This window comes from Pinus tabuliformis, chromosome 2_2, assembly GCF_031772625.1.
Source record: "Pinus tabuliformis cultivar Carrire ecotype Pingquan chromosome 2_2, CPIR1, whole genome shotgun sequence".
Classification (NCBI taxonomy): Eukaryota; Viridiplantae; Streptophyta; class Pinopsida; order Pinales; family Pinaceae; genus Pinus; species Pinus tabuliformis.
The window spans coordinates 1,286,292,530-1,286,364,618 of NC_142300.1; the positions used below are offsets into that span (position 1 = coordinate 1,286,292,530).

Here is a 72,089-nt window from a genome sequence, read left to right on the forward strand (position 1 = left end):
ACAAGGCTTCCTTACTAGCTTCTATGGCACCACGATACTCTGCTTCTGCTGAAGAAAGAGAAATGGCACCTTGTTTCTTGCAAGCCCATGTAATAGGTCATGAACCAAGAGTGAACACATAACCTGCAGTAGACTTCCGATCATTAGGGTCACCAGCCCAATCTGAATTAGTGAAACCAACCAATAGAGGAGCTGCTTCGACACTGTAATGAATCCCAAATTGAACTGTACCTCGAACATAACGAAGTATTCTTTTAGTTGCTTTCCAATGACTTTCACGTGGGTTTTGCATAAACCGAGCAACAAGGCCAACAACAAAGGAAAGGTCAGGACGAGTATGGGTTAGATAAAAAAAAAATCCTACAAGTTGACGGTATAAGGTAGCATCAACTTTAGGAGAAGTACAAGTGACTGAAAGTTTGACTCCAGACTGAAAGGGAGAAGGGGCTGGCTTACAGTCTTCCATGTGAAAATGGCGTAGAATATCACAGGCTTACTTGGACTGGGAAAGGGAAATACCTTCCTTGGATTGCAAGACTTGAAGACCAAGAAAATAATGTAAGTGTCCTAAGTCTGTCATTTCAAACTTCCTTTTAAGGCTAGACTTCACATGGTTTATAAGGTTGGGATCACTACCAGTCAAGATAAGATCATCAGCATAAAGAACACGAATGATAAGAGACTTGCCCACTTTCTTGGTGTAGACAGTATTGTTAGAATGACACCTAGAAAAGCCGTTTTCTAAAAGAAAGTTATCCATTTTGGCATACCAAGCTCGAGGAGCTTGCTTGAGACCATAAAGGGATTTCTTAAGCCGACATACAAGGCTGGAGTCTGTTTGTATAAAGCCAATAGGTTGTTCCATATAGATTTCTTCATGCAAGTCCCCATGCAAGAAGGCGGATTTAACATCCATCTGATGGACTTGCCATTTGAAAGAGGCAGCAAGGGAAAGAACAAGGCGGATAGAGTTCATTTTGGCAACAGGGGAGAAGGTTTCAGTATAGTCAATGTCTTCAACTTGTGAAAAACCCTTAGCAACAAGACGAGCTTTATGTTTATCAACTTTCCCATATGGTCCATACTTGGTTCTGTAAATCCATTTGCATCTAACAAGTTTTCGTCCCTTTGGTAGAGGAACAAGATCCCATGTATCATTTGCCAATAATGAATGATATTCTTCATTCATAGCTGCTTCCTAATCTGGATGGCCTGAAGCTTCTGCAAAGGTGTCAGGATCATAATTCACTGAAGCTTGAGCCAGTAAAGAAGAGGCTCTATCAAACTGAGAACGTGTACGTCGCTGATTTGTAGGATCACCGGCAAGATCACCTGCTGCATCCCGAGTAGCACGGACCCATTTTGGAAGCTGAGGAGCTGAAGGAGGATCCTGAGAAGGTGGGGGAGGATTTTCATCCTCTCTTTCATCATCTGAAGAAGAAATGTTTTCAAAAGTAGAAGAGATAGGGAGAGGTGGTACATCCGCCGAACTAGGCTCGTAGGCCGATATATTTTTAGCAAACTTTACATCTCTTCTAATGATAACATTTTTGGACTTAAGTGGAATAAGTCTATATCCTTTGACATCTTCAGAATATCCAACAAAAATACATTTTTCACTCTTAGGTTCTAAAGCTTTATGTTTCTCATCTGGAATATGGGCCCATGCTTCACTTCCAAAAACACGAAAGTGACTTACATCTGGTTTAATTGAGCTCCATGCTTCTTCTGGAGTGATATTCTTTAAAACCTTATGCGATTTATTATGTAATTTGCACAGTTAATTGCTTCTGCCCAATAATTAAGACTAAGTCCTTTAGATTGAAGCATACAATTAGCCATTTCCTTTAAGGTGCAATTCTTCCTTTCAGCTACACCATTTTATTGTGGAGTATATGGAACAGTATGTTGCATTTGATTTCATTCTCAGTGCAAAAGTTGATGAATTTGTTGTTAACATATTCTCCGCCATTATCAGATCTTAGCTTACGAATTTGATGTCCAGATTGTTTTTCAACAAAGGCCTTAAAGGCCAAGAACATGTTAAATACTTCACTCTTGAGTTTTAAGAAGTATACCCAAGTGCGTCTGGAGAAATCATCAATGAAAGTTAAGAAATACTTGTAGCCAGAGAATGAAACAACTGGAAGTGGACCACATAAATCACTATGCACGAGTTGTAAAGGGGCTGAGGCGTGCCAAGAGGCACGTTTTTCAAAACTGTCCCGATGATGTTTTCCGAGTACACATCTGGAACAAACACCATCTCTGCAAGATACCATTAGAAGACGTGTCACCATATTTTCTTTACATAGATTCTGAAGAGAGCGATAGTTTAAGTGACCAAATCGCTCATGCCAAAGTTTGCTCACTTCATCATTATGAGCAACAAATACTGAGGGAAGATTTGATGACCCAAAGTTGTGAAACTTATACAACCTTGTAGAATCATTAGCAATGCCAGTAGCTAAAATCTGTGTCTAGGATCTCTTAGGTCCTTAATTACAACATCGTGAGGTGAAAATTCAATGATTTTACTTTCACCTGAATGAGTTACCTGATATACAGATAGAAGGTTGCAGGATAAGGTTGGAACACATAATACATCATTAAACTGACCATTGTCTAGATGAACAGTTCCAGTCCCTACAACACTAAGAGATCGATCATCACCAACATATATATTTTTGGTGTTACAATCATTTAAAGAAGAAAACATGGCTTTGTTTTTGGCCATGTGATAAGAAGCTCCAGAATCAATGAGCCACTCATGAGAATGAGAAGAAGAAGATACATTTAGTGCATAGCCAGACCGAGATGCTTGACAACCACATGCAGAAAGTGCCATTCTTGAAGATGAAGTTGAAGTTGAAGAGTGCTCCAAATGGATGGTATGCTTCTTCATTACTGTTTCCAAGGCTTCCATCTTCTTAAAGCATTTGGATTCTAAGTGGCCATCTCGATTACAAAATTTGCAATGTCTATTAGTCTTCTTTCCTTTGTTTTTATTTGTCTTATCATTTTGTTGAAATGATTTTTCATTTTGAGGCTGAAATTGCTTAGGACCCTTGTTTGGTTTAGGACCATTCCTTTTAGGATACAACTTCTTAGGATTCTTTGGATTTGGTTGCTGCTGGGCAGCTAACGCTTTCTTGGAAGAGTTTCCAAGATTAAGAAGACCAAGGTGTAAGAGTTTTTCTTGTTCTCTTGTTAAAGAATCACAAAAAGAATCAAAGGAGGGGGACTTGTAGTCTTGTCCTTGAGAAATGAAGGCTTCTCTTGTAGAATGGAAGGTGGAAACAAACACAGAGTAGGCTGGTCCCAACTTAGTAAGAATGGAATAGATAAGGTTACTATCTTCTTTCTTAACCTTAACACCTTCCAAGAGAAGTCTAAGGGTCTTGAACTTGGACAAGAAATCTTCAATGCAAGAAAAATTATTGGGGTCCAATGTAAGCAACTCATTTTCAAGTTGATGGGCTCTAAGTTCATTTTTTATTCCAAAAACTTTAGTAATTTGTTTCAATGCTTCATCAGGAGTATCAAGTTCTGCAATATGGAATCTAAGATCTGGAGAAATAGACATCCCTATCAACCCACGTGCTTGATCTTGCCTATTTTCCCATTTAGCTACCTTATCTTCATCTTTCGGTTTGGTTTCTTGGCCTGTGGCTATTCTGTAGAGACCTTTACTTCTAAGTAAATCCACAATGTAGAACCACCATTGGAAGTAGTTGGTGCTGTCAAGAATAACTTGGCATGGAATTTTCATTTTAACAGAAACTGAAGCTATAGATGCTGAAACTAAGTGTTCCAATGGAAATACCTCGAAAAATTCAGCTATTAAAAAAAAAAAAAACGGTTCTGAAAACGGCTTCCGAATGAAGAAGTTATGGCTTTTTGAAGAAAATTTGATGAAGATGCTGACAAAGTGCGGGAATGTGCGGAAATGAAAAATCCGCCCCCATAAAAAGGAGACTTGAACTCAAGGCCTCTACTCTCATAAATTAGCTTTGAACCAAGTGAGCTATACAAAAAGTTTGAGAGAGAGAGAGAGAGGGGGGGTTGAAGCTTTGGGTTGCGTGCTTGCTTTGAGAAAGCTCTTTTTCCCTACAAAACAAAAAACACAAAACCCAACACAGACATACAAAAAAACGAACCTTGCGGCTCGAAGTTAGCTTTAGCCGGAAACTAAATATTTTCCTCAATGTTTCTGATTTTCCGAGATCACACCAAGGCGCAGCGGAAAAGAGCATACACATGAGAAAAATCCTTCCTTTCTGTTTCTGATTTGCCCAGATCGCACAGAGTCGCGGGGCAAAGAGCATACGCAGAAATGAAAGGTATAGATCCGGTAATAAAAAAGGCTAAATAAACCGAAACCGAAATAAACAGAGGGAAAATAACTGTAAATTGCAAATAAACACTGTATGCCTCAAGATCTTAAAAATGATGCAGCTAGGGCTACCGGAAACCTTTTTGCGTGCAACGAAAGGGGTTCCTCACTGGAATAGATGCTCCCAACACAACAGAGCAGTCCTCTCAGCCCGAAAGCAGTCAGAAGCAGTAGATCTAGGAAACGGTAGTCGGATGCAGTTCTACCGGCTTCAGATTTGGATCACTAACGGATGCGGCCCTCAAATAGCTCCGATACCAGGTAGGAATTTACAGGGTAAGTTCCTCAGACAGAACACCAAAGGACACCGCCCACAAACAGATCACAGATCAATACACCAATACTTTTGACGTGGTTAAAACCCTCAAAGAGGGAAACAGTCCACGGCTTGAGCCAACGCGGCCACTTCAGGCAATTTATTAATAAAAGAATGAAAATTTACATAAGCTTCTCTCATGGATGGTTAACCTACAAATGACCCTCCATGCTCTTTAAATAGAGATCATGGACCAATCGGGTGTTAAGCCACGGATCAAGTGTCGGCAATACCGAGGTGAGAATGAACTGTCGGATCACTACATATCGTGACCGTTGGATTGTAAGTTACAAAATGTACATAGTAAAGAAACACACTTTACCTAACTCTATACTAGACCAAGTTATACTTAAATATTTCCTATGTGTCGGAATATCCTAACAAGAGGAACAAGGGGGAGATGAGCCATCCCGCAGGATTATTGCAGCCTCTTCCCATTCTGAAGGGGAAATGGGAGTGTATTTCGATGGAATTCATCACAGGGTTGCCCATGGTACAGGGCAAGGATTGCTTCTTTGTCGTCGTTGATCGACTGAGAAAGTACACACATTTTTTCGCCATATCCGCACACTACACAACAGCGTAGGTGGCCAAGCTATTCTTCAGAGAGGCCTTTAGGCTACATGGTCTTCCTAAGACCATCACCAGTGACGGGAACAGTCGTTTCATGGGCGGGTTTTGGCAGGAACTTTTCCAGTTGGTGGGGACGGAGTTGACACCGAGTACCAGTTATCACCCACAGACGGATGGGCAGACAGTGATAGTTAACAAGTGGCTGGAGGGCTACTTGCATAACTATGTCAGTGGGCAGTAACGAACATGGCTGAAGTGGCTACATCTGGGGGAGTACTGCTACAACACTACACATCACATGTCCATTTATATGTCGCCATTCTATGCTTTGTATGGATATCATCCTTTATCTTTTGCTGACGTGATGTTTGGTGCTAGCAAGGCTCTGAGAGCCAAGATTTGGATCCAAGAGAGTCTGGATATTCTCCGAGCTCTCAAGGATAATATGGCTACAACGCAAAACCAACAGAAGTTGTATGCTGACAGGGGTCGGGTGGAGAGACAGTTTGAGGTAGGGGACTTGGTCCACCTACGATTACAGCCATACTGACAGTCGTCACTAAAGCAGAAGGGGGTTGAGAAGCTTAAGCCCCGCTTTTATGGGCCATACAACGTGATACGCAAGATTGGACAAGTTGCGTATGAGTTGGAGCTGCCCCAAGGCAGCAAGATTCATAACGTCTTTCATGTATCATGCCTGAATAAGGAATTGGGGCAGCATGTGACAGTGACAGATGAGCTACCACCCACAGATGATGAGGGGCATTTGGTGTTGCAGCCAGAGGCTATTATTGATACTAGGGAGAGGCAGCTGCGAAGTAGGACGGTCCGAGAATTCTTGGTGAGGTGGAAGAATTTATCGGAGGAGGATGCCACTTGGGAGAGAGAAAATTTTACAACATCCATCACTTCAGTTGCTTGAGGACAAGCAACATTTTTCCGGGGGAGACTGTAATATTCCTAATTAGCCATGGGAATATTCGATTTTGCTCAATTTTGCCTTCTATAGTTATTTATAAATAAAAAGTGAGGAAAGGGGGACATAACTCACTTTTCGAATAAAGTCACTCCCTAGTAGCACAACGTTGTAACTTAAAAGGGGAGCCAAGGGGGCCAAAGGACCACATAGAGAAAGGGGCCCACGTAGACACTTGGAGGGACTGTGCAGATGGAGAGGAGCACGTGGCAAGAGAGAGGCTACGCTGGAGGAGGTGGGCCTTAGGGTTTGAGAGAGGCCAATGCTATAAAGGAGAGAGGAGCCTCCTCATTTTGGCATTCGATTATGTGCATTTGAGCTAGTCACTTTGACTCAGAGCACGCTGGTTGTTTAGCTTGTCTGCAGCACTGTTTAGTGCATCGAGTGTCTCCGTTCAGAGATCTCACCCTTAGCCCCGGGGGACTTCGAGTGCCTTCTCGGGCAAGGTAGTTTTATCAGTCTTTTTGCAGGGGGATCGATCTTTGGAGCTGAGGAGGAACTGAGCATTTGTTGACTGCGCAGTCTTGAGAGAGGAGGATGCAGTTTCTTTGGGTAGGAGCTTCAGATTGGGTTTATGTAGAGGATTTGAGCTAGGAGATTGAGTAAGGGATCAGCCCTTGCATATTGGGGGATTTTGGCAGAGTTTTGGAGGGTTCTATTCAGTGGAAAAGTAGAGCCTTGAGGGACAGCGTAGATCCTCAAGGGGGTGATTTTCGGGGGTTAGCTATTTTATAAAAGCTTTCTGGGCTTTTCTGGGTTTATTGAGCAGAGGTTGATTCCAGAGTTTCAGCATTTTATGAGGAGGGGAACATCCCCAAACCCTCATTTGATTCCAGCGGTAGTAGCAGCACAACAGTTCTCCGGTAGCTTGGACGCAGTTCAGAGAGAGGCCATTCCCTTACCATTTTGAGTGTATTTCTTCACTTGCCTTGTGCAAGTCAAGGTGCTATCTTTTTTATCACCTCCGGTACTCTTCCATTACTCAGTATAATAAAATGGCTTAGCATTTCTCTCTGCATTTCTTGAGTATATGCTTATATTCCATGTTTACATTATTGTATGTTGCACTACTGTTATTTTTATCTCTTTGAGCTTCCCGGCTACTATATCACTTGTGGGGAGTTTGCTTGGGTTTGAGGGATATCCCGGAAAATGGATATTAAATTGTAATAGACAATGATAATGATGCTTTGTGAAATAATGGTCTATATGTCAGTAATGCCATGGAAATAAACCTGACCTAGTATGACAGTCACATATGACACCATGATGTTTGACTATAATGTATGCACAATAGTCTATGGCAAAGATTCTCGATAGTGACTTTCATGACAATACTTTTGATATGTGACCGTGACCTTGTATAACATGATACAGTGAGACAATGATGTATGCCAGTGATAGTTATTGGAGTTGCAGGTTGTGTGGTACAAATTGTAGAATTCTAAGACTATTGATGAGATTAGTCTGGTTGTGGAATGTTGGACAGGAGCAGAGGCAAAATTTGTGTTGTAGTTCGCTTTATTGCAGTTTCCTATGTTGATTTTGAGCACATGTGGATTGAGTTTGAAAAATTCTGAAACGTGGTCCGCCGACTAATTAGGGTGGCAGGGTGGTGCAAGGTAAGAGAGTGGAGTCTCCTTCAAGTTGTATTCTCGAAACACTTCAGAGTGACAAGATGGTGCTAGGGCAGGTTGTAGCCTTCATAGGGCATTGGAGCATTCGTCTAGTAGCAGCTAGTAAATAGGGTGTTGGAGCCTAATTTAGCGTGTTGGAGTTTCCTTTTGATTGCATATGATAAATAGGGTGTGAGAGTTTCCTACAGGTTGGAGCCTTCTTCAGTTAGAGCTAAAAACTTGATGTAAATATTTTGACGACAAATATTGATAAGCATTCGGTGGTTTTTGTCCCGGAGAGGTTTCCACCTAAAAATTTCTATGTCTACTATTTCTATTGTTATGCATTGTTGAATGGTGTTGAAAATTGTTTATGTTTATTTGTTTCTAATATTAATTAATGCTATATGAAGTTAAAAATATACTAATTGATAAGAAATATTGATTCACCCCCCTCAGTATTTCTAACACACTTTGTCCTAATATCCTCTAAGCATCTTGAATAATATGGTAGATTCTACATTTAACATATCCTTGTGGCCAATTGACAAACATACAATGATGAAGATGGTTTAAGAGAGATGATATGGATAGCTTAGGTGAATTGATTTGTAGTAACATAAATATTGGGATTAATCGCAATTAAACATTATGGAAAAATATATAACAAGCACAATTATTAACTTGATTTAATTCCTAGATGTCCATAACATTAAAAGATTAAGAATTGTGTTGTAGACTTGCGCTGGTAATGAGCAACTTGGAACTAGTTTGGTGACCCATTTGTCCTTAATAATACCTTGAACTTTAAGGTTTTCTTAGTAAATGATAGTGTTGCCTATGGCACATCAATATTCACACGCTATAAGTTTAGATTAATTTATCATTTTGGCCATAAACTTAATTGCTCTCTAATCCTCACATTTCATAATTATCCCTATCTAATCCTTATAGGTCCATCTAACATTCAAGACACCATTGTCATCTAGATTTAATTGCTATCTAATTCTTGCATTTCATAATCCTTGCAATGTGAAAGAATGGAAGGTAATGGAGTTTAGGCTTCTGTGATCCATATTATGTTAGAGAAAGATTTCGGCGAAAATCACATGGAAAATCATTTGTCGACGCGTTTCGAACCAACTAGTGTGGTTCATCGTCAGGACAAGTTGAATTTATTAGAAATATAATAAATCTAGAAAAGACAATTTTCATCAATAGCAGATGGAATATTATAAGAGTGAAACATAACTGATAATTATAGGGAACATATCAAACTTATGGCTATGAAGAGATCTCAAGTGACTATAGAGTTCAAAACTCAGGCTATTGCATTTAGAAAATTGAATAATGAGATTGGGAATGCTATCCTTTCTATGTTTTAAGTTGTGATCATTAGTTTAAAAACAAGAGAAAACATATTAAAGACTTTTAAAAGATTGATATTAGACTCCGCCCTTAATGACCAATTACAATTTTCATTTGAAAACTTGAAAAATTGCAAACACACACAAATTACTTTGCATTTCTACTAACTTTAACCTAATTTAGAAACATCCCATGAAATATGACAGAGGACTTCAACATACAAAATCAAGTATAAAAGTATCATTTGGAATATGAACAAATGCAATGATTCAAAACAAAATATGAACTCCAATCATCTAAATACCAAATCAATGTCCTTTCAACTATAAATACATACGCTATCAAATAATTCAAATTTTGAAAGCTAATTCCGTAACACACTACAACTTTTAGTGGAAAGTTTCAAGAATAAAGCAAACTCACACACTACCTTGCATTCCTACTATAATTGGTCTAATTTAACAACATTCCACAAAATGTAACAAAAGGCTCAGACATACTAAATCAATTATGAAAGTTTCATTCAAAAAGCAAATATAAGCGACATTAAGAATAATACCTAAAGACATTTTTTTCCTTTTTCACTGATCAACGCAAATTTCATCAAGTAATTCAAATGCCATATGGAAAAATTGAGAGAATTAATGGGATTCAAAATGAAAACCTCTAAATGTAGAAAAAATGCTACGTCATACCTTCGAGGTAAAATTTCAAAAAATAGTGCACTTGCATGTTTATTTTGGAGTCGTTAATATACAAACAAGAAAGAAATGCAGAAATATAGGAAATTGAAAATCAAATAAAACCAACACAATATTTACGTGGTAAAACCTTGACAGCGTGTCAAGGAAACCTCCACGGGGCAAGGGACTGGAAATCTTATTAATCAAGAATTATTCTCCATATTACAAGCCTCTTGGGCAATCACCAATTTATATGGGCTACTTCATTACATAACTTCCTTTGGTTATAAAACCGACTGACAGTAAAAATAGATTTACCAAGATAACTAATCATTTACATTGTTGTCACTTTCAACAATCTCCACCTTGACAAAAAATTTCCTAATCTATTGCCCATGCCCATTCATCATCTCTTCTGCAAGCCAAGAGAAGCCAAACACCATCGCAACTTCTCTACTGTAATTGGTTTCGTGAATGTGTCTGCACAATTCTCTTGTGTATGTACCTTTTTGACAGTTACTTTACCGCCATTGATCATATGTCTCACAAAATGATACCTTACATCAATGTGCTTGGTCTTGCCGTGATAAGCTGGATTTGTAGCCAAATGAACAAAACTCTAACTGTCACATAACACATTCACATTCTCATGTGTCCTTCCAATTGACCTTTTAACAAGACTACTTCTTTACTGACATCTAAAGCAGTTATATACTCTGCTTCGGTAGTGGGCAAAGCAACAATTTCTTGACAACTAAATGCCCCACCTACAAGAGTAAAGAAATATCTTGTAGTAGATCTGATTTGGTCCAAATCACCTGCATAATCAACATCCACATATCTACATACTGAACCTTCACTACCATTAAAGATGATACAATGATCACTTGTGCCTCTCAAATACGAAAGCACCCATTTTACTGCTTGCCAATGTTCTTCTCCTGGATTTTCCATGAACTTGCTAACAACTCCAACTGCATGTGAAATGTCATGTTTTGTAGATACCATCGGATACATTAAGTTTCCTACTGCATTTGCATATGGTACACGAGACATATACTTCTTTTCTTCATCAGTTCTAGAACTCAAAACCAAAGAAAGCTTAAAATGAGAAGTTAATGGAACATTAACATGTTTCACATTGTTCATATTGAGCTTTTCAAGTACTCTTTCCACATACTTCTACTGTGATAACCAAAGCTTGCCATTTTTCCTGTCCCTGTGTATCTCCATGCCCAAGATATGTTTTGCTGCTCCAAGATCCTTCATATCAAACATCCTAGAGAGTCAAGCCTTTAACTTGTTGATCTCTTCCAAGATTTTGCTCACAATAAGCATATCGTCAACATACACGACCAAGATAATGAATATTCCATTGAAAATTTTAAAGTACACACAATAATCATACTCACTTCTAGTAAAGTTTTGGATCACCATGAAGGAGTCAAACTTCTTGTACCATTTCCTGGGAGACTGCCTCAAGCCATACAATGATTTCTTAAGCTTACAAACTAATCTTCTGTTGTGACCTTGTACAAAACCTTGCGGTTGTTCCATATAAATTTCTTCATCCAAATCTCCATGAGGAAGAGTTGTTTTAACATATAACTGTTCTAACTCAAGATCAAGTAATACAGTTAGCGTTAACATAGTACGAATAGAAACAAGTTTTACGATTGGTGAAAAAATCTCATGAAAATCAATACCTTCAACCTGAGAATACCCTTTTGCAACCAACCTCGCCTTATACCTTTCGATACTTCCATCAACATTTCGTTCCAATTTGAAGACCCATTTGCATCCAACAACATTTCTCCCTTCATGAAGTTCTACAAGATCCCAGGTTTTGTTCTTGGCTAAGGAATCCATTTCTTCATCTGTAACCCTTTTCCACTTTTCGCTATCTACATCATCTATTGCTTCCTGATAATAAGAAGGTTCCACATCTTCAGTAATCAATGCAATAGATGAAGCATAATCTTCATACCTTTTGGGTGTTTTTCTTTCCCTTTTATACCTTCTTAGAGTGTTTGGTTGCTAAACTAGTTTTGGAACTTCCACAATTTCCTTTACATCTTCTTCACCTTTTTCTTCAGAAGTCTCTCTTTTCTTTCGACTTTTTGAAAAAGGTTTAGCCTCCAACTGAATTTGTTGATTCAACAATACTTGTTCCTGTTCAACTTTTTCAACATCTAATTTTGGAGGAGAAGATTCATCAAATTTTACATCTCTACTAATGACTATCTTCCGCAAAGAAGGATCCCACAACTTACATTCATTCACCGCATAGTCATACCCAACAAAGACATAACATTTTGCTTTTGGGTCTAACTTTGAACGCTCATTCTTTGGAATAAGAGCATAGGCATCACAACCAAACATCCTTAAATGTGAATAATCACAAGGCTGAATCGACTAAACTTCTTCATGAATTTTACAATTAATGGCAACTGAAGGTGATTTGTTAACTAAATAACAAGCAATAGATATTGTTTCTGCTCACAACTCCTTTTGCAGGTTAACATTGGTGATCACGCTTCGGCTCTTTCCATAAGAGTCTGATTCATACATTCAACAATGCCATTTTGTTGAGGAGTATAAACAATAGTTTTATGTCTAACAATCCCTTCATCCTTACAATATTGTTCAAATTATAGGGAAGTAAATTCACTGCCATTGTCAGTTCTTAAACATTTAATTGATTTGCTTGTTTTCTTTTCCACCATAGCTTTAAATTGCTTAAAAACATTAAATACATTAGATTTTCTTTTCAACATATAGACCCAGACTTTCTTGGAGAAATCATCAATAAATGTTAAGAAGTATAATGCACCTCCATAAGATACAGTAGGAGATGGTCCCCAAATATCAGAATGAATATAGTCCAAAATTTCTTTACTATTATGACTTCCAGTTTTAAATTTTTGTTTACATTGTTTTCCATACACACAATGTTTACAAAAATCCAACCTCAAGGATTTCAAATCAGGAAGCAACTTGCGATTCATCAGTACTTGAAGACCCTTCTCGCTCATGTGACCCAGCTGTTGATGCCATAGGCGAGTACCTTCTTCTGCCTTCTCAAATACAGTCGCTGCCTCACTGACCTGAGTACTTCCTTTAAGTCTGTAAAGGTTTCTGATCTTCTTTGCCTTCATAACAACCAGAGTGTCTTTTGAAACTTTTAACACTCCTTTTTGGCCTGTAAAATTATAACATTCCGAGTCCAACACTCCCAAAGAAATCAAAATTTTCCTCAACTCAGGTACATGTCTAACATCAGTTAATGTTCTAACTGTATCATCATACATTTTAATTTTGATATTTCCCATCCCAACAATCTGACAAGATACATTATTACCCATAAACACAAAACTACCATTCACAACTTCATATGAAGTGAACCAACTTCTGTGCGGACTCATGTGATGAGAAGCACCAGAATCTAACAACCAATTTTCATAATTCTAAGAGACATTACAAACAGGTAAAGCTTCATCTACCATACCCAATTCAACAGATAAAACTTCATCAATCATACCTGACTCAACTTGATTTGCTTCCTTCTTTGGGTTTTCAACAAACTCCTTTCTTTTCCAACAATCTTTCTTGAGGTGTCCAATTTTGTTGCAGTACCAACATTTGGATTTACACTTTTTTCCCTTTGATTTTGATCTGGAAGAACTCCTTGCTTTCTCCCCTCTTTCATTTGACCAACCTCTGGCTACCATGGCTTCTGGTGCAGAGGTTTCAATGCTAGACTTCCTCCGTACTTCTTCAGATAACAGAGCTCCCACAACTATATCAAATTCCAAAGATTTAGTTGTGCTCAAACTGATAGAAGTTACAAAGTGGTCCCAGGACTCAAGCAAAGAACACAACAAGGTGATAGCTTTGTCTTCTTCTTGAAATTTAACTTCCATATCTGACAATTGGCAAATAAGTGTATTAAAAACATTTAAATGTTCTGCAATTTTTGTACCCTCCTTCATCCGAAGACTATATAATTGTCTTTTTAGATAAATTCTGTTGGTTAAAGATTTGGTCATATACAATGTTTCCAGTTTTCCCCATAAACCTGATGCCGAGGTTTCTTCAACAATGTTGAAGAGAACTTCATCTGCCAGGCACAACTTGATGGTACTGAGAGCTTGGGCATCCAAGTCCTCCCAATCCAAATTTGTCATGCCAACAAGTTTCTTTTTAACCCCGTCTAAAGCTTTGTGCAACCCTTATTGCACCAACAAATCCCTAACTTTTAGTTTCCACAATGTGAAATTGTTCTTTCCAGTGAATTTATCCACCTCAAACTTAAGATTCGTCATTTTTGCCATTTCTTTCTACAAATCCTCCTACTAGTGTTTAAAAAAAATCTCTGGTTTCTTGGATTTCCCTTCATATTCCAATTTTTTTGCTTAACAAACCCTACTCCATTTCACTTTCATGAATTTTCACAATTTTGTTTCTTTCCAGAATATTAAAAAATTACTTTTCTTTGCTTCAGCTAAAGAAACCCTACTCCTTTTCTTCATCCAAAATTTAATAGTTTTCTGAGAATTTTCACTGATTTTTTGAGATTGCCATTTTTTTTTTGAATGCAACATAATGCATGTTTCTTCAACCTGTGACTGCGCCCTTCAGCGTATTATATTTAAAAAAAAATCAGGAATGCACATATTAAGGAAAAATACCTGGACTTGGTCGGCCCTGTGAGTGCACAACACTGTTCTCCCCACAATCAACTCAGATTGTGCTTGGCATCAACGACTTTGTGGGCTTCAGGCTCTTCAACCGACGGTCAGTGTCAGCCACAGACTGCCAATCGAATCGACAAGCAATGCGGTTAGGCTTCTCTATAAGGGTCAGGGTCTAGGCTTCTTCAACCGCTCACAAGATCACTGCAGGAGGACAATAAATTCACCTACGACAACAACAAGACTGCTGACCCTGCGTCGCTTCAGAACGAAGACAATGGTTTGGGTTGCTCGACCAACAACAATGGCTCACTGAGCTGCACACACGCAACAACAATAATGGTGGCTTCAAATTGTGTTTCCTTCGGTAACTGTTTCTTCGACTGGTGGCTTAGCGACTGCCTTTTCCACTAGCGACTCAGCGACTGCCTCTTCCACTGGTGGCTTGGGAGCTGCCTCTTTGACCTCTTCACGGACGAGCTTTTTCTTCAACCAATAATGAGCTCTGGTGGAATCAACGGTGTGATTTTGCTCAGCAGGCATCGATTTCTTCCACGATTCACTGACAATTTTTAAGGCGTAACTTATCTCCCTCACAAATACTCACTTCGACTCTAATACCACTTATTGATTTCAGATTCATTAATATATAAACAAGAAAGAAATGTAGAAATAAAAGAAATTAAAAATCAAATAAAACTAACATAATATTTATGTGGTAAAACCTTGACAATGTGTCAAGGAAACCTCCACAGGGCAAGGCATTGGAAATGTCATTAATCAAGAATGATTCTCCATATTACAAGCCTCTCAGTCAATCACCAATTTATACGGGCTATTTCGTTACATAACTTCCTTTGGTTATAAAACTGACTGACAGTAAAAATAGATTTACCTAGATAACTAATCATTTACATTGTTGTCACTTTTCAACATTGCAATGCAAATCCTTTAGCTTAATGATATATATATATATATATATATATATATATATATATATATATATATATATATTTACGATTGAATTGAAGAGGAGAATATTTTAACACTCACCTCCCAACAAAAGCACAACAAGAAAGAATAATTGTGGTGTTTTAGAGTGTTCTAGAGAGTGGTTCCGAGGCTACAACCTTCTAGTAGTCGATTAGACACAGGATGGGCTTTGCTTGAACAATTGCACACGGTAACCAAGTTTGAGAGAGCCAAAGAAAACGAAAAATAAAAATCCATGACAGAGAATCAAACTACACAGACAACAGATGTTGGATCAAATTACGAGAGTGTTGCCTTGAATGTGTTGACTTGCAACATAGAGCAGGCTTTACTGCCATCACTACTGATCAGACCAAGCAACTATTGCCATTACTAATGATTATCTAGCAATAATAGAAGCATGTAGATTGAATAATAACATACACAAAACCCAACATAAACTTCGAATCGTCAACTACAAATTTTGAGGTTTTGTCACCCTTCCAACAAAAAATCATAATGTAAAAGAATTATGAATTATAGATTCCAAGATTTTTTTTAATAATCCAATAACAAATCCAAATGCAAATGAATTATGAAATAAATAAATATAAAATTAAAAGCTCTTAAGTTTTGATAACACTCTACAATAAAACTTTGAATTTATTGTCCAATAATTTTTTTTAAAGAATTCAGCCTCCCTCTCCCTCTCCCTCTCCCCACATGAGTTAGAGTGAGGTTGCTAATACCAAGACAACCCACATAAATACTCACTTACGAGTTCACATGGATCGAAGTCAATACAACAATATTCATAAACAAAACCCTTACAAATATAAACATTATAACTCATCACATCACTAATAATTTAAGCATGATTAAATAACATAATAAATATTTCACTTAATCCAAGTGAAATAACCCTAATAATCGCAAGTGAAAGAACCCTAATAACGGCAAGTGATTGATTGTCCATTTTATAATATGCTAAATAACCCAACCCAACCCAATATTGATGAACGCACACTTTCAATACAAACCCAACACCATCCGCCCTATAGCCTGGAAACCATGAAACTAATACTGCCGAGCTCAAAACACCCCCGAATTCAAACAGAGAAAAACATTCATATATGCTCTCGACTCCGCGATTGTTATACCATTCAGATCTGGTGAACATTGTCTGATTACAAAGCAAGCGCCCATTCGAACATTTTCATGGGTCGTTTTGGGTTTTGATTACATAAGCAAAGGGCCACTTGAACACTTTCATGGTTTGTTTTTGGGAGCTGGACACCGATGCTTCTAGAGGCACCTCGGCACAGACTAAGCACTGGATGCCAATGGATGCAGCATATCTGAATTGGTAAAGATGCTTTTGTGGTTTTAATCTCATCAGAGCTCCACATTATAGCTTTACGACAAGGCTATAGACAGAACTATAATTCAATGCCCAGTTTTTCATACTGGAATTCAATACCGAAGTTTTGCAGTTAGTATTTATTTTCCCTTTAATAAAAGAGAGTCGAAAGTCATGGCTTTTCTGCACCAGCGACAGCAGCAGCAGAATTCTCCTCTTCATTCTCTGTCCAAATCATCCTTTTTATTGTATACCCATCAGAGATCAGTTTTGAGTCGCACAGGCCTGATCCTCTTGCTCTCCCTTGTGGTCATATTGGGTACTTTTTCCCCATGGATTGGTGTTCGTACATCTCTGTTTTCGAGCACTGGTGGGTCTCGGTTGAGGTGGAGCGATTATACGCTGGCTCAAGCACTTCAAACTGTGGCTAGAAATGGCACTGTTATAGTGTGTGCTGTGAGCCAGCCTTACCTGCCTTTCCTCAATAATTGGTTAATCAGCATTAGTAAGCAGAAACATCAAGACAAAGTACTTGTTATTGCCGAGGATTATTCTACTCTGTACAAAGTGAATGAAAAATGGCCCGGACATGCTGTTCTCATTCCTCCTGCTCCAGATCTGCAGACAACGCATCGGTTTGGATCCCAGGTTTGTGGTTAAGAAGTGCATTTGACATGCGATGAGGTTTCAATTGGAGTTTACTGTCAGTTTGTTTTTATTTTAGTTTGTTTTCTTTTTGTTTGATTATTTGGTATTTTTGTTGTGGCAGGGCTTCTTTAATTTTACATCTCGCAGACCTCGCCACCTCCTACAGATATTGGATCTTGGTTACCACGTGATGTATAATGATGTTGATATGGTCTGGCTTGGCGATCCTTTTCCTTTCTTGAAGGGCAACTATGATGTTTATTTCACAGATGACATGACTGCGGTATTCTCTCTCCCCTTGCTTTGCTGTCTTGTGGTTGCTGATAAATAAACAGGGCAGTTGTTCTGTCGTTGGTGCCCCCTTGCATGTATGGATATTGGACAGCAAGATTTGCAGAATAAGATAATAAACTGTAAAAATTTGGTGTTACCTCGTTTCCTCATATACTTAATCAGAAAACAAGTTCCAGACAATTACCCTGATTGCCGAGAACAGAATACAGTAGACCTCAAGGTAGTTTACAAGGATACTTAGTATATAAGTGGTCGTTCAGATCCCGAAAGATCAAATTATTCATAAAATCTAGGTGCCCTAGAGCCTGGCCAATATCTATAAATAGGAGATACTAAACTGAAAATTGATCGACACTAGAATTTCTTAAAATACAATTTGAGATTTAGATATATAAAGACAATTACACATGGACGATTACTTATTAGGGAAACAGTGAGGAACTACAAGTGGCTGGATAGGAATGAAAGACTGAAAACTGGATGGATAAGAATGTGAGGAGAGGATTAATGTTGATTCGAAATCCTCGGCATCGTCAAATTTGTATTTTATTCTAATTTATTTTCTTCATTTATTTTCCTGTCAACGAGGGCCCTGACAACATACCCACCATTAAAATATCCTGCCTGAAAACTGCAGTCTTCCAGAAATGGTGCACTCATTGGTCAGATAGCAAGTAAACATTTTTGGTTTACCAGTGCAAAATCTGAAGTGTCTCGGACATGTCTAGAATCTCTTCAATTTTCTGATAATCTCTGTTGAGTCTGTCCGCCAACACATGTAACAAAATGCTATGTGAAAGCAGTGCAATATTTTCTTTTATAACATCATGGGATGGCTTATCCTGAGGTTCAGTTCCCTCTGGTTCGGTCTAGAGAGTTATTTACTGTAGTCCCTATGCTAATTTTTTAGCGCAGTGCATTGCTATTGTGAAGTTGTTAGTATAACATTGTTGTTTTTTCCCTGACCCTATACTGACATTAATTTTGATTTAATTAATAGACTTAGATTTGGGATGTTTTATGCGTTCCTTTGCTACATGCACTGTGTATGCTATATCTTTTTTGTCCTATTGACCTCTTTTTCCTCTTCCGTAGACAAAAAAAATTCAAAACTTATTTCTTGTGGCATTTGGTAGTAGGTACAACGAACAATTATATCTGTTGTTATGTTTAGCCTTGTTTGATACCTCAATGCAGCCTTCTTTCTCGCTACTCTCCAATGTGCAAGCCAAGTTTGATGTTTGTTGTGATTGTGCTTGCTTGACTCAGCAAGTGTTATTGTGGGGATTCATAAAATGCTATAACTGTTAGTCTCATTGGTTTTCCCAACACTGTGCCTTTTGTTTTGAACGGGTCATCCAATGCTACAGTTGCAATTGTTGTCATATTCATAATTCAATCTTGTAGCTGCTTTTGTTGGATGCCTGTAGTTGTATTTTCTGTCTTTAGCTTCTCCAGCACTCTCGTGAGAGTGTCCTCTAAGGTTTCTTGTTGCCATTGTTGCTCTTATGAGAAAGTGTGACTCTGTGAGGGCTGGTATTGATGTTATTGTCCAACCATGTTGTGCAGTTCTTCTTTGTGTATATCCCGAAGAAAATGTGCCTAATGTCTGGGGAAAAGACTGCATTCTGAATATCTGAAATTCACCCCAATCTAAGTGTATCCCCATGCTATAGGCTGGTGGAAATGACTATTGCACTAATAGATCCAGGCTATAAACTAGAACAACAGCATATCTTAATTAGAAACACTATTGTGAGATCAGCGATCATAAATGAGAGACACATCACATAGTTGTTCCTGAGTGTCTATTCTCCCCCTAAAGTCTGGTTTAAAGATTGTCTGCAGGAGGCTTGTTCATCTGATTTCTCTCCGGGTAGATGCTATGTCATATAATACCACTTGAAATGGCTACTGCAAACCTATGAGCCTAACGTGCATTCTCTGTAGGATACGGCACTATCAGATGCCAGCAAAGATTGTAATTTTTACAATGCATGAGAAATGATCTGAAATTTCAGTATGTATATTGTAGAGTGTTTGCCCCTTATTGGCATATAGGACTGGGTTACTGATTCTTTTTTTCTTTTTCTGATATTGGGAGAAAGATGTTTTTCAACACGAGTTGCCTGTGGCTGTAGTTCTTCAAATATATTAGCATCAGAACAAAGAGGGTACCTCTCTGAGTGTGGGTTGAAGCATTTATAAGGGAAAAGAAAAGATCATAGTAAATTTTGTTTCATTATTTGCAATAACATTAGGAAACTAACATTTAGATGAGGAGTTCCTGAATGGTTGTACCAAGTGGAATGTGAACAAGAGGATTGTTTAGTTTATTTTCTCGAGTTCTCACTATCTAATCAGCAAGGAATGCAAGCTTATTGAATTTTCTGGGCTCATCTATTACCATTAGGTTCATGCAAATTTTGTCATGCAGGTTAAACCGCTCAATCATTCTAATAGCTTGCCACCTCCAGGTAAGAAGGGGCGCACTTACATTTGTAGCTGCATGATTTTTCTGCGTCCCACATTTGGAGCAAAACTTGTATTAAGAAAATGGATAGAAGAACTTGAAATTCATCCTTGGTCTCGAACTAAAAAAACAAATGATCAGCCTGCATTCAACTGGGCGCTAAATAAGACTGCTGACCAGGTATGTCTACACACCTTTTCTTAATAAAATGATTTCCATTGAATTAATATTGTCGAGGACTATATAATTATAATGTTCATGTAGTTAAGCTAAGAACTACATTTAGGGATGGTCAATTTGCAATAGTGACTGACATATTTTAGAGTGAATGAGGTCAGTTGATAATATAGAAACTATTCCTTTTTGATGATGTAATTGACTTAAATTTTAATTTCCAAAAATTGTTGATTTTAATTTGTATAGGTGTAAGTGTTAAGAGTATGTACAATAATAAAAAATGAAACAGGGTCAGAAATCAAATACTTTGGCATGAAAGATAGATATCTATTTTCCAACAACTCTTACTGCCCTAGGGGTTGAGTCCCAGGGCAAATGCTTAAGACAGTAGAAGGTGTAATTGAGCAATAGACAGTTACTAAAATACAAAGCACACACCTGGAGAATTGGCTAAAACAGCACGTTAATATTACATTGTAGCATAATATACTATTCCTTGATGATGAAAAGTGGATTCATGAGTTGTTAGTTGTCACATACCTCCAAGATTCAGAGTGTTAAATATCTTGAAACTCTGTGCACTACTTAGATGAATCATTGAAAACAAGGCAACTGAAACCAAATTTACTTTCACCAAGATACAAAGTTTCTTAACAATCAATAAGCAGTGGGAGAAACACCAGAGATAAGAACACATGCACACAAAATTGACATGTTTGTTTTACCCATGAAATTCAATAGGAAAAACCTGCTTTCTTTGTTGTGGTCTTTTATTGATTGTTCTTTGATCAAATGGATCTATTACAATTCACGTTGCTACTGTAGCCAGCAATTTGTCACTGAGAAAGCGCTAGGTTTCTCCTCACTATTCTCATCTCTACAATTGTCCTTGACCCTGCACAATTGATCTCTGCTGAAGGAAGTCTCGACCTGCTCTATAATCTTGATCCCTGCTCCACAATCCTTGCACACTTTGGCTCCTAAATCCTTGTGCATTTCAGGCTCCTAAATCTATGCGCACTTTGGCTCCTAAATTATGCAAACTCCACACAAAGAATGATCTATTTAATTGTGCCTTTGCCCTTCTCTCTCATAAAAGAAATCGATGCATGCAAGGAGGCCTAGTCGAATGCCAATTCACACTAGTGTCACTAGTTTCCTTTGCTAGTTAATTGGAGCAAGTCCCAGTTACACTTGGACTACCTCTCAGTTAACTAGCTCGAGTTCCTCCTTGATTTACTCTAGTTGTGATTGCAAGTTAACTGAGAACTCAACTCGTTGTCTCTCCAATCAACATTGAAGTCTTAACTTGTTTTAACTAGACTTGTCACTGCCACCTCATCCTGTAGTCTAACTGAAGAAGACTCCAACTAACTGAATCTCCAACTCTACACATGCAAACTTATGACCATTTCAGTAAACTAGAAATCAACTCATCGTAACTGAAGTCTATCTCATGAATTCACACTCATGCTAGAGAAAGACTAATTTGAGGTCTTCACTGGCTAAGGCACAAGTCAGAAGGCCTTCCATCACTATATTTTGAACACAGAGTGTTAAAAAAAGAAAATGATGATGTCTCTCAAGAACGTCATCTTATGTTTCTCTATCAAATGAAAGGTTTTGAAGAGTATGAAGTAATAACCAAAGTTTAATCCTTAAAAATAGATATTGCAATCTCAACCTGTAATAAACCTATTTTATTACTGGTCAGATGATTAATCATCGGGTCCAGCAACAGTTTTAGTTTGTGGAGGCAAAACAGCCAGGGTTGTTTAGTATACAATGTCAGGGATATTTTGTTGGTATCAAAGCCGCTGTTCTTGCAACTCTGAGTGATATTCACATCAGTCATGTCGAGATTCAGTAGCTCCCAGAGGTCAAGAAGTCAAAGAATGTCATAAGACAAGAATTAGCAAACCTTTTAGGCTTTAGCTCTCAATAATGAACTTATGGGAACTTAGGGCAAAGAAACTCTTGAAGATACCTCTTAGGGTAAAGTTTCAGAAGAGGTGGCTGTTGGAACTTGAAGATTCTAGCAAGTATATGTCAAGTGAGATTGGCGTTTGTACAGTCCATGGAGTTGATGAAGATCCTTGCCTTATTGATAGCCCATATAGATACAAGGATGATGATAAGAATGGTTGTTCTCAATGCATTGTTCTGGAAAATCAGTGGGTTTAGTCTACTCCAAAGGATTGAGTTATTGATCTTTTCAGAGGTAATGAACACAATAGAGGACTTGATCCCTCCTTATCACTGGGTTTAAGAGAAAATTGAAATTGAAATTTGTAGTAATGTCCACTAAAGGTGAACACATGTCAAAGGGACCAATTATTACAACCAACAATAAATAGCTAAATCAAAATAGTGGGGTACAAATTACCTAATACCCCTCTTAAAATGAGATGAAATGAAATGAGAAATGAGTACAAGAGCAGCAGGAAATGAAATGGCATAGGCATAGGCATACAAGTAGGTTAACCCAAGAAGAAAATTCCTATACAATGAAAAAAGAGCCAGTAAAGGAATGTAGCCTATACAAAAATGCATCTACCACAGGTGGGGGGGAGGGAGTTACCCATGCTTATTATCCAAATCAATAGTGCAGATGTCAATACCAAGTTCCTTTTGAATAATGTCTTTTGGATAGTGGCTTGGAATGATGGGGCTTTAGAGGGTAATATTGGGTGGCATCAACCTGCGTATGATATTCAGGGATGAAGAAGAGGTAATATACCACTTCTAACATCCAAGGCCAAATGACTCATAGTAGGAAGGAATTAACTAGTAAGGCATCTTTGAGTAGGTGTTTTGCTTAAACTGTGCCCTCAGGCAACTTTGATCCTCCTAGAAGCCCTTGATCTAGAGCAACATGGATGTAATGTCCCCAATTTTGGATTACCTTGTGATGTGGTTAGGAGGGATTTCTAGAGCTTGTGTTAGCCCGGTCATAGGAGCGCGATTACTCCATTAACGGGCCTAGAGGGTTTTGGAGGATTTTTATGGGGTCCGACTGGGATTGCTTGCCATATTTCATCATCAAGATTAGGTCCGCACAGTTCGATCTTGGTTCTGTTGCATTTCGACGATTTTCGTAAAACATAGTTATTGTTATAGATTTCCGGAAGGGCATTATGTAAAATATCTAATCCGTCCAACGTTTCGGATGGGAACTCCATCCATCATTAGGCTCTCTCTTTGGTCCTTGATGATGGATGGAGTTCCCATCCGAAATGTTGGATGGATCAGATATTTTACATAGTGCCCTTTCAGAAATCTATAACAATATGAATCACTGTGGAAGTCTCCAATCACTAACATAGTTATTATCAAACATATTTTAATTATTTATGCTTAAGGTGCAATTTTGGGCTGATTACTTGGAGGAACACTTTAGTGTTATAGTTCGTTGGGAACAGGACAAAAAAGTCTACAAGGAAGGATGATAAAAAGGGGCTTTAGATTGTCGGTGTGATCATAGTAGTGAATTAGGTATTTTCTGTAGTTAAAAGTGACTTTAATTAGTTAATAAAAAGTTACTTTATTAAAAAAAGAGGTGAAAAGTGCTTTTGGAGGAAAAAACAAAAATGTGGCAAAATATTCAAGTGAGTTATAAAAAGGGGAAAATAAGGAGTCTCTCCTCATTCTTTCTTTCACTCACTTGAGAAATATAATTTTGGAGAGCTCTTGAGGAATAAATTAAGATTTTTGGAAACCTTCATTCTGGTTGTTAGTTTCGGTATTGAAACTATACACCCTAGTTAGTATTGGAGTGGAATCACTAAGATTTCGTCATTGGGCTTCATTGTCGACGGAGATAAAAGCACCGACAGAAATGAAGAAGGGTTGAAGATGTTATCAATTGATTTTATCATTTATAATGTGGTATTCCTTCTTCTTTTCTTGCAGATCGAGGAACACACATTTTGAAGGCCGAGTATTTTTATTCTTGCTGGAGTTTGGAATTGAGTTGAGTCACTAAAAGGGGCCTAAGCACTGTTATCTCTGTGGGCCATAAGCAGCCATCTAAAGGGGTCGAGTCTGTTGTGAAAGGGACGGAGTTTGCATAATGTGAAGAGGGTTGAGGGCATCATTTCATTGCTGGTTGAGTTTTGTTGGGTCACAACATTTTTGGTCACTAAGACACCACCTACAACAGTCACGAAGGAGGTTGACACTCTTAGAAATAAGAGCTGATATCCTGGTCAAGTTTATTTCTTTCTTGGGGTCGAGCTACATCCACATTATGGAGGCCGAGCACCTGTCTTAAAGAGGGCGGAGTTTACCTTTATGAGTTGATTTATGTGTCTAAGGGGCTGAATGTTACTGTTGTGTATAAAGGATGAATTTTTGAGCTGTATACTTCATATTGAAGGCTGAATTGTATTGTCATCCTTTATGAAGGTATTTATTCACTGTTGGTACATTTATGAGTTGATTCCAAAAAAGATAATGGAGTCATATATCTATTGCTGGCATCCTTCAAGCGGCTGAAGCTTATATTGTAATGCTGGTGCATTTCTGGGCTTTCTTATCAATGACCTACAACCAATGTTTTAAAACTCCGACTCCGACTCCGACTCGGCCGAGGGTCGACTCCGACTCCGACTCCGACTCGGTATCAACTCGGCCGGCTCCATTTCAATGACTCGGTCATTGTAAAAAATACATTAAATATTTATTTTTTATAAAAAAAACATAATTTTAAAGATTTTCATTCATGTTTCCAAACACACAGCATTAGAATATAGATAGAAGACAACATATGATCAAAATAGGCTCATGAATATAACCATTATATCAAAATGGCACCCAATGCATTGTCCAATACATACACGATGATGATATAGAGATCAAAACAAAAACACATAACCAAGGAGGCTATAAATGGCCTCTACAACAAAAGTCTGTGACCAGTACTACTGGCTACTGCTAGAGTTGCCAACATCATCTGGCTCAGTGTTACTTGGAAGTTGGGAGCAGGAGTGAAAGTGGGGAGCGAGAGCGAAAACGGGAGCGGGAGCGACATTTTCAGAAGCTCCTGGTTTGGGAGCGAATCACAGAGGAGTTCGACAACCAACGTCACTAACATCAAGGTACATAGAGGGATTGGTGCTCTTGATTAAATACGAGTTCCATACCCTAATACATGACAAAATTCAATGGAAGCATTGCAATCCTCCAATCCTGAAATCTTGAAAAACTGATAAGTCTGCTGGATTTTGAATGAAATCTAAAATTCTACTTTCTCCATATGAAATCCAATGAGGCCGAAACCAATGTTGTTAAAAGCGCGATCGGGATTTAATCGGCGCCGGGAAAAAAGCGGAAAAAATCGTTAAAATCGGGAAAAAATCGGGAAAAAATCGTTTGGCACAAAAATATTCATTCTTTTCTCATTTTTTTTCAATTTTTTTAATATCTAAACCATTTACAACATAAAATAAATACATTGACACATAAATATGATAAAAAAACTAATATATAAGATGTTTAATATCATTTCTAGCGCTAAAATCACACATAACATTGAATCATGTCCTGAATAGTAAGTCCTGAGTCCCAACTCAGCCTCAAAATATCAACAAAAAATATGATAATGTATCTCATCATGTCATAATGTCATATACAATAAAATGAAAGTCTAAGACTCTAATCCTATTGATTTCCTCTGCCCCTCTTGCGAGAAAATGTCACTGCTTTCCCTTTCCCCCTAGATGAAGATGCTGGTGCCTGTGGTGGTGGAAATGGCAGTGGAGTCTGACGTGCTCTAGAAGCTGAAGAAGTAGCTGTAGAAGTAGCAGCTACTGTAGGTAGACAGAGACCACGTCCTCTAGTGGTAGCCCGGGTAGGCGGTGTCACCTCCTCCTCCTGCTCCTCCAACTCCTCCTGCTCCTGCTCCTGCTCCTGCTCCTCCTGCTCCTCCTCCTCCCCCTCCTCCTCCCCCTCATCCTGCACTAACCAATCCTCAGTGGGATCCATGAGAGGCCTCTCGGTCTCAACCCTCCATTCAGCAGTGGTGTCAATCTCATCCAATGAGATGGCATCCATATCAGGTGTCTTGTCTAGTTGCCTCACCCACAATCGAAGATTGTAGTAGACATAGACCATGTCATTAAGTCTACGGGACTCCAACCTGTACAAAGTTCATGAAATAATAATTAATAATTAATATTATAAAAAAAATATTGTTTAATGAATTCAAAAATTTATTTGGAAATTTGCAATATTTTAAATGTTTAAGTGTTAAGTTGTTAACCTATTGCGCTTCTTGTTGTGTATTTTTTCAAATACACTCCAATTGCGCTCACATCCCGAGGAGCTGCATGTTTGGCTGAGGATGCGTATGGCAAGCTTTTGCAAAAGGGGTACTCTGCCACCATACATCTTCCACCATGCGGCTACAACAAAATTACAAATAAACATAAGAAAAAAATGGAATTTGAAGAGACAATGAAATTTGAAACAAAGTTACAAACTAAAAAATACCTGGCATTTTGGCCGTCCTATCAAAGATAGCCATATCAAAGCCAAATGTGCCACCTGACATCTTATACGTCTCAATTTGTTTAGAGATCTCCATACGTTGTTCTGGAGTTCTCACCATCTTCTGGACACAGGTTAATAATCCATCCATGATCTCAGCATCAAAATCAAACCCACATGCATAAGAAAATGTAGGGTTCAGGAAAAGCCCAGCAGCATGAATGGGACGATGGAGTGTGTTGTTCCATCGCTCATCAATGACGTTCCATAGAAGGAGTTGTCTCTGGAACCCATCATCTCCCTTGTCATCATAGTAGGACCGAATGGCTTCTTTGGCCCTGTCCATGGCTTCATACAAATAGCCCATTGCGGGCTTCTCACCATCTACCAACCGAAGAACCTTTACCAAAGGTTCAGTGACAGCACACACCTCCTGCACTCTCGCCCAGAAGTCTTCTTGGTATGAAACAAGTCTGCAGACGGCCTCTCCTTCTGGTTTGCGGCTCATTGGCGAAGAACGCCACTCCTCTGAAACAAACATTCTCTTCAAATCCCACATAGATTTCAAGAGGGATTGAAGAGATATGAAACTCGTCGCAAACCGTGTAATGGCGGGGCGCACCAACTCTTTGTTGTTGGTGCATTTTCTCATCAAGCTAAGCACAGATGTGTGATTGTAAATAAATTTTGTGATGCTTTTTGATGAGTCAACAGTCTCTTTGACAAAGGGAATTTTCCCTATGTCCTCTAACATCAAATCAATACAATGGGCAGCACAAGGTGTCCAAAATAAAGTAGGATGCCTGTCCATAAGCATTCTACCAGCAGCAACATAATTTGCAGCGTTGTCCGTTATGACTTGGACAACATTTTCTGCACCCACCTCCAAAATAAACACATCCAGCAAATCACATAAATTTTTTGCATCTTTGATTTGATGAGTTGCATCAATAGATTTGATAAACATAGTCCCCCTGGGACAACTAACCAAGAAGTTTATAAGGGTTCTCCCCTTTTGGTCAGTCCAACCATCTGACATAACAGTGCATCCTGTTTGTGCCCAGGATTCCCTAAAATCCTCCAATCTTTGGGTGCAGTCACGCTTTTCATCTTGAAGAAGCCGGCCTCTGAAATCATGAAGAGAAGGGATTTTGTACCCCGAGCCAACACTGGCAATAGCATCAACAGTAGGTTGGAAAAATGGATTATTCCTTACAATGCTGAAAGGAATATCACTCCAGAGGAGAAATTTTGTCATCAACTTGTCAGCTTGTTCTTTTCATCATTGAACCGATAGTTGGTTGTGCACCAGGTGTGGTTCGAGGAACAAAAAATGATGATGCAGCTATCGGATTGACTGACGCTGCAGTAGAACCAGTGCCACTTGGCCCACTTCCTTCAGCTGACCTTTTTAGTTGCCTTTTGAGTTCTTCTTTGGCCTCTTTAGAGTGCTCTAATTCTCCCAATGCTCTCATGGCTTTTCGGATAATTTCAGCATTTGTATTAGGACAGGGCACCACATCACGTCCAGGGATTTGTGCAAGGTGGAACTTCAACCTGTACACCCCCCCGAATATCTCCTTTCCACACAACTTGCAATACAAGTTTTGTCTATCATTCGGAGTTTTAGGGTCACCATATTCCCAGAAAGGATCCAATTTCCTTGGCATGTTTGTTTTTGAATTTTGAATTTGCAAACCTATGGAAAAATAAGGATTAGGAAATAAGAATTTAGGATTACATAATACAAATTACAATTTAGCATTTACAAAATTACAAGTTAATTATTTCCAAAATCCCGATTTCCAAACCCAAGTTACCCAACCAAATGCCAATGGCAAATGCCAAAAAACAATGAAAATTCAAAAAAAAATAAACAATGTTTAAAAAAAATGAGAAAATAAAAATAAAAAATTGGTTCTCATAGTCATAACAAATAACCCATCCCAAATCAATGAAAAATTTCCAAAAATTCTTTAAAAACAATGAAAAACAAAGTTTTTATAGAAGCAAAACAAAAAAAAATTAATCTACATACCTGGTTTATGGACAAATTGGTGATCTTGGCTTGGATTCCTCCTAAAAACGCTTGGATTCGCTCCCAAATCCGACGGCAACCCTTCAGCTCCTCTCCCTCACTTCTTCTCCTCCTCCTCCGCGCGGACTGCTCAATGAAATAAAAAAAAAATCGATTTTCCATATAAAAAGCCCGCTGCCCCCGTGCCCTGCGATTTTTACCCAAAAAATCGCGATTTTTTCGAAAAAATCGCGATTTTTTGAAAAACTCGCGAAAAAAATCGCATATAAAAAAAAGTGCCGATTTTTATGGATAAAAATCGCGATAAAATCGGTTTTGCGAAAAAATCGCGATTTTCCGATAAAATCGCGATTTTAACAACACTGGCCGAAACCACTCTCAAACATCCTGAGTCATTTCATGGTAATGTTAAAAATTTAAGTAAAAGGATGAAAATGAAGATTAAGGAGAATGTCACTTTTACTTTAAGAATTTAACATTACCATGAAATTTGAATAGCATATCAATAGTAGAGAGCATTTGAGTGTGTTAAATAGGGTTTGGGAAGGGGAAATGGACCCCAAATAACATTTAACTAATTCATAAAACACATTGGAGTTCAAACCAATCAGCAAACACTTCAAAATTTCATTAAAAAAATGTCAAATCGTTGTTTTGATGGGGTTACAGGCCACTGGTTATGACTCGGCCGAGTCAATATAGAAACGGCCGAGTTGGCCGAGTCAGCCATGACTCGGCCGAGTCATTCAATGACTCGGCCGAGTCATGGCTGACTCGGCCAGTCGAACCGTTCCAAGGGCCGGGTCACAGCAGAGGGTAATGGCTCGGATCAACCCGGTCGTTTCGGTATCGAAACGGCCGTTTCTTAAAACAATGCCTACAACCATATATATACATCAAAGGTCTGCTGATATTTATCATTCTATTTCTCTTATGTATTGCTAGAGTACCCTCTATTAGTGGTATGTACCCCTTTCAAAGTCTAATATAAATTATATGTTGTTGTGTTGAAGCATTTTCATGGTGTCTATGTGGTTCTGTGTTTACCTTTATTGAAATAAATTATAAAAAGTGCACCTACAGCCGTATGTAAGCCAACTATTTGACGAAATACCACAAAGACCAACTCAGTAAAACTATAAATATTAGTGGGAATATTTGAGATATTCCAAGGGGTATGTTAGAGTGGTATCAGAGCATAGTCTTGGACAACTGTGTGGTTTGAAGGGCAGATTATAACATTAAAAATAAATAAATGAAGAAGTTTCCAATTCAGTTAAAGCAAGAAGAACTATTTGCAGAAATTTATCAAAAATTTGAAGATTACAATAAAAACTTCACAAAGGCGATAGAGCAAATCGGAGCATGGGCATCATCAGAGGCGGCAAAAAAAGAAGAAGAAATTGCAGATATGTGGGTGATGAAGATAAAAAGAGCACAACTGCCGAACAAATCCCAGTGTTAGTGTTGCAAGTGTATGAAAAATGATGATTGGAAGTGATGCCCATGATCAAACCTCCCAGGACAAATTGGGAGAAGTCATACCTGTTTAAGATAAAGCTAGCCTAGATTCACTCAATCAGGTTGGTACAAGGGTTTGGGATGAAGGAGAGTTAGATAATGATGCAAAATGCCCATCATCATTTAGTGAGATTGTTGATTTGGTTGATGAATACAAGAAAATCATAAGGCCACTTTTGTTTTGATGACCGTTGATGATGATTCCCAAGAGGTGTGCAAAGAAGATAACACTCAGGAAGTCAATGGTATGAACCCAGACCCATCAAATGATTTCTTTTATGATGAAGATGTTGCTCATACGCTTACTTGTGCCCATAATTTGGAAAACCAATTGAAATTAAGCGCCGACAAGATCATGGTAGCCACGAGGCATTATGATGATACAAAAGCATTAGTGGCGGACTATTGTTGGAGAAATGCAGTGACACATGAAAGTTGGGGAGAAGTGTTGGGAATGGGTTCCCCCAAGAGCAGTTTTGGGGCTAAAAGCCCATGTTTTGGGACAATTTTGTAATAAAATTGTAAAGTCTCCGCATTTTGTGGTCGTGAAGCACGAAAGTGTCAAGAGTCATAAAGAGTTGTCCACCCTTATTTTGTAAAGTGTCAATTCGGCTGTAAAGATTTACCCATGGTCCGCGGACTATGGGATTGTATAAAAGAGAGCTAAGTAAGTTCGCTCTAAAGGGGAGAATCAATTAAGCTTTAGAAGTTTTGGTAGAGGAGTCTAAACATTTTGGGTCTTAGCGTAGGTAGAGGCTCTGCAGCTGAGTGCGCAGAGGCCTAGGGTGGAAGTCTGCAGATGAGTGCGCGGATCCCTGCAGCTGTGTGCGCAGGGTGGATAGAGTCTGTATTAACTGGAAGATATCAATAAAGAGAAGTATTCTACAACTACTCTGTATTTAGTCTCTGTTAATGTATTTGATTATATTATGTTTTGGGTTTATTTTACAATGTTTAGTTGATGTGCGAATGTATGGAATTATATCGGTTAATTGAACGCAAGTAAAGATATCAGTTTATGCGATGCTAACTGTAATTGAGTGGTAAGATAAGTAAAACACTTGAGATAATTTGGGAACCTATACAATACATTGTCATAGCTGCGCGAAAGTACCTGAACCACGAGTTAGGGCTGCGTGAAGGCTAGTCGTACACCTTTGCGGAGGTACTGAAGGGTGGAATAAAGGGTAGACTGATAGAGCCCTAAGGCTTGGCGACCTGCGCGAAAGCAGGGGCAGGGGGTATAAGCCGACATCACGACCATCTCTGGGTGCAGAAACTTGGTTCCAAGCATCCCCCCATACTGCTTTAGGTGAAACTTCGGTCTGTGCTCTGCGGGCTGATGCCGAAAGGGCTAGTAGCGTAGGGATTTGTTTCGCTAACTATCGCTAAATCTGGGTCAGGGCCCATAAAGCCAACAAATGGTTTTTTTGCCGGGACCAGAATCCGCGTGAGAGATGTGTGATGTCGTATCACTGGAATCCAACTAAGAAAGAGATCGAAGACTGGTTGGATAGGAAGATCCACGAATTCACGGCGCAGGAGAACAGAAATCCGCGGCTGACAAAGGAACAGTGGCTAGATAGGTACTTGTATACAAAAATCCACGAGATCTTTTTCTGTTCCTTTCCAGTTGAGTTATACGAGTGGATCGTGAAGCTAGCGGATAGCTAAGGAAGGTGGAGGCTTGACGGTCCTATTGTCTGGACCTCGGAGTTAGTACAGAGACTGGAAGCCTCTGAGGATAAGATCGCCTGCGCTGTCGATCATTGGCTCGATCGTATCATAGGAGGGTTTGTGACAAAATTCGCGGTCGATACCTCAGTCAGTTATAGCGAGGCAGAGCAACGCTTTTTCAAAGGTCTGCGAGGTAAGTATTTGAAGTTTTTAAATGCTTGGATTAAGATGTTATTGTGCGAAAAACAGGTTATGCAACTACCTTGATGTTCGGAGCTATGCAAAGTGGAAAGACTTACAAGAACGAAGGAAGAAAGGGTCCTGAATATACCCCACTGATTTCACCTCCTTTGAGTGATGAAGAGGGAGTAGCACAGGCTTCTCCGCGAAGTGTAGTTCAGTTGATAAAACAAGGATTCCCACGACTACCACCTCCACCCACACCACCTCCACCTCCACCACTGTCACCTACGACATCGCCCATACCACCACCACCTCCACCTCCACCTCCACCACTGTCACCTACGACATCGCCCATACCACCACCACCTCCACCTGAGTTCAACATGGCGAATTCAGTGAAGCTTACATTGTTTAAGGGCTTGGGAAATGAGGACCCGGACTAGTTCTGGTTCGTCGTAAAAGCTGTATGGGAAGCTTAGGGCATCACAGACGATCACATGAAGAAGGCGACGTTGGTTAGTGTTTTGCAGGATCGTGCGCTAACTTGGTACATCAAGTACTCTAATGATAACCCAAACGCTAGGTTGGCAGAGATCTAAACTGCGTTGAATAAAGAGTTCAGTAGGCCTAAATCTGAGGCACAGTCGATTGTGGGGTTCAAGGAAATCGCGATGAAACCAGGTGAGACACCTTGGGAGTTGGATCAGAGACTGAAGTGTAAAATCCGCAAAGCTAATATGAACTTAACAGATGGACATCACCGCGAGTGGTTCGTGGCCTTGCTCCTGCCTCACCTAAGGGTTGCACTGTCATAACAAAAGATTACGACTCAGGCAGAGGCCTTGGAGATTGCAATAAGACTGCATGAAACACGGATGCAAGATCCGAATTTGGAGGTTCAACAGATCCATATGCAGTTGCAAAATCTTTGCCTCGAAATGAAAAGTTTGAAGCAGTGCAAAACAGTTCGACAGGAGGTGCGCGAAGAGGTATGGTGCCTAAAATGTAAAGGTCAAGGGCATGACAAAGACCACTGCCCGGTCTTTGCGAACTATATTGCAGGAGGAGGACCAATGCCTTTGAGGCCGGAAGCCCAAGCAGGACTGAGCGCAGGGCCTGCGTTGTGGTGCGCTATATGTTAGGTAGCAGGAAAACATATGACTGATAATTGTCATTTGCTGCAGAAGTTTGTACAAACGTTGCAACAACTGTTCTGCAACTTCTACAGGTCGGTAGGGCATGATGAGCGCAATTGCCGAAGTTATGAATTGATGATGGACAGAACACCCGCCTATAGAGTTTAGGTAGAAACACGACCTCCTGACCAGAGCGTTGGGATGGCGCGGACAGGCTTTCAGGGGCGCGGACGAGGCCGAGGCGGAGGAGGACCTGGTAGAGGTCAGGGACAACTGATCTGTTACAATTATGGAGGACCTGGACACTATGCCCGCGAATGCACTAACCCAATGCGTCCGTTGTGCAAATATTGCACTCAGTTTGATCATGAGATTGAGGACTGTCCTACACTGATAGAAAGGATACGTGACAAAGGGGTGCTACCACTGCAGCTGACTCAAAACTTGCAGATGATGAGGGCTGAGCCTCGCGAAGAGGATCCAAATGTGAATATAGTGCTCCGAAGTGGAATTGCAACGGGCGACGATAAGGGGAAACAACCTGAAGACAACACATGGGTTTGCAAAGCTCCAAAGAAGGAGGCTGAATTTGATTTGGAGTGTGCACGCGAAACGTTCATGGAAGCAAAGAAGAGCTTCGCTAAGGCCTCTACCTCAGGGAACCAAGATAAACTTGTTCAGGAAATAGACCCTTCTATGCTTACGATTTTCCTAGAGACCTGCATGAAGCTGCTGTGTGATAGCAAGGCTGTAAAGGGGTTACAGGAACTTATAAATAGATGCGCCGGAAACACTCCGGGTGACCCGTGCGTGCTATGGAAGGTCGGTAAGCATAAGGCAACGATAGGACGATAAATAAGACTCATTGGCAGATAGGAGAATATGAAATGGATCAAGTTATTCTGGATCTGGGGTCAGACGCGAACGTTTTGCCAAAGCAGACTTGGGAGCGGATGGGGAGACCCGCGCTGTAGTGGTCTCCGATTCAGTTAAGGATGGCAAATCAACAGAAGATCATCCCCATGGGACAGCTGTAAGGAGTAACTGTAGATATTGAAGGCGCGAGCGCATTGGTTGATTTTGAAGTAATAGAAATTGTGGATGACAACAACCCCTACCCTGTGCTCCTTGGCATTGATTGGGCTATTGACATGAATGGGGTAATCAACCTAAAGAAGCGAAAGATGATATTTGAAAAGAAATCGCTTCGTGTAATAGTACCCCTAGATCCTGCTGAAGGATCGCGCTATACTGAACTAGTCCGCGATTACGAAAGCGATGATGATTTGGACTGCATATATAAGATAACAACACGAGACCAAGATTGGGTGAATCCAACAGCGGATGGACGAATTACATGGGATCGCGAGAGTTCCTGCAACTCAGACTCAGACGAAGAATTAGAGTGCTGGCAGAATCGGCTACATGAAGTAACCACGCTGAGCTGTAACATGATGACTTGGTCACTGCGCTGTGTGTCGTCAGAGGTAAGAACTCTGCCCACTTATGATGGCTTGAATGATGTGGATGTCTTTTTGGATGCATTTGAGAGGGAGGTACCAGAGAAGCAGTGCTTCCAGGGTTTGGACTGGGCACTGCGCGCTACGCACGCGAGATGGTGGGGTACGTACAAGGGTAGTTTTTATGATTGATGCGAGTGTAGGAGGATGATGAGAACATGCTTTGGGAAGCCGAAGGCATGAGTGATAGACAAGTATGACGACAAGGATGATCCGCGCGCACACTTGGCCAAATGGGCTACGACCCATTGAGCGAAGCCCCAACTTGAATGGGTGCACTTGTTTTGTCACACCTTGGATGTCATCCCGATGAATTGGTACTTGGAGACAGAGCTCTACCATGGCACAGGAGAATGGGATATTCTGCACGAAGGGTTCATAATGACGTTTAGCTTCAAAGACGGGTTTGACTGTATTGACGAAGCGCTACAAGAGGTTAAAGCAACGATCTTTAGGATACCGCAGGATCCTTTGGATCTGATTCAACCCGATTGGACTACTCAGCTGAGCCATGCATTGGAATGCTATAACGTGACTGCTGAAGAAGAAGATGAGGACCCGCGAAAGATTAATATTCCTGAAATCGAGGGTCACCGCGAGGTCGAGGGATCGCCGATCAAGAATCCTGATATAATCGCGCCGCTGAAGACTAAATAGATAAATATTGGTACAGAGGTGGAGCCCAAATTCGCGAAGATTGGAGATTACTGGGATGATGCGACGGTAGATAAGGTCGCTGAATTGCTCTGCGAATACTAGGATTTGTTCCCTACCAAGTTTACGGAGTTAAAGGGGATAATAGGAGACCTGGGCGTTATGAAGATCACGTTAAAACCCGATGCGAAGCTGGTTAAGCAAAGACCTTACCGTCTCAATCCGAAGTATAAGGAGAAGGTCCACTTAGAGTTAGATAAGATGCTTGCGGCAGGCATCATTGAGCCCGTAGAAGAATCTGATTGGGTAAGCCCAATGGTGGTACAGGAAAAGAAGCAGAAGGATGAAATAAGGATATGCGTAGATCTCAGGAAGTTGAATGACGCTTGCATGCATGATCCTTTCCCGACTCCGTTCATTGATGAGGTATTAGATAATGTAGGTGGCTAGGAAGCGTACTCCTTCACTGATGGGTTTTTTGGGTACCATCAGATCAAAATCGCGCTTGAAGATAGAAGCAAGACGACCTTTGCGACTGAATGGGGATGTTTTCAGTACACCGTAATGCCTTTCGAATTAAAGAATGCGCCTACGATTTTTTCGCGCATAGTCATTGCTGCATTCAAAGACTTCATTCATAAGTTTCTGGAGGTGTACTTTGATGACTGGACTGTGTTTGGGTTAGTAAAACGCCATGTGGCCAGTTTGCGCTTAATGCTAGATACCTGTTGAAGGTACCAAATTGCGCTCAATCTGAAGAAATGTTTGTTTTGTGTCCCTTTTGGGACTTTGTTGGGTCATGTGGTATGCAGACAGGGATTGATGGTAGATCTCGCGAAGATCGCAGTGATAATTAACCTGGAGGCGCTGAGGAGTGTGAAACAGCTGCGCGCAACCTTGGGACATACTAGGTACTATAGGAAGTTTATCAAGGGCTATGCCCAGATCACCGCGCCTATGGAGAAGTTGTTGAAAAAGGATGTCACATTCTGTTGGAACGAGGATTGTCAGAAAAGCTTGGATGTATTGAAAAGAAAAATGGTAACCGCGCCAATTTTAGTCTTCCTGGACTGGAAGGAGTTTCATGTACATGTAGACGCGTCATGTATAGCACTGGGAGCAGTACTGACTCAAGCTGGCGAAGGAGAATTGGACGACCCTATAGCGTTCACGAGCAGAAGGTTATCTAAGGCTGAGAAGAACTACTCCACCATCGAGCGCGAAGGATTAGCCATGGTACGTGCTCCAGAAGTTTAGATACTATTTGCTGGGTGGACATTTTAAGATGTATACGGATCATTTTGCGTTGAAATACCTGGTCAATAAGCCTGTGTTGGGGGGGAGAATCTGTAGGTGGTTGTTATTGTTCTAGGAGTATGATTTTGAAGTTATTGTGAAGCCTGGATGACTGAACACGGGACTAGACCATCTGTCGCGCATCGAAACGGGGGAAGAGCCCACTAATTTGGAGGAGGGATTGCCTGACACGCAACTCTTTGTAGTGCGTGTTGCGGATGGTCACTTTGAAGATATCATACACTTCCTAACGACAGGAACTGCCCTGGAAGGCTACACCGTCCAACAGAAAAAGGAGTTAGTGGTGCGTGCGACAGACTTTTCTGTCATTGTTGGACATCTGTACAAAATGGGGTCTGATGAAGTATTGCGACGATATGTACCGTAGTTTGAAAGAAGCAGTATCCTCGCGGATGCGCATGGGGGTGCCGCAGGAGGCCATTATGCAGGAAGGGCGACCACACAAAATATTCTACGCGCAGGGTTGTGGTGGCCAACCCTCCATCAGGATTCAAAAGCCTACTGTAGGGCGTGCGATGTGTGTCAAAGGACTGGCAGGCCATCGTGAAGAGATGAGCTGCCTTTGAACCCACAGATGACGTTACAACCTTTCGAGAAATGGGCAATAGATTTTGTGGGACCCATTCAGCCTCAAGGAAAGAAGACGGGTGTGCGGTACATTATCACCGCGACTGAGTATTTGACTCGATGGGCGGAGGCACAACCTATGAAGGATTGCACAGGCGCGGCAACTACAAAGTTTCTCTTTGAATATGCACTGACGCGATTTGGGTGTCCAAAGATTTTGATGAGTGATCGTGGTACGCACTTGTAAGGTCCCCTCCTAGGGTCCTCTACCAGATCTATATTCTCTAATTTTAAATGCAATAAAAGGGCAATAATTTATTTTCTGACAAGACATTTAAACGATGATAATTTACCATTTAAAATCTAATTCCTACAATTTAAATAGTGAACATTTCATTTCAATCACTTACATGAGTAATCTATGCATAGAGGAATACCTGTACCGATAGCTCGGTGGAGATGCCCTTGAGTTGCTACTCCTGCTGGAACGCTCCTCTTGACTACCAACTGGATTTACCTCCCAGCCAACTAGGAAGTAATTCCTAGCCCAAGAAACCTCCACAGGTTCCCTAGACCTCCGAGCCCAAGTCCAACCAGATGTAGTGTGTCCAAGATGAATAATATTCCCCTCCTCTCTCTCAAACAATTCCTTTAAAACCACAACCAAACCAAAACCAAAAGCAAGACCAAGCCCCCCTTCCTCCCCTCATCCTTCCCCTTTTATGCCCCTTTCTCTTCTCCCCCTCAACCACCTCTCCTTAATGTCATAACTTCTCCCTCATCCTTACATTTGACTTCTCTTCTCCCAAGTAAATATGAGAGGACATTTGGGAATGTGATATGAATATAAAATTGGGTAATTAATTGGAGAGGACCATGTCTTCTCCCAAGTAAATATTTTGGGGATGAGAGATGAATATATAAATTGGTAATTAATTGGAGAGGACCATGTCTTCTCCCAAGTAAATGTGAGAGGACATTTTTGGGATGAGAGATGAATATATAAATTGGTAATTAATTGGAGAGGACCATGTCTTCTCCCAAGTAAATCTGAGAGAACATTTGGGAATGTGATATGAATATAAAATTGGGTAATTAATTGGAGAGGACCATGTCTTCTCCCAAGTAAATGTGGGAGGACATTTTGGAGATGAGAGATGAATATATAAATTGTTAATTAATTGGAGAGGACCATGTCTTCTCCCAAGCAAATCTGAGAGGACATTTTGGGAATGAGGTATGAATATATATATAATTTGGTAATGAATTGGAGAGGACTATGTCTTCTCAAAATTTAAAAATTTGGGGAGGTAAATAACAAAATTTATATCAGTACCAAATTTACAGTTTCACGAATGTAGGTATGTACCAATATTTTTTGGTAATTATAAGTCAATATTTTAAGGAAATTTAAACACTTAGTAAAATTTGCAGGATAAGATTAAATAGGGCATTACATACTTTCTGAACGAAACGATCAGCGTGCTGACGGAGTTATTTCAGGTATATCACCAGAAAAGCACGCCTTATCATCCACAGGCTAATGGGACAGTGGAAGCATTCAATAAGGTACTGGAGAACGCGTTGACCAAGGTTTGCAACGCTTAACGAAGTGATTGGGACCTGCGCATACCTGCAGTACTATGGGCCTATTGAACGACATGCAAAAAGTTGACTGGGCAGACACCCTTTAGGCTTGTATATGGTGTTGAAGCAGTGATGCCCATGGAATACATTGTGCCTAGTCTGCACATAGCGACACTCATAGGTATGACGGATCGCGGAGCCCTGGAAGAGAGGCTTGCGCAGCTCGCTGTGCTTGAGGAAGAAAGATTTTTGGTTGGATTTCACCAACAGGTCCAAAAGTAGCACGAAAAAGCATGGCGTGATCGACACATTAAATTGCGCACCTTTAAGGTAAATGATCTAGTTTTGTTATATGACAACATGTTTGATAAATATCCAGGGAAATTCAGGATGCACTGGCTAGGGTCCTATGTCATTAAGGATATTACCGACGGTGGAGCAGCTTAGTTGGTTAAATTGAACGGAGATCCCTTCCTAGGAAAGATGAATGGCAGCCGATTGAAGCCATACATGGGTGATCCGGCTAGGTGACTATATGAAGGTAGCCTAGTCTTAGCGCTCCAGGCAGCTGAAAGGAGGCGCGGTACTATAAACTACACTTCCCGAGTTGGGGAATTGCACGATTGGAGGATTGTGCGGAACGAGGAGATGTCACAGCGTTCGCGACAGCGCGAAGAGAGTTGCGGTATCGGGGAGAAATCACGCAGGTCAGCCAAAAAGTTACCGTTAAAGTCACTGTTCATGATTTGACGATGAGAATGTGGCTAAATGGAGCGGGCGACCAGCATTTAAGACAAAATTTATGGATAAGATCCTTGAAAATCTGTCGCCAATTCGGCATTAATGACCGAATGTGGGGGGAACAGTCGAATTTGAATTCAAAATGGCTTATAAATTACATGTGGAGGCCCAACGAAAAACACTTGGCATTTTGAGCACTGAGTTGGTGAGCTCTCAGACGTGCATGATCTGCGCATTCTTGGAAGAATTGCTTGACTACCAAGTGTTTGATCGATTTCTAGAGTTCGACTGCAATTTCATCCGTGAATTTATCCTTTATCCTAGGATCTGAAGCTATGGACGCCGAAGCAGTAACAGTCGAGGGGGCTGTGCCGGAGGTTTTTATGGAAGCAGAGGGCGCTGCTCCGGAGGTCACAGAGGTACTAGCTGAAGTCCCCAAATCACCATGGACTCCTGGGCCGAATGCTAGCCCGACCAAGGAGAGTGCGAAGGATAAGTAGGGCAAGCAGTTTGTGATACCGGTGCGCACGTCGCCTAGAAAAAACCCATAGAAGGACAAGCCCACTACACAGGAAAAGGGTAAAACTATTAACTTGGAGCCGAAGGTGGAAGAGATTGAGGACATCGCGATGGATGATGAGGATTTGGGGGTAGATTTGGAGGACGTTGAAGTCGAAGGTTTTGACCCTATTACTAAGTTGCCTGAATACGTCCCTCTGCACAAGGGCAAGACCAAGGTCCCGAAGGACATCGACGAAAACACATACCTCTGCTGCCGGACGAGATTGTCTTTGAAGGACCGCACTTGGGGCGGGTTCCGCTGTTGAAACTGGAAGATTGGGACTTAGCTGACACTAAGAAGTTCCCTCACTTGGCGACAGAACAACTAATGCACCGCGTTGTTCATACAACCACCGAGATGACTGTGTTGGAACTGTGGAAGTGGCTCAGGGGTGTAGACAAGGCAGGTCTGCTCAACTTGCTATGGGTGCTGCACTACAATCACACACCCATTACAGTGTTGGTCATCAAGCAACTGCTATGCTTGGTGCACGATGGGTGTCTGTGGCTGGAGGAGCCGATACCCATCACTAACAGGTTGATCCATAAGATCACACGGTTGCCCTATACAGGGGAAAATTCGGCCATGATGTTTGGCGGAAAAGGTGGCGAGCAGGCCCTCACGAAGGCCATGAAGGAGAAATTCAAGCTTGTGAAGAAGCCGCGAGGCTATGCCATCTCGAGTATCTGCGATCCTGCAGTCAAGGTGGCCACACAGATTTTGGCAGGAAAAGTTATGAGGAAGTGTTGCGCAGATGAAGTGCTGGCACCTATTGTCGCTCTAGCAACCCAATGCACCAAAGGAGTTCAGTTTAATTGGGCGTGCTATCTCTGCGGTGAGTTCCTTGCGAATTGCCGCGAGGCACAGGAGCTCAGCAAGACCTTCCACTATGCGTGGCTCTTGCTGTCCATTGTGCTGGTAGCCTGGGAGTTGCTTGAAGACAATCAATTCCCCTTGGTCGCGTCGGACCTACCAGAAGTAGCGAAGTATGCTTCGCTGTGGGCAACCAAGGATGCTCAGCGCATCAAGGATAGCAATATCTTCTGGATCTTGATGGAAATGAACATACGCATGGCTATCAATCGCAAGCCGCGATTGTCGCCTAATGTGTTTGCCAAACTACAGGAGTATGTGTAGTTCAAGTTAGACTTTCAACGCGTCTCGATCAGCGCATGGAAGGACCCTAACCAGAAGTGGCATGACTTCCCTTGGCAACTGACGACGCGATTGATGCAGTTCTTGATCGTTGGCGGATAGAGTAGCGCACTGCCTCAGACTCGGCAATAGGGTCGAGAAAGTTCGCAGTGCAGCGCAAAAAGGAGGCCAAGCTCAAGATGGCGCAACTGACCGAGAAGAGGAAAAAGGAGGCCGCTGACAAGGCCCAGGTAGAGCGCGATGCCGCACGACAGGCGAAAGAATAGGTCGGTGGAGCAGAGCACGGCTCTGACAAAGGTGCAAGATCGCCCTCACCCGAAACAGAGGAAGAAACGGACGAGCAAACAGAGCAACACGGAGTAGACCGCAGATGGTATCGTATCATATCAAGCGTCCAAGGGGACAGGAAAAAGTTGGGCCGTGAAAGAAATCGAAGGCCAGTAAGACGTCGCTGGACCCAATCACCCTAACAGAGGGAGATTTGAATGACATTGGAGACACGGTGCGGGATGTCACTGCAGAGGTACTGTAGCAGTTCGAGCAACAACAATAGCAAGTATTGGGGGCCATCCAGACGGGTCTACATGAGCTGCAGATCCGCGCATCACAGGCTGGCGCAGTGTCCACTAGCCTCGCCATCGGTACTTCAGAAGCCGTCGAGATGCTGCGTGCGAAGGACTCCCAAGCGATAGTGCTGCCGGATGGAGCACTGACCATAGAAAACGAAGCTGACAGGCCCGCTATCAACGCCCTTAAGGGAGTAGGGTTGAACTTGGCAGCGCTTCCTGGCGAGGCGCTCCACCTACTGCAGGATGGAGTGATCACAGAGCTGAGGGCCCGCGAACAACGCGCTTTGCAAGTGATCAGTGAGAAAAAGATCAACAATGTGCAGATGGCCCTGCAGCGAGATACCGCCCTCACTTCCATGGTGGAACTTACTAACACAAATCAGTGCATGATTAAGGCCGTGAAGGAAGCCTGCCGAATGGTCCTCGAATTGGCCATTCTCGAGGATGCGGAGGTAGATGAACAGGTCTACAAGCTTGCTACAGGGGTGCACGACGCTCGCACAGAGTTGGCTAAGGTTCAGCTGGAGCTGAACCTACAGATTGCAGATTTGCAGTTGAAGGCCCAGCCTTCAACTCCGCTGAAAGTAAAGGAGCAGTGTGCAACCGCTGTCACAGAGGCGATAGCGGCAGTAGACAGTGCAGTAGTAGACTGCACATGGCTATTTGAACAGTCGTTTGAGGTCCTGACCAGTCTGTAGGAGGATCCTAATGTACAACGGCTGGAGACAGAGGTGCGAGAACTGCAGTAGCGCTATGACGAAGTAAAAGGAACAGCACGCACCGTCGCTCTCACACAGAGACTGGCAAAGCTGCAGGAGGCCAAAACATTGAAGGAACAGGTAGATGCAGCGCAACACAAAGAGGCAGTGCTGAAGGCGTGCTTGAAGCCTTGGTTGGACGAAGCTTATTCAGTCACGACCTCCATTGAAGGCAAGCTTGCTAGTTTGCAAGCGACTCAACAGAAGCTTCAAGTTGACAGTTCAGGACCAACGATAGAGCAGTTGGTTGAAGAAGTGAAGCAGGCGGCCACGCAGTGCACCGTCGAGGTTGCTGTCATACAGGTCGAGCTGGGAGGTCTTCGTGCCAAGATCTCCGCGCCCGCAGAGTGACTCGAGGGCGAGTCACCATGTTTGTGTTGGGGGCCTGTTGGGAATGGGTTCCCCCAAGAGCAGTTTTGGGGCTAAAAGCCCATGCTTTGGGACTATTTTGTAATAAAATTGTAAAGTCTTTGCATTTTGTAGTCGCGGAGCATGAAGGTGTCGAGATCCATAAAGGGTTGTCCGCCCTTATTTTGTAAAGTGTCAAGCCGGCTGTAAAGATCTACCCATGGTCTGCGGACCATGGGATTGTATAAAAGAGAGCTAAGTAAGCTCGCTCGAAAGGGGGAGAATCAATTAAGCTTTGGGAGTTTTGGTAGAGGAGTTTAAGCGTTTTGGGTCTTAGCGTAGGTAGAGGCTCTGCAACTAAATGCGCAGAGGCCTAGGGTGGAAGTCTGAAGCTGAGTGCGCGGATCCCTGCAACTGTGTGCGCAGGGTGGATAGAGTCTGTATTAACTGGAAGATATCAATAAAGAGAAATATTCTGCAACTACTGTGTATTTAATCTCTGTCAATGCATTTGATTATATTGCATTTTGGATTTATTTTACGATGTTTAGTTGATGTGCGAATGTATGGAATTATATCGGTTAATTGAACGCAAGTAAAGATCACTTTATGCGACGCTAACTGTAATTGAGTGGTAAGATAAGTAAAACACTTGAGATAACTCGGGAACCTATACAATACATTGTCATAGCTGCGTGAAAGTACCTAAACCACGAGTTAGGGCTGCGCGAAGGCCAATCGTACACCTTCGCGGAGGTACTAAAGGGTGGAATAAGGGGTAGACTGATAGATCCCTAAGGCTTGGCGACTTGCGAGAAAGCAGGGGCAGGGGGTATAAACCGACATCACGACCATCTCTGGGTGCGAAACCTTGGTTCCAGCATCCCCCCATACTGCTTCGGGTGAGACTTCGGTCCGCGCTCCGTGGGCTGATGCAGAAAGGGCCAGTAGTGTAGGGATTTGTTTGGATGACTAACGCTGAACCTGGGTCAGGGCCCACAAAGCCAACCAGGAGAGTCTACACTAACAAATTTTCAAATAGGCATTGGTAGAGATGAAATCTAACTACCTTCATCTTCTTTCATATAGAGATCACCTACTCATGCTTGTTGAGATATACCATGATGCGCTAGAAGAGAAAGATGAGGAAGTTGACAGGCTTACCCATGAGCTTGAGGCTACCCAAGAGTCCCTAAAGAGCTCTTAGACGGCCCTTCAAGAATCAAAGTTTCAGGTTGAGTAGCTTTGTATGGGATTGAGTTGTGGATATCCTTCACCCTCCATGGCAGACAATTAGTTAACTATGGCAACCATCACACAATAAGATGTTAAGGGTACTCATGATTTGATTGAGGAACCTCCTATGATATTTGAGCACAAGGATCACCCTTATGAACAAACACTTGCAGGGGGGTATATCCCAGAGGGTTTTAATTATGTATCCATGGGATGTGGAGACAGGTACATTTTAGACGAGGATAGGTATATTTTAGACAAGGATATATCCATCTAGGATCGAGGTTCAATTGACACAAGTGGAGTGCATACTAGAGGCCCGGGTTGGCATTTGGATCCAGGTGGGGCTTTCCATCATATACCAGAGGTGCAAGATGTCTATGGCAGAATGGTTGAGCTAGTGATCGAGCGTACACATTCCTTCATGGGGTTTTGGTCAACACTAGTGGCCAACTGGTTTGATAGGCAAATAAGCATACTTCGGGAGATGTCCTGGCACATTGTCCGTGTATGTGATTGCAGGATGATCAACATGCTCTAACATGAGTCATTCGGATGGGAAGCCATTGGTATGCCACTAGGTAAGGCATTGTATGGAGACGATGCACCTCCATTGATGTATTGGGCACAGGATACATTGAGGATCAACACAAAAATGTCATTCCCATTAGCATGTGATGAGTTGCACTGCTCAAGCTTACTCAGGCTTAGTGAGGGGACGGAGGAGCATTTGGGAGCATCATGTTTTCCATCAAGATATCAACAGATTAGAGATGGAGAGAGTGGCATTCACAAGGTTACCCTTGGATATCCATATGGACTCTTGGTCACACCCTTGGGAATTCACATACTTATCACTCTCCAGCATCGCTTACTATCGCAAAGGGTTTGGTTGTCACCCCTTGATGCTCTCATCATGAGTAGCAAGACATGGGAGGCTCACTCGAAACAATTGGATGAGACACATTGCATCAGGGGAGAAATTTCTCAGTTGAGTCATATGGCGGTGTGTTGAAAATTAACAGCTCAGGGATGAATTTCCTTATCTAAAATCTCATTTCTGACAATTTTGGAGTGACTTTCTAAAAATAGAATGTGATCTCTAGCATTTCAAGTATGACATTCCAAAAACAGTAAATCACCTTGCATCAATTGGTTATCAAATATAGTTGATGGAAAATCACTTAACTTATCATTAATCAATTCTAATAGTGTACTCTCATCTTAATCATCAATATTATTATTATTATTACTATTATCCTTTATGGTACTACTATATTATTATTAAAAAGAAATTCATGGCTCTCAATCATGTCATATGTAACTCCCCGCAATTAATGCATATGTTAGTCTCACACTTAATGGATATGTTACACTCTTTTACGCACTTATTAAAGCATGTCATAAAAGATTCCTCTTACACACTCTTTAATGCATATGATACTTTCTCTCCTTTATAGCATAAGTTACTAAGGCATGCGTTTCTCTCCTTAATGGCATGAGTTACACTCCCCTAAATGGCATATGTTACTCTTCCTCAAGGCATGCGTATTGCTCCTCTTTTATGACAAAAATTCATTGCTCCTCATATATATGTATCGCATATTGTAAAGTTTTGTAGATGTTCTATGCTAAGAGCAATTTCACTTTTCTCACAGCAATCATACAAGTAGATAAGCAAAATGCAGATAGAACATATAAGCAGATCTTACAGAAGACAAATCAGAAACAAGAAAAATGTATGTGTTTGTTTCGGCGGTCAACAGGATGCTTCAACCAGCAAAGTCTCCTTTGGTCAGTCAGCCCAGCATGTGTCACAACAACCCTCCAACCAGTAGATGAGTCAACCCAAGTCAGTTCTACAAAAGTCAACGCTGTCCTGAAAAGTCAACGCAGGGGCAGCAAGCTAAAAGTCAACGCAGCAGCAAAACGGTCAACCCTTTGACCTCGATTTTTGTGCCAGGTAGTATGGCCTTCAAAAATCGAACCTCCCACAAGTTTTCAGCTTGTTTGGACCAAGCGTTGACCAAAGTCAACGCTGGTCAAACTTCTGCGAAACCCTAGCAGCAGAAACCATAGCAGCAGAAACCCTAGCAGCAGAAAATTCCTCTTCGTCCTTCCCACGTGTGGCTGAAATTCGTCCTCCAGGTAGCTCGTACTTTTTAGGATGAGAGAGGAAGATGTGAGTTGTGTTGTGATCGAATTCTCTCCAACTTTTCCTGTATATATATATCCATCAATGAGGGTGTGTGACACATCTGTTGGGCATGTGAGCCTACATTACAAAATTGGCTGACCTTTGCACATATAATTTATTAAGAATAATAAATTCAAAATATAAGTTCTGCTCATCGGATTAAGACTATTTTTATATGGATTTTACACCTCTCAGAAAGAGGAATCCAACAAAAATATTAGCCTCTTAATCTGAGCATCAGAACATGGAGTTTGGACCTAGTTGTCCAAATTTAACACTCCCTCTCAACTAGGGAGAACTCCATCTATTAGTGCAATTAACATCGTGAGTCATCCCGCCGAAACTTGCTTTGCTGGCTTCTTTATTTCAGAACAGAAGTGGGTCAGTCACAAAGACATCATTCCCCGACTGACATAATCAGTCCAGAGGTCCCAGACCTCACAAATCTTGATCCCAGATCAAGTGGTTGGACCATGCCATCCTAGATAGAGAGTACGGCAATCTCTGATGCGTCCATCAGTCTTTGCTAATAGTCTCTAGCTTTTCCACACCTCATTGGCCAAATGAGAGGTACTTCCCATGAGCCCTGAACTCAATGGGTAGGATGCATACGGGGCACAGATTAAATGAGTGGCGAACCAACTCAATAATCACAAGAGTGGGGCAGAAGCATTATGAGTGCTTATAGCTCCGAGAAGCTATCCCCAAAGCCCCCCAGAGCTCCCAGAGCTCATCGTCCAACAGGACCCACATCATAGGGTCTTTCCACGACACCAAGACTCTCACGGAAGGTTAGGAACTTGACCTTCCCCAGGGGCTTAGTGAGAATATCCGCGACCTGCTCATCAGTTCCTATATGATCGAGCCTTACGGCGCCTCGCTGTACCATATCCCGGATAAAGTGGTACCTGATATCAATATGCTTGGATCGGTCGTGGAACACAGGATTCTCAGTCATACGAATCCCACTCTGATTATCACAGAGTATTACAGTGGTATCTAGCACATGTTGGAACAGCTCACTAAAGAGCTTCCTCAACCAAACTGCTTCACAACAGGCCATACTAGCAGCAATGTATTCGGCCTCCGCGGTGCTCAAAGCCACCGACTTTTGCTTCCTGCTCATCCTTGAGATCGAAGCAGAACCAAGATTGAAACAGCATCCAGATGTGCTCTTACGATCCACCACACTGCCAGCCCAATCGGCATCAGTATATCCCCGGAGTATCACACTCCCGGCAGTGTATCTCAGCCCATGGTTTATCGTGCCTCGAAGATATCTCAAAAGATTCTTGGCACCAACCCAGTGAAAATGATGAGGCTCAACCATCTGTTGACTCAAAGTATTCACTGCAAAACATATGTCCGGACGGGTGTTCACTAAGAACATCAAAGCTCCTATGAGTTGACGATACTCAGTAGGATTGGCCAAGATAGGCCCTGCAGCGCTGACACTCAACTTCTTAAAGTTGAGTCGACACGGACTTACAGTCCACCATCCCAAATCTTTCCAGAAGCTTCACAATATACTTTCCTTGAGAAAGGAAAATCTCTCCAGGTCTCTGCCAGACCTCCAGGCCTAGGAAATAGTGCATCAGTCCTAGGTCTTTCATCTCGAACTCAGCAGCAAGCTCCCTCTTACATTGATGAATGAGAGGGTCATCACCTGTCAGGAAGAGGTCGTCCACATACAGCACTAGAATGAGAGGCTTTCCTTCCTCAACCTTAAAGTAAAGGTTTGGATCAGCATTGCTTCGAGTGAAGCCCAGCTTCATCAAGTAACTATCCATCCTCTCATACCAAGCTCTGGGTGCTTGCTTTAACCCATAGAGGGCTTTCTTCAACCTGCAGACATAAGTGTCTCGATCTTGAACTTCAAATCCCAGAGGTTGTTCTACATACACCTCTTCTTTTATTGCACCATGCAGAAAAGCGGTCTTGACATCCATCTGATGAAGACTCCATCCTTGCGTAGCAGCAAGGGCTATGATGGATCGGATGGTGGTATATCGAGCCACAGGTGCAAATATATCGTCATAGTCAATTCCTTCCTTTTGAGAGAAGCCACGGGCAACAAATCTTGCCTTAAACTTTTCAGCACTCCCATCAGATCCATGTTTAATCTTGTAGAGCCATTTAGCGGTGACAACAGATTTGTCCTTCGGTCTCGGGACCACATCCCAGACATCATTCTTCATAATAGCCTCATATTCTTCATGCATAGCATCCTTCCAGACTTGATGCTTGATGGCTTCTTCAAAAGATCCAGGTTCAGATTGTATAATAGTACTCATGGCAGCTAGATACCCTTGGTATCTACACGGCTTCTTGCTTTCTCGGAATGTTCCCCTTGGGGCAGCATGACCCTCAGCATCTTCGAGGGTGTCCCTGAGCCATGATGGCCTCTTTCCTAGAGAAGTGGAAGGATCAATAGGGTCCATTGGCCCTTCAACATCAGGCATAGTCTCATCCTGGGGTTCTTCCAGATTTCCAGGTCTTTCTTCATGGTTTTCTTCAGATCTAGGAAGATCTACTACTTTCTTCAGGGAAGCATCTTCGTCAAAAGTGACATCATGGCTTATCTCTACTTCCCTTTGACCAGGTACATAGACTCTATATGCCTTAGAAGTCTCACTGTAGCCCACAAACATTCCTTTCTTCCCAGTAGCATCCAACTTACTTCTCTTTTCTTTCGGCACATGAAAATAGACAGGACATCCAAAAATTCTAAAATGTGAGACATCAGGTTTCTTACCAGAGAAAACCTCTTCGGGAGTTTTGGAGTCCAAAGCGGAATGAGGGCATCGGTTTTGAATGTACACAGCAGTATTTGCAGCTTCTCCCCACAGAAACTTTGGAAGACCCTGGTCACATAGCATGGCACGGGCAGCTTCCACAATAGTCCTATTCTTGCGTTCAGCAACACCATTCTGCTCAGGAGTATATGCAGTGGTAGTCTCCCTCTTAATGCCAGCTTCTCTGCAAAAGTCTTTGAACTCATTTGACTCATATTCAGTGCCATTGTCAGTCCTCAAAATCTTGATCTTCTTTCCGGTCATATTTTCCACCAAGGCTTTGAAGGTACGGAACCACATGAAAGCCTCATCCTTCTTCTTCAAGAAGTATATCCAGGTTTTGCGAGAGAAGTCATCAGTAAATGTCATATAGTAAGAACATCCCCCTAGGGATGTTACAGGCAACATACCGGAAAGATCAGAATGGACCAGTTGCAATATCTCAGATGTCTTTGTGACACTTGAGGGGAAAGGTCCCCTTGTATGTTTTCCTTCAGCACAGCCCTTACATACACCTTTATGATTATTTCCAAAATCAGGCATCCCTGTCACCACCTTCCTTGCTTCGGGAAGAGCCTTGTAATGAAGGTGTCCAAATCTTCGGTGCCATAGTTCGGTTTGACGGATAGTATCACAAGTCATAGCTCCCAACGGACTCCCTCCAACCTGGTAGAGTGTACCAACTCTAAAACCAATTGAGATAGCTTCCTTGAAGCTCTTCTTCCACATGAGTACCTTTCCATCAGAGAAAGTTACATTGAATCCTTTGTCTTCCATGGCAGATACAGACACAAGGTTCTTCTTCAATTTGGGTACATAGAGTACATCTTGTAGATGGAGGACTTGTCCTTGAGACAAGTGGAGGGTCACAGTCCCGGTCCCTTTCACAGGATAAGTGGCATTATCCCCAAGGATAATTTCTAGATTAGTATCCCTTTCAACCATGTCAGAAAGTGCTTCCTTGAATCCGGTGATGTGTCTTGAGGCACCACTATCGATTAGCCAGACATCCATAGTGTCGGGCGGAGATGCAGCTGAGAGAGTAGATATTAGAATATACTCATTTCTTTTATCAACAACATTAGACTCCTCATACCTGGTATTTCTGGTCCTTTTAGAAGGTGGATGGTTTCCTTCAAAGTGAGCCTTCCTCTTTCCTTTGGATTTGTCATTTCTTTGATTCCCATTCCTTCGGTTGTTGTTGTTGTCGTCACTATCGGGAGAATTCTTCTGGAAGGGGCATTCTCTAGCATAGTGTCCAGTCCTATGGCAGGTGAAACATTTACCCTTCTTCTTTTGAGTCTTAGTCCTTCCTTTGTCCTTGGAACCACCAGAGTTCTTCTTTCGGGAATGAGCAACATAGGTAGCATTTCTTTCATTATCAAATTCCTTCATCCTTGTTTCTTCTTGCATACATCTAGACAGAAGCTCATCAAAGTTAGGGATGGTATTATTGTTGAGAATGGTAGTTGTGAATACTTGCCATTCATATGGAAGTCCTCCAAGTGCGGTGAGAACCATCTCATGATCAGCTATTGTCTCCCCAATAGCTAGCAGATTGTTCCTGGTTTCGGTCAACTTCATAAAGAAAGTTTGAACAGACTCGTCTCGGCCCTTCTTCATATTCTTCAACTTGTTCTTGAGGAATAGCACTTGGTTCACATTGTTTACTCGGAACATAAGTATCAGTTTGTCATACATCTCCTTGGATGTGCCTAGTTCAGATATGTAGGCAACCAGACTCTTATTTATGGATTCCCTGATCAACAGTTTTGCTCTGATTTCTCCCTTCTTATACTTGTGTTTAACAGCAGCAGAGGCATTTGATGGAGGTTCTTGAATCTTCCCTGTCACATGATCTAGGAGATCATGATCTTCTAATTTGAGATCTAATAACATCTTCCAGGCATGGAAGTCATCACTTCCAGTCAGCTTGTCATTCTCCCTGAATTCAAGCTTAGAGGAATCCATTTCCTTCGATGATGATTGCTATAGATAGAGTTTGTCTTCACCTCAGCTCTGATACCATGTAAAGTTTTGTAGATGTTCTATGCTAAGAGCAATTTCACTTTTCTCACAACAATCATACAAGTAGATAAGCAAAATGTAGATAGAACATATAAGCAGATCTTACAGAAGACAAATCAGAAACAAGAAAAATGTATGTGTTTGTTTCGGCGGTCAACATGATGCTTCAACCAGCAAAGTCTCCTTTGGTCAGTCAGCCCAGCATGTGTCACAACAACCCTCCAACCAGTAGATGAGTCAACCCAAGTCAGTTCTACAAAAGTCAACACTGTCCTGAAAAGTCAACGCAGGGGCAGCAAGCTAAAAGTCAACGCAGCAGCAAAACGGTCAACCCTTTGACCTCGATTTTTGTGCCAGGTAGTATGGCCTTCAAAAATCGAACCTCCCACAAGTTTTCAGCTTGTTTGGACCAAGCGTTGACCAAAGTCAACGCTGGTCAAACTTCTGCGAAACCCTAGCAGCAGAAAACCTAGCAGCAGAAAAATCCTCTTCGTCCTTCCCACGTGTGGCTGAAATTCGTCCTCCAGGTAGCTCGTACTTTTTAGGATGAGAGAGGAAGATGTGAGTTGTGTTGTGATCGAATTCTCTCCAACTTTTCCTGTATATATATATATCCATCAATGAGGGTGTGTGACACATCTGTTGGGCATGTGAGCCTACATTACAAAACTGGCTGACCTTTGCACATATAATTTATTAAGAATAATAAATTCAAAATATAAGTTCTGCTCATCGGATTAAGACTATTTTTATATGGATTTTACACCTCTCAGAAAGAGGAATCCAACAAAAATATTAGCCTCTTAATCTGAGCATCAGAACATGGAGTTTGGACCTAGTTGTCCAAATTTAACACATATCCTCTCATACCCATTACTTGTGCATTGTAAAAGAAGCATTCAAACATGAGAAAGTTGGAGAGACTTGAAAAAGATTGTGAAACTGAGAGACTTGGAGAGTAAGAGCAAAACTTGAAGGTTGATTCAGTGTTTGCATCAACTGCTGCTACCAATGATTTTCATGTTACAACTTGTTCAGATTTGGGTGAACTTACTCATTCTCTTTATCTCTCATTGTACTTTTTATCTTTGCTGACCAATTGATATCTAATAGAAGAAGAATCTGGTTGGGTTTTCCCCTTGTGGGTTTTGCCTTGCTCGTTGGACCTAAATTCTCTGTGCCTTATCTTGTTCTTGGTTGTCTTCAATTGTGAATTTGGTTTATGTTCTATCTACAATTGCTTAACTAATATTGCAGCAAAAAGAAGTTTTGGAATAAGTAATTGTTACAACATAGAACATCAAAATTTCAACATGGTGTGTGAGTTGATGGATACAAACTCTTAGGTATGGTGTGACCTACTAAAGAGTTATCATATGTTTTGGCCTTGAGATCACACTTAGGGAGATGACCTTGATGGAACTGCATGATACACTTTTGTAGGGCATTCCACGGCCTTATATGAGCATGAGGTACAAGGGATGGTAGACCTCTCCTACAAAGGGATGATTAGATTCCAAGCAGTGTTTGGGTACATCATTAGAAGACGGGATAATAGAGTACATTGTGTGATTTGGCAGGAGCAGGGTAGTTTAGCATGCACTAGATTGATTCATGATACATGGTGTCCGTCTATTGGTTGCATAAAGGGGTCAGAGATAAGGCAAGGATGGATTCCAGCTGTTAGCAAGACTTCACCACAACAGTCAGTAGGGATTGGGAGTTGTGAGCTTCCGGTTTGGCTATGGGGTCCAAGGATCCAGTTGATTGATGGATCACTCCACCTTTTGATGAGAAGGGTTAAGACACAGCAAAGGAAGTTGGTTTACTTAAATTTTATTTAAGTTGTCATATTTTCCTAAATTGTAATCTAGAAGGTATCTATGTGAGGAAGTTAGGGTGAGTGTTGTTTGATTGCTATGTAAAGGGATACATCTAGCCAAAATAAGAATCTGTTAGATAATCTAGCAAAACATGTTGAGGTTGTTGATTTGTACGAGAGTTCTATGTAAAAAGATCTTCCATGTAATCGAGTAATTCAGAATTTGAGAGGGTGAGTGGTGTGTATGGAGGAAGATTGTATGCATATTGTACATTTGTAATCTTCCCTTTTTCGATTTGAATATATATGAGAGTATGTGTATTTCTCTGTGTTCGAATTTGAGCTGTGATTGAGTGTAGACCAGATCAGCATTTTTTTTTTTTTTTTTTTTTAAATTTGTTGCAGGATGGATTGGTTTATTATAGGTTGAACTAGTCCTAATACTAAATCAAGTTCAAAATTTGGGAATTGCAACTCGAATTCCTAGTTCACAGTCATTAGCTTAAATTTGGGGTTCGCAAAATGCCATCCGGCTTATAGTGTAGTCCAAAGGTTTCTAGACTTGACCGGACCCAAGTTCTTATAACACAAATCTTTTTCAAAATCAGATCTTTCATTTTTAAAGTTCATTAGTTGACAGGAACGTGAATTTGTCAGTTATAGATTGCCATCAATCTGGACACTTTACGGAGCAGATATCTGGATCCAAGCGATAGTTGTGAAGGAAGAAATATCTGGATCGAAGTAGATGTCCATATTGGCTGAGGTATTTGGATGAATAGCGATTGCAAATTATAAGAATAAGATGGATCCCACTTTTCAGATAAAGTGGATGATCTGGATTGGAAGAGATATCCGGGTCAAAAGCAATAGCCAAATTGCAAAATAGAGAGAATATTTGGATCTGCAGATCTCTAGATCATGAACCATGCTAAAACTATCCAGACCTTGGATTCCGGATTGCACTATTGACTTTGGGGTTTGTGCCAAAAACTCAGGGTTTTTTGCTAATTGAGAAAATTGGGCATTAACTGCAATTTGTTTTGGAGCACAGTTGTGGGTGACAATACACAAAGAACACATCAGGGGGAGGGAGAGATAGTAGATCTCCCAAGAAAAGAAAAAAATTTAGAGCACCAATATGAAAACAAAAAGGAGGAAACATTGGTAGATTGCCTGTTTAGGCATCAAAGCCAATTCAGGGAGTGATGCTTGTAGACATGGCTGCCCAACTAGGAATTGCAGTTGGAATCAGTGCCATAAAGCAAAATATCTCATCGGATGACAAAGACATTGGTCGCATCATAACAGATGCATGTCTTGGAGAAAATTGTGGTTGGATTTTTGAAGAAGCTGATGAGGAGCAAGGATGTGTTACATGCAGGAATCCTGCCATCTTTGCCATCCGATGCAATAACTTTAAGCTATTGGAGTTTGATATAGCTTGGGATGATGAATGTGGTTTTCTCTAGGTCAACAAACAAGAAGTTATCTATCTCCCATTATGATGGAAGTTGGGAATTTGTAAAAGTGAAGGAATTTCTTGTACCCGATGTGGTCAAGTCAATGGCATGGTATAGGGACAACCCTTGCATGGGAATTAGGCATGAGTACATTATGGTAAATACTTTGCCTTCTTAGAGGTCCTCCCCTGCTGCAGAATTGCCTTGCCTTTGGCTGTGTCTCTTTCATCCTGAGACCTATTCTTGTGCAAGGATAATGGTAGAATTTTTGTAGACCATAATTGTACACTCCTACAAGAAAGAAGGATATGTTGGTCTGAGGCGCCTATCTTTGTTGCTGTCCATTCACCTTATGCTATTGCTCAATTTTGTTGGTCAAAGAGTAGTTGCCAATGTGCTGTATTTTTCATTTACTTTGGTGAGTTATTACAGTATTATGATGGATGTGTGATAGCTGTTTTTTTCAAAGGAGATAAAGAATGTTGATATCAGTCTTCATGCAAGATCTCTGATATCCTTGGTGAATGAAATGCAAAATTATGACAAACGGATACCTTGTTGCAACTGGTTGATAATTGGAGGACACAGTGCCGACAAGCAGAGACAAACACATCTACAAAAGAGGTGCCAAAGATATGAAGAAAGAGAGTGCAGAACAAATGATTTTTCAACTCATATTTATGGAGTATTGAAACTTCAAAGACGAGTTCCAGCATACAACATATGCTGCAAATCATGCATTGTACTCTCATTGTGCTTCTTACATTGATGCTTCTGGATTATATATTGTATTTCCTCCAGCAGAAGAGATTGGTTTAGATGCTTCAAATGATATTGGCCCAAAGTTTTTACTAATAAAGGAAGAATATACTGGAGATGGGATGGAGAAGCAGTTATCTACAAATGAAGCTTCATAGAAACATGAGGGGACTACTCATTAACTACCCAACGCATGTTGAAGCTTTAGGATGAAGGTTTTGGGGAAGGTGGGGTTGTGATAAACCTAGTTTATTTCTGATAGATTATTAGTCAACATTTAGGCATATCACACAGTGGGAGTAGGGAAGTAACAAAGACAACTAGATAGGCTTTTGTATTGTAAGGTTGACTCTTTTGCCATATAGATTCAACATTTAATTTGAGGGAGATCCTTATATTGCTTTATTCTAAGAATACTATTTAGTCTGACATGGAATCCAAAGAAACAGTGCAAGGCACAGACCCGAGAGAACAGTGGGAGTAAGGAAGTGACAAAGACAACCATATACTTTTTTGTATTGTAAATGTTGGCTCTTTTCCACATGGATTTAGCCTTTAGTTTGTGGGAGATCCTTATATTTCTGTAATCAATGTCTGGAAGGTGTATGCCATACAATCTTTAGTTTCTTTAGTCTGGGACCACATTAGGCTGCTTGAAGGGAGTCTAAGATTCTAGAATGTTGTGGCAGAAAGTCACATGCTTTCGATGATACGGCCGATATTGGAAAAAGATAGAACTTGTCCAAGAAAATAGGAGCAGGAAAACTTTCAGAACTGTAAGTCAGCCCCCTAAAGGGAAGGAGGGGCTCTATTTTTTAGACAACCTCTCGGGAGCCCTGCACTGCTGAATGGAAGTGAACTTGTGGAAACTGGAAACTACTTTTGCCAGTTAGTTTTGTTTGCATAAATCAAATGAGAAAACAGGTTTGTCCAATCACTTAGATTGCATGTCATTGGTTCTCAAGCCTTCAAGCAGTTGTATTTTCCTCATCATACAGCCCAATGTACTGCTAAGTTTTTAAACCTCTTGAGTCCCCACCTTAATCAGCATAATGTGATCCCAGTGGTAGGTCCACATGATATGTATATTTTTTAAAACTCGCAGAAAAAACCTGTAATTTTTATTATATATAACAAAAATTACACTTTGTAAACACAGAAGTAGCGTGTATGCATATTGACTGCTCATTATCTAAAACATATCTTCATCACCTGTCTGTATTGGGCATATATCAAACATGCGTCCCAAAAAAGACAAATACTGTAGTCGGTTCATTTAATAGTGCCGAGAAAATTCAGCAGTTACAAAATATAGTGGTAGGCCTAAATGATGCCCCTTAGTAAGCTACAAATTTACTAGAAGGGCACAAAATGTCTCTCTACAATGTTTATATAGATATTATAAGAGATTTGGATGATATTAATAAAATGACCTTTACTAGAAGGGCATAAAATGTCTCTACAATGTTTATATAGATATTTTAACAGAATTGGATGATATTAATAAAGGAATTTTTTTTTTCCCAAATTCATACTTTGCATCAGGGAAAACGCTACCTGAATGCCATCAGCAATCAATCAAATTTGGTATTTGGTTAGAATCTTCACATCTAATGTATGCATAAGAAAATTGAGCAATTGGTAAGTTAAACTTACCAAAGCATGTGACCGTACAAATAATCTACTCTTATAGCTATGGATCATAAGAAGATCATATTCTTACGAAACCTTGTTTCCGAACGCTCCTTCAATTAAGCTCTTGTGGATGCCTTGTCATGGTTGCAGGTGAAGCTTTATCTTCTACCTCAGTATGCGTTTCCAACAGGAGGTCTATATTTTAAGAACGAAACATGGCGGAAGGAAACAGAGGGGAAACATGTGATTATTCATAATAATTACATCACAGGCTTTGATAAGAAAATCAAGCGGTTTCATGATTATGGTCTTTGGCTTGTGGATGAATATTCACAGGAGTCACCTTTATCAGATATTAAAAGGTGACGTCTAACCTGGAATGGCGGATGTGATGTGTGTCAAAGAAATTAAATTTCTTTGGTATGGGAAAAACCAGCCGATATATCTGCTTTATCCTATCATGTTGACGAGAGCTGCGTGATATATTTGATATTTGTTTCAGAGCAAGCGACATGGTAGGAGCAATGCTTTCATGTGTTTCAATGTCTTTTTCTTCCAGTTTACTATGAGAGTATGTGTTTCCAGCAATGTAGTTGTCACACTAGTTTGATCCATTTAAATTGGAGTCAATTAAGTGTACCGTGGATGTGCATAATCCCCAGAACTGTCTCAGCTGTGAAATTGGATATTGGGCACTTCCTGTGAGAATCTCCTGATTTCTAAGTCCAGATCCATCTGAACAATGCATTTATTAACCACCGAGAGGGATAAAAAAAAAGCAGGTGCAAATCTCTCACCACTTGAAAAGAAAAGATCTAGGGCTTGTGGTGGATTTATACCATTTGTTTACTTTATGATAATTAATCAAAAACATTTTTTTTTTTTTTAATAAGACTACTCTAATAAAAAATTAGAGTTGAATCTAGAGGGATTAAAAAACCCATATGCAATCTCTCTCATCACTTTAATGATAAGATATAGGATTGAGATGAATTTTTGTTAATTTATTTTTTGCATTATACTAATTAATTAAAAGAAATGGTAGTAATTAAAAAAATTAAGATTAAGATGGATTTATGTAAATCTAGTTTTTTTGATTTTATAGTAATAAATTAAATCTAGCTTATATTCTTATGTTATGATAATTAGATAAAAGAAATAAAAAGTTTGTTTGTTTGTTTGTTTTTTTTTTTCACATTTTAATAAAATTAAGGTTAAGTTAGATTTATTTACGTTATTGTGTTTTTCGGAGGCTTTTTCTAGTTTACTATGGAATAAATGTGTTGTAATGTCATGTCTTGTCTTGTCTCATATTGGTTTGTAAACAAAAATATTAAAATAATAAAAATAAAAATAATATAATAATGAAAATTATTTCCAACTAATTAATTTGACTTTGTCAAGTTATCAATAGTTATGAAAATCCATGGTATCAATGTTGAATATAGCTTATTTAAAGAGGGAAATTAAACCAACAAATTAATAATTATTACCATGGTATTCTTGTGGAATATAGTCTATTTAAAGGGGTAAATTAAATCTATGTCACAAGGTTCGTTGAAATTCAACCTTGAGGTTCAAATTTCGGTGATCCTTAAAAATCTTTGAAGGTTCAGCGAACCTCATAGCCATTGACCAAGTCGACAGATCAAAATTTATAAACTCATGTCACAACTCAAGCTTGTAATCTATCTTTGCAATTTCCATGTTCACGATAACATTTTTTTATGTTTATCGATGTTGATACCTTACTATTTCGTCCTATATTACATTTTAAAGTTAATATATATATATATATATATATATATATATATATAGAAAATGAATATAGATGAACCTAATGGCGAACCGCATCAAAAAATTTGAACTTGAATTGAACCTAATCAGTGCTGAACCCAACCCAACATGAAATTGAACCATGTGATTTAGGATTAAACCAACAAATTAATAATTATAATTAAGTATGATTATAGTTAATAATTAAACCAACCACATCTATATTAACTCTAGATTTACTAAGGGCCGAGAGGGATCAAATCTCTTTTCATTCTAAAAGAGTTTTTCACCTCAAGAGGTTTGATCCCTCTTGGCACATGGTAGATCGAGAGCTAAAATGAATCTATGCTGGTTTTAATTAAAAGAAATGAAAGATATGTGTTTTTTTTGAGATTATAATGATTAAATTAACTAAAAGTTGGACACAAGTTTCTTTGTATTTTTCATTTAATTTTGTTAGTGTTACTCGTAAATGCAAATGGGAGATCTTTCCCATAGTGGACTATAAGAGCAACTCACTTAGTATTTAATAAATAAATAAATGATAGTTTTGAGATGATAAGACATTCAAAACAGAAAAAGAGTTCAAGCTTTTTCATCAGCAAGCTTTGAGGATAAAGCTTTTTGAAGACGAAGACAATGTTATGAACAAAATATATTAAATATAAATAATGATGATAATTGTAATAATGGTTAGTTAATTAGTAATTAGTGTTGAAGAGGCATGTCTAAATGATACATGATTTTCCATAAAGAGGCACCTGCCTAGTATATAAGCAGGACATTCACTTTCAATTGTAACATCATTCTCATTCTTATGTTTTAATATATATTCGTGTATCTTCAATGGAGATTTACATATTTCAAGTCTTTTGGAGTATTTAACTTTAAGAATGAACTTTGTTCTTTTTATTTGGTATCAGAGCCTTTGACCATCAACTTGTCGTCAATTTGATTGTCGTCATAATCGAAGTGTTTCGCTATATAGTAGGAGATTCTCTATTTATCGCCAAGCCTTTGGCCATTTAAAAGAATAATAATAATAAAAAATAAAAATAAAAAGTCAAAAAAATATTGAAGGTTAAAAAAAAGAAGAGATCATATCTATTTTTTTATAGAAAAGAATAAGAATATATATATATATATATAAAAAGGGAAAAAGAGATTAGAAAAAAGGTTGTTTTTTTTTAAAGGAAAATTATTAAAAGAAATCATTCAAAAAAAATTAATAAAAAACCAGTAAAGATAATTTCTTTTAGTTAAAAAGAATATTATTTATAACACAATTATACAAATTAAGAAAAAAGGGGTTATTTACAAACCCTAAGTTCTTTGACGAACACAAAATAATTAGTATTCGACGAACAAATGGAGTCCAATTTGAAAATGATGAAGGAAGTGAAGATGAGTTCCACACAACAATCATTATTTTGGACTAAATATTTGTTTTGTATAACATACATTGAATATTCTTGGATTCATAAAAATTGTGAATTATGTTGTCCAACATGTTAATGCAGAAGAATTTCAAGATGATGTATTGATGCAAATGATAGAACGAGAAGAAAAACTTGCAAAACTGGAACACAAATTAACATAAAAAGACATGGAAATTTTGCGTCTAAGGGACCATAGCCAAAAATTACTCGTGAATGTCAAGAAGTCCAAGGAACAAAAGAAAAAATTAGAAGAAGAAAATGGATGTGTCGAGAAGAAATTCAACAAGATTATATCAGAGAAGGAAGAATAAAATTTGTGCTTAAAAGACTTGAACCAAAGGTTATTGGAACAAATCGGAGATCTAAAGGATGAGAAGCTTAAAAGTCAAGACATTGAAAATAAGGTTGATGAATCAGAAACCAAAGAACTCTTACGTCTAAGAGAGCATAATCAAAGTCTACTCAAATTAAGAAACATTATGATAATTAATCATTAAAAAACAAGTTAGAAGAATTATTCACGAAAAAAGTATCAGTGTCTTTAGATGTAACGGTCCAAGTCGAAGAAAAGGAAACAAACACATATCCCATTAATCTCACAATTCAGACAAATCCAAACCCAACTGAGGTAAGGATGTACTCAGAAGTTGCAGTTCAAATGATGAAAAACTTAGGGGAAGATTTTGTAACGAACTCGACGACATCAGAACCTGAAGTAAGTCTCAATCTTGCCACAAACATGATAAGGGACAAATAAACTCCTTATCTACATCCTAATCACAAAAGCAAACATTTTAATCAGTCTGCATATCTGTATCTCTCAAAACAAAAAATAACAAACTAATGTTCAGAAAGATAATGAAGTGCGCATAATTCAATGCAGTGATAACGATTCATTACAAGTTTCTATAAATTGAAAGATTCCACAAAAGATTAATTTAGGATAGATAGATCCTTTTTTTGTGGATTAATTTTATATATCACTCCAAAGATCATATTAACTTGTATCAACGAAGATGACAGTTTTGAGACGAGAAGACGCTCGAAACAAAAAAAAGAGTTCAATTTTTTTCATCAGTGAATTTCGAGGACAAAGCTTTTTGAAGACGAAGACAATGTTATGAATAAAATATATTAAATATAAACAATGATGGTAATTGTAATAATGGTTAGTTAATTAGTAATTAATGTTGAAGAGGCATTTGTAAATGGGACATGCCTTTCCATGAAGAGGCACCTGCCTAGTATATAAGCAGGACCCTCACTCTCAATTGTAACATCATTCTCATTCTTACATTTTAATATATATTCTTGTATCTTCAATGGAGATCTACATATTCCAAGTCTTCTGGAGCATTTCACTTTAAAAACGAACTTTGTTCGTTCCAATTAGAAATTTAATCTCTAAGGGTTATGATAGTTTTCTTAAGCATAGGTGTGTAATGAGGGGTATTGTTATGTAGTTAAAATTGTTTGAGAATTTAATTCCAACCACCTGTCAGGTGTCAAAACCATCCATCCAAGTGTCCTAGTTCAGTTTCACTTAGTCCAATTTAGTTCAATGTCACTATAGTCATTTAATGTTGATGTGTCCAATGTAATGTAAGACTCAAAAGAGAGTGGCACTTCAAATTATTTTGGGTTCGCCAAAAAAAGCAAGAGTCTTGAGAGGCCGAAGAGGAAAGTGCAATTGCACCCCTGTTAAAAAAAGGCTCAGTGCGTCATATTCGCAGCTCAACAAGAAATAAATTGAGCAAGAAACAACAAACTTATCAAATTGTCGAATTCGTAGGATTGACACATTCTTTCCATTCAAAAATAGCGCAAAATTGCGCAAAGAAACTGCTGTGAACTGCACAAAGACGGAAATGAGGTTTAGAAAGAAAGGGGGCAATTTTCTTTTTGCTTGCACCAAGTTTCGTCCGAACCTGGAGGAGCACAAGCACGAGCACGAGGTCCACGCACAACTCGACGACGAAGTCGAATGAAGAAGGTCAAACGAATTAAAAAGGTTCTGATCGAAGTTTTAAAATGTACGAAAGTTTGAAGCATGCTCGTACTCACTTCAAACTTGATTTTGATATTTTATGTTTTTTAAAAGTGCTCTGTGGCGATGTTGTTTTAAATGGTTCGAATCACATTTGGTTCATGTAATCTCAAGAAGGCATTTTTGGGATATTGTTTAAACTTTTAAAATTCTATTTTTATATTAAAAAAAGAATTTCAAAGGATTTCGAAAAGGGCTTTTTAATTAGGAAAAGGAGTTTATGTGATTTTTTAAGAAGGGATTTGTCATTTAAAAAAAGAAAGAAGAGGAGTTGTCATTTTTCCCAAAAAAAAATTTTTGTAGTTGTTATATAAAAAAAGAAGTGCTGCAATTTAAAAAAAAGAGATTTAAAAAAAATGATTTTTTAAAATGTTTTTGTGAAAGTGTCACTCATGTGAATTTTTTTAGGTTCGTTTGTTTGTGGAAGTTAAGAAGCAGAGACGTTTTTGTTGCAACTAGATGTGATTTTTATAGTGTGTTTGCTTGTTAAGTCGTAGTGAGCCAACAATCAACAAATGGGAAAATCCAAGAGGTTGAGAAGGTCAAAGCGACAACAAGAGATGTTTGAGATCTTTTTAGATTTGGAAGTGAATAGGCAAAAGCATGTCTTCACATTGACATGCATAAAAGAGTCTGTGGATGACAACATTCTTCCCCTGATTTCAGATGCCAAGACAACCAAGGAGGCTTGAGATACCCTTGAGAGGAGATTTGGAGTAAAGGGAAGCATTGAAGTTGAAAATGAAGGTGGATCTATAGCAACATATTTACAACGAGATGAAAATTTGGTTAATCCCACCGTGCTCAACCACAAGTGGATGATGAGTGAAGAATTTGTAGAAGAATAAAAAAAAGAGCACATAGATGATTGTCAACCCCACTGTGCACAGCCACAAGTGGATGAAAATTTGGTGATTCCAACAACAAAGCTTGCTGATGACAATTTGGTGAATCCAACAACAAAGCTTGTTGATGACAATGAAGCTACCATTGGAGCAACCAATGTTATGGTGAATCTAGCAATTAATATTGCTATGTAAATTTTGATGAAGAATTATTGCCTAAAGATGAATAGAAGCAGATGATGCAACAGAAAAATCAAATCGACATAATGTAATTCGGTGAGAAAAACCCACTGGAATCAGTGGAAGACAACCTGTCCGCAACAACACAGGTTAGTAAAGAAGTCAAAGAGACAAAGACAAAAGAAGAGACACAAAAGGAAAAACAATAGGAGAAAGCTCTCATTGCAGAGCAGAAGGAACAAAACCAATGTGGTTTTGTAAAAATTTTTAATTCTAACATTGATTTCCAGTGTGCAGGTACACAAAACGATTATGAAGAAGAGTTAAAGTTCCTTCAAGCATGGCTTGCAACACCATGCCTTGATAAAGTCTGCATAGAAGCTGCAGAAATGCATGTTGAAGACATCTTGGATGATGAGAACATCAATGAAATTTTCAGGTGTTCGAGTCTTGAAGAAATATTTGTTTATTATAAATTTATGTTGCAACAAATAGATAATGAAGATCACACAACAAAAGATGACATGTGGCAGTTGTCCACATATAAGCTGATTTTTGAAGAAATCTAGAACATGCTTAGACAACCTAGAACAATGGAAGACCCGCACCAACAAATGAAGAATTTGAGGTTTGAAGGATACAACAAGAAGAAAATGCTCAAACAATTTAGAGGCTACAGGATCTGGAAGAAGAGAAGAAGAAAAGTAAATCTAGCTGAAGTGATTTTTTGTTTGTTTGTTTAATTATAAGCTTGGCTGGGACATAGACCGGCAAACATCTTAATTAAATTTTTATGTGGTTGTAATAAAGGGGGAGTCTTGGAGAATCTAATTCCAACCACCTGCTAGGTGTAAAAACCATCCATCCAAGTGTCCTAGTTCAGTTTCACTTAGTCCAGTTTAGTTTAGTCTCACTGCAGTCATTTAATGTTGATGTCTCCAATGTAATCTTATTTAACTGATTTGTAATATTGAGATGAACAATCTTTGCTCACGTTTTGTTCTCTTCAATTTTTGTCAAAAATTATTTAGGACTCGTGCATGACCTTATATGTACTTACTTGGGTTTTAGCATTAATATAAATTTGATGAACCTGCAATTAGTTGTGAAGTGGCATTTGCAAACTTGTTAGTTGTAAGATACATTTGTCAATTTTGTTATTTTTGAGTTAATTTTCTTTGAACAATTTTTTGTTGAAGTCTTTAACATCTTAAGGGTTCTTAGAGATGATTTATAGTGGAATTGGATGGATTGATTAATAAATACATATGAAAGTAGTGGGAATGATTGGACACAAGTGGAATTGAGTGGATGGATGAGAGTGACAAAGAACATGTCATTTTTTTTTGAATATCAAGGATTGTAACATTTTTAATATTGAAATAGTTGGCTTAACCATCCAATCCCATTGGCCAATGTTGGTTATATGCAGTGTGATAACTAAAATGCCCACCCAACACTAACGTGTCAACAACTTAATAACCAAAATGTCTACCTACAACATGTGCCATTTAAATAGTACCATTACACAAGAAGTTCAATGGCATGCAAAAAGCTATACCCACACCATACAATGCCTATAAGAAAATACTTTTCATCTAAAAGATCTAGTAGGTTGCATAATCTCTTTACACGAGAGGATATTTTTAGGGACAATGGATGACCCTTAAGGGCAATTGTAGAGACCATACAATTTTCTTGGGATAACATATCGCCTCCAAGTTTCATGGGACAATTGGAACAAGAAGGGATAATAAATAAGGAAAACTTAATTACACTCCATCATAAGGAAAACTTAATTACACTCCATCATTAGAAAACATAAGAATACTCCATCTTCAATAATATAAAATATTGAAGAGAATACATCATTTAAGCAATTTGAAATAAGTGAATAATTTATGTTTGGAGTAAATCCAAATGAAAAATGATTATACATTATTATGTGGCTTAAAAATTCTTTTCAACTAGGATAATTATATATTAAATATTCATAATTATAACCTTATGCAACATTAATCCTAACTCACATAATTATTGAATCATTTTTAGCATAAATTCTAGCATGCTAAATGACATTCATGCGTTTGACACAAAAATCAATAACTAGAGTTATATTTTAGGCATCAATAACTAGAGTTATATTTTAGGCATCAATGAATTACAAATAACATTAATATAAGATAAAATGAGGTCAAATAAAAATAAATAAAATAAATGATAAATTTTTAAGTAAATGCCAATGCTAGAAATGATGCTTGGCTATCCATTGTAAGGTTGAGAAATGCTCGTATATTCTTATTTAGCAAGGGACATTTCAAGGACCTACTTAGGATGTCATTGTTGGGAATATTGAGAGGTGAGAAGGGTGGGGAAGTGATTTAGTATTTCACTCCTTACAATATAGTATCAAAAATATTAACTAATAACACTAAATCAAAGGAACACGATATATATATGGAAATATTGAGGGGGTGGGGAGTGAATTAGTATTTCACTCACAATATAGTATCAGAGATATTAACTAATAACACTAAATCAAAGGAACACAATATATATATATATATATATATATATATATATATATATATATATATCCACACACCCTCTTGGTATTTCCAATAATGACATCCTGAGGTTGTCTTGTGTGTGTGGATATATATATATATATATATATATATATATATAAACACACAATTTATCTATATTACAAGGAAAGCTACAACTTTCAGTTTACCAACTACAACTAGAAGGGATACAACCCCAGGTTTATCAACTCCCTCTAGAAGTGTTGAAATTGTAGCCATGGTCGGTTTTTATAAAAAGTATTTGCTATCATTGCAAAAACAATATATTATTGTTCTAGCATGTTCATCATGCTTTGGTGATGGTCAAAATATATGTTTTATTTGTAATTACAACTGGCTCCACATGTGCCAAGTCGACTTGCCTAGAAACTCACTCAGATCAACCTTTCTAGATGGTTAAGACATTTTACCTAGGAACTCACCAATTCAGATCAATTAATGACTATATAAAGAACTCAATTCGCTCTCCCTCAAAGCAATTTCAATCACCCACTTTTGCTAATATTCTCCTATGCGAAGGGCTAAAAAGAAGAGGTCAAGGGAAAATATGATCTAGTTTGAATTTGGCTATTGTTGATGATCCAAAGTTTGATCTCTGTGCACTGTGATTTGATCCAAGTATGAGATTTCTATTATTTGAGATTTGCTACTATGCTGATACCTAGTAGCTTACGCGAGCCTCTTGTTGTGATCTGTTTTGGTTCGAATTTGTTGACAACTGATATGTTTTGGTTCGAATTTGTTGACAACTGACTTATTTTGGTTTGAATTTGTTAACAATTGAAGGACACATCTAGATCGAGATTCAAAGAGATCTGTGACATACATATTGGTCCGAGTTCTGATCTATTTCATCTGGGTTCAAGTTTTGATCTATTAAGATCCATGGCATATATATATCCGAGTTCTGATCTATTTAAGGCTTGTGATTGGGCCAAGATATAAGTTTATTTCAGATCCGTGTCTCTGAGATTTGAGTCACTTCAGAATTGAAATTTGGTCTAGGTTTCTTTCATACTCAGATTTGTATTATATGTGAAGGCCGAGCCTCTAAAGGAAGGGATTCAAGCTCTGTTTTCGTGGTATGTTTGTGATCTTGTTGAAAAACATTGTCTTAGCACTTGTAGAAGCCATCTTGTAGTCTTGATGTCTTGTTGAAGTATCTCTCTAAGGAAAATCTTGTTTCAGTTTTCCCTTCTTGCGGTTTTGCCCCAGTCTCTGACCTAAACTCTGGTGTCTCCTATTATTATGCTTCGTGATCTTTGCTTTCTTGTCACTGTTATCTGTTGGATTTTTGAAGTGTCAATATTTGATGGAGAAAATGAATTAAAGAAGCTCAAACAAATTCACAAATAGTTATCAGTAGTTTAGATATATTGTTGTTTTTCAACAAGAAGGACGTGACAACCCCCTGAAGGAAGCTACAACTTCCTTCCCTAGCATCACCATGCCACCCTATAGAATAAAAATAAAACAAAAACCCTTTGGGCTCCCATACCAGAGACAATGACTGAAATAAAATAACACTGAAATCACTACTATTTCAATCTTCACGCCGAACAAAAACTGCATTTGGATAAGTCTGGATCTACCTCAGACTTAGATCTGTCTCAATTGGATTGCCTTGGAATTGACTTCAGATTTACCTTTGTCACAAGTTTGAAATGAATTCAGGGGAGCTACCTCAGATTAGCCTTAGATTAAGAGTTCAGATCAGAGATGACTAAGATCTATTGCCTTAGTTGAGGTCTCCTCCACTGTATATCTTCAGATTACCTTAGGTCTCCTCAACTCCAAAACTTCAGACTGCCTCAGATCTCCTCAAATACAAAACTTCAGACTACCTCAGGAAGCTAACTTGGATGTGCTTTTAGAAGTTTTAGACCAGCCTTGGAAGGTCTTATATCTGTCTTATAAGTGCCTTAGAAGGAGAGCCGCAGTAGGCTTCAGGTAGGCTAGAATTTGTTGCCATAGAGAGGCTGAGAAGAGCCTCAAAACAATGCAAAAATTCTCAGAATTTTATTTCACCAAAGCTTCTTAATCGATTCTGCTCCAAATGATATACAAAGAAATATCACTTTGATTTTTGGCCTCCAAAGATTTCCAACAAAGCTCAGGCCCTGCATTGTTCCTTAGATTTCTTTTTTTCAGATGCACTGAATCGATGAACCAGGAATGCCAAAAGCTACCATATTTATACATGTTTGGAGGGGGTCCTATATTGGGGAAGACCTGAGCAAAATAAATATTTTTATTTCGAAAAGCCACGTTTATTTTGGAGTTGAACCAACAGAGGAAAGATGACTTGAACAAGGTGGATTAGACTTACTACACCTTTTCCAACTATCTTGATAGAGGAGTTATCTCCAAACACAACATTGTCGCTTTTTCCTTTTAGGTTGACAAATTTGTTTTGATCTCCTGTCATATATGTCGAGCATCCACTATCTATGTACCACTCGTCTTCTTTGTCTTTAACGATCAATGCTAGATTGCAATCTTCTTTTTCCTTTCCCATTTAATAGCTAGCTTCTCTATCTTTATGGTTGTAGCATTTTCAAGTCTACAATCATGTGCCTTGTGACCTAGATTATTGCACTTGTAGCATACAATGTTTTAATTCATTAGTGGTTCAAATGGATTATAGTTTTTGTTGGTAGATCCATGAACAATACTTGATATATGGTCATTTCTTGCAAATCCGTAATCATTCTTGCTTCTTACATAATTCTATCTTGTATTGATTTTACAATGGATTGCTTTATGTCCAATTTTTTTGCAAGAGTAACAATGGCCAAGAAAAATGTTTTCATGCACGGGAGAGTAGGATGATCTCCTAAAGTTTTTCTGTCTTGGAGGAGGTTCAATCCATTGTTGATCAACAAAAATGACAATATTCTAGAATCCCTTTGAGTTTCTTCCTTTGGAGGCTTGGAGCTTGTGTCTTCCTTACTTGAGGATGCACCAATATAGCCAAGACGGATTTTATCGCCTGATGGTCTTTGACTACTGAGAATTTATCCAACACTAGTGAGCTGTTCAAGTTCTTATCGAGTTTATCAATTTCAACTCTCAATGACACAACTTCTTCAAGCCTTTTACAATATTCTTTTTCTTCATCCAGATCTTCATTACTTCCTCAATTCTTTTTGCTTCTACAAGTTGGACCTTTAAGGATATATTTTCTTTATTATGTGTTTCAATTCCTTTTGTTTTTGTTTTTGTTTTTGAGCTTTGCATTTTCCTTTTCATTATTCTTCAATTATTCTTAAAGATATTCATCCCCCTATTCGGTCTCTAAATCTTTTTGTCTCCAGGAAGGATCTATTCTCTTATTTGGTTATGCTTCATCTAAATCATTGACCTCTTCGTCATCATGATCATTATCTTGATTTTTTGGGTTATGTAGAGAAATTCTCTTGCATCCCCTTCTTATGTGTCACTTTCATATGAAGAACTCTATTTTCCTTTAGAATAAATACTTTTCTTGTGGGAGCTTTACTTTCCCCAAAAGGGCATCTCTGAGCATAATAGCCTATTCTTCCATAATTGAAACATTTAAAAGGTAACTTACCTTTGTTTTTTCCGGTTCCTCTTTTGAGCTTCATGATGAAATTTGCTTCTTTTATATTTGATTCATCGCCTTGTGTGTCTTCTAGTTTGGTTCTTGTCTTCTTTGTGGCTTTAAACGCTGCTTCCTAGTTTGCCTGTCCATCCTCTGTATTTATTCTCATTTCGTATGCTGTAAGAGTGCTATGTAATTCTTCCATTGTCATCTTGGTCAAGTCCTTGGTTTCTTCTATGGTAGATACCTTGACATCGTATCTCAAGGGAAGTGATCTTAATGCTTTTTTTATGATCAAGGGATATTTAATTTCTTCTTCTAATTCTCTGATAGAGTTGACAACTTCATCTACTCCGAGTAAGTCATAATATCTTCTTTTTCATTCATTTTCATATTTTCAAACTGAGCTCTATACTTTCAAAGTTTGACTTGCTTGACCTTATCATCAACTTCATAAAGAGTTTTAAGTTTATCCCAAAAATATTTCGCTGTGGTGCAAGTCATTACCCTATCTTAACAGTTCTTGACAATCCACCTGTGATGGCATGAAGAGCTTTTGAATTGCAGTTGGACAACTTCTTCTCGTCAGGATTAGTTGGAGGGTTTTTAGGAAATTTATAGCCATTTAATGAAGAGCCAAACATCCACTCACATAGCCTTCAAGTAGGTTTCCATGCAACTGCTCCATAGTGGATAATCATTTCCATCAAATATCGAAATTGTCCTTAAATAGATGCCTTCCATATGATCCATGCTTGTTTACAATCTTCGCTCCAGTGATTAGACTGTTAGAGGGTAACCTGCTTTGATAATAATTGTTGGAAATACTTGTTGGAATCATGATTGTCGTTACACCCAAACCTGCAGGTGTTAGTAAACAGACACATCACCAGAGTTAATAGATCCACGAGAGGAAGTTAAGCACATGTCCTGAAACACACAGGGAGCACTGGTTTATCATCTTGGTCAAGTCCTTGGTTTCTTTTATGGTAGATACCTTGGCATCATATCTCAAGGGAAGTGATCTCAGTACCTTTTGTACGATCAAGGGATCTTTAATTTCTTTTCCTAATTCTTTGATGGAGTTGACAACTTCATCTACTATGAGTAAGTCATAATATCTTCTTTTTCATGCATTTTCATTTTTTCAAACTGAGCTCTATACTTTCGAAGTTTGACCTGCTTGACCTTATCATCACATTCATAAAGAGTTTTAAGTTTATCCCAAAAATATTTGGTTGTGGTGCAAGTCATTACCTTGGTTTTAATAGTTCTTGACAATCCACCAGTGATGGCATGAAGAGCTTTTGAATTGCAACTGGACAAATTTTTCTCGTCAGGATTAGTTGGAGGATTTTTAGGAAATTTATAACCATTTATGATGGAGAGCCAAACATCCACTCACATAGCCTTCAAGCAAGTTTCCATGTAACTGCTCCATAGTAGATAATCATTTCCATCAAATATCGGAATTGTCCTTGAATAGATGCCTTCCATATGATCCATGCTTATTTACAATCTTCCCTCTAGTAATTAGACTATTAAAGGGTAACTTGCTTTGATAAAAATTGTTGGAAATATTTGTTGGAATCACGATTGTCGTTACACTAAAACCCACAGGTGTTAGTAAACGAATGAATTGCCAAAGTTAACGGATCCAAGAGAGGTGGTTAAACACATGTCGCGAAACACATGGGGAGCGCTGGTTTATCCAATGTCCAACATTCCCCCTCGACGTGCGCTGGGTGTGATTCAAACTCGACACCTTTGGCTCTGATACTACTTGTTGGATTCACGATTGCCATTACACCAAAGCCCACAGGTGTTAGTAAATAGACACATCGCCAAAGTTAACATTTAATCCACAAGAGGCGGTTAAGAACATGTCACGAAACACACGGGGAGCATTGGTTTATCCAATGTCCAACCATACTGAGGCAGGGGGGACGGGGATGAATCAATGTTTCACTTTTTCTTATGATATAGTATCAAAAGCATTAACTAATGACATAGAATCAAAGGAAAAAAATACACACACACAAAAAATTTATTTATATGACAAGGGAAGTTACAACTTCTAGTTTACTAGCTACAATTATAAGGGCCACAACCCCAGACTTAACAAATCCCACTAGAAAGAGGTGAAAACCTCCCGAATGAAGCTACAACTTCCTTCCCTAGCACCGCCCTACCACCCTATATAATAAAAATAAAACAAAAGCCCCTCAGGCTCCTATACCAAGGCCAATGAACTCAATATAATAACACTGAAATCACTACTATTTCAATCTTTAGGTCTGCTCCAATATATATATATATATATATATATATATATATTGCTGTAAT

General features: G+C 39.4%; 2 protein-coding genes across 2 annotated transcripts; one reads left to right on the forward strand and one right to left on the reverse strand.

Moving 5' to 3' along the window:
* Positions 1–16,597: 16,597 nt before the first annotated feature.
* Positions 16,598–58,226, forward strand: LOC149198173 (UDP-D-xylose:L-fucose alpha-1,3-D-xylosyltransferase MGP4-like). Its single transcript, XM_089406148.1, has 4 exons — positions 16,598–17,602; positions 17,724–17,885; positions 20,334–20,549; positions 57,454–58,226. Exons 1-4 carry the CDS (start codon positions 17,129–17,131, stop codon positions 57,667–57,669), a joined length of 1,068 nt encoding a protein of 355 aa, XP_089262274.1. The 5' UTR covers positions 16,598–17,128; the 3' UTR covers positions 57,670–58,226.
* Positions 26,500–27,449, reverse strand: LOC149198174 (uncharacterized). The gene is made up of 2 exons (XM_089404075.1): positions 26,809–27,449; positions 26,500–26,685 (listed from the first exon to the last, which is right to left on the reverse strand). The coding sequence occupies exon 1, from the start codon at positions 27,400–27,402 to the stop codon at positions 27,028–27,030; it is 375 nt and encodes a 124-aa protein (XP_089260201.1). The 5' UTR covers positions 27,403–27,449; the 3' UTR covers positions 26,500–26,685; positions 26,809–27,027.
* Positions 58,227–72,089: the final 13,863 nt, after the last annotated feature.

What these genes read in the sequence shown, in the direction of transcription:
- LOC149198173 (XM_089406148.1), top strand. Translation starts at nt 17,129, where the DNA reads ATGGCTTTTCTGCACCAGCGACAGCAGCAGCAGAATTCTCCTCTTCAT. An exon ending in CGCATCGGTTTGGATCCCAG is followed by an intron (nt 17,603 to 17,723) that starts GTTTGTGGTTAA and finishes TTGTTGTGGCAG; the next exon opens with GGCTTCTTTAATTTTACATC. An exon ending in TAAATAAGACTGCTGACCAG is followed by an intron (nt 20,550 to 57,453) that starts GTATGTCTACAC and finishes TCATGGTTGCAG; the next exon opens with GTGAAGCTTTATCTTCTACC.
- LOC149198174 (XM_089404075.1), bottom strand. Translation starts at nt 27,402, where the DNA reads ATGGGCTATTTGTATGAAGCCATGGACAGGGCCAAAGAAGCCATTCGG.